This window comes from Lithobates pipiens, unplaced genomic scaffold, assembly GCF_037356315.1.
Source record: "Lithobates pipiens isolate NorthernLeopardFrog02 unplaced genomic scaffold, aLitPip1_a1.2 Scaffold_13, whole genome shotgun sequence".
Lineage (NCBI taxonomy): Eukaryota > Metazoa > Chordata > Amphibia > Anura > Ranidae > Lithobates > Lithobates pipiens.
In genome coordinates, this window is record NW_027507718.1 from 489084378 (window position 1) to 489156466 (window position 72089).

General features: G+C 45.5%; 1 gene segment (V, D, J or C); it reads left to right on the forward strand.

Annotated features, from left to right (window-relative positions):
* The first annotated feature begins 3441 nt into the window (after positions 1-3441).
* Positions 3442-30828, forward strand: LOC143975544 (immunoglobulin kappa variable 3-20-like). The segment is given in 5 exon segments: positions 3442-3535; positions 6981-7026; positions 17968-18110; positions 26544-26604; positions 30282-30828. Coding segments are annotated over 2 exon segments (375 nt in total).
* Positions 30829-72089: the final 41261 nt, after the last annotated feature.

Here is a 72089-nt window from a genome sequence, read left to right on the forward strand (position 1 = left end):
GCCACGTATATACACTGTACAATTCAACATGCAACCCTAACTACAGGTCCCTGCAGCTAGGCACATACACTTGGGAGCCTGAGCATTGCTCCTGCAGGAGGAAAACTCTGACTCACCACATTACTTGTCCTCCGGAGCGGTGGAGATGGACAGCCATCCCATCTCAGGAGTTCCTAAAAGACAAAAATGCACAACAGCCTATCTTTACGTACTAACTGTATAATTTACATCACTACTGGAAGGGCGTTATGATCCTCCCTAGATGAGAAAAATCTGATCCACATTACCACATATATTTCTCCTGTTTGTCATTATTCTATCAAAAGGGAATTATTTAACCCCAAACAGAACAATAACCAAACATATATGTATAGAACTTCTAACAGTCCTTCTTTTGCTCCTGATAGAAGGGGCCCCTTCTCGGACAACAGGCAGCAAAGAGGTGGGCAGGGACAGTACCCCCAAGTGTCCTTGATAACAGTCCTTCCATCAGACACTCTGGGTAGCAGGTGAAAGCTGTCCCTGTAAAAGAAATGTCAGTGAAGAAAACCACGCAGACCCTGTCCTGTTCTTGCAGCCCTTGTGGCTGCTGCTATGGTGGCTGCACAGCCCAGCAGTCCTCCTCACACATAGAAGCGGGGATCCGGCAAGCTCTTCCTGCTATCCCTTTCTCCTCTGATGGAGACTGAATGGCTCCTGGTAGGTTGACCCGCCTTTACAACCAGGACTCTGTCTGTAGGTGGCACGGCCCAGCTTCCATTCCTCCCGAATGTCCTTGAACCGGGCCCAAGCATCACTCTCTGGTGCCCTTAAAGGCTTTGAGACATGCATGAACTCCCAGATTGGGTCGTCCTCCCACTCTCCCCGGGAGTTCTTCACAATGTCCATAATTTGAGAGGGGACATACGGAAAATCTAGATCCCACTGAAACCGAGAGAACCTTGCCAATTCCTTGGGCTTCCCTTTTCCGGGCAAGACAAGCCTCTTGGGCCTTTAATACCCACTGCCTGTAGGTGGAGGGTCTGCTTATGAAGAGTCTACTGCAAGAATCTGGGGTCCATACTGGGGGATGAGTTTCTTCCCTTGTCTCTGCAGAATGAGAGTCTCCTGTCTCCCATTCCTCCTCATCGGAGCTTTCCTCAGGGGACAACCATGCAAATGGTCCTTCCACGGACCCATATTTTTCTACTATTCTGGGGGAACCCCAATCAATGACCCGGCCCTTGCTTACCCCACCCAGCTCACCTGAAGGCGCACCTCCTTTTAGCATGGGCTGCTTACGGAGAGGTACAGCAAGGGCCTTGGAGCAGGCCGGCTCCTCAGGGATTTCATCCCTGCACACTAGCACATGCAATCACCAGGCCCCTGGCCAGGCTATAGGTCATGATAGAATCCTCTTAGGCCGCGTACACACGCGGGGACTGTTCGCTCAACTTTGTCCGCTGAACAGTGTTTCGGCGGACAGTCCGCTCGTGTGTGGGCTTCAGCGGACAGTTTCAGCGAACAGTCTGCTGAACAAAGTTTTTCGGAATTTCCGAAAAACTGTCCGCTGAAACTTTGTTTCAGCGGACAGTCCCCTCGTGTGTAGGCTTGTTCGTCAAACTAAGTTCCGCGCATGCTCAGAAAGGATTTACACGCCGAAGGTTGTATTGCAGTGTATAGGACGTCGTATTTTTCGTCCCGTCGTACGTTCCGTTCACGTCATCGCGCAAGTTTCAGCGGACTGTTCGTTCGTCGTGTGTGGCCAAGTCCGTCCATGCTAATTTTGAGCGGACTGTCCGCTGAAACTGTTTGACGAACAAAGTTGAGGGAACAGTCCCCGTGTGTGTACGCGGCCTTACTCATGCATGTCCAGGATCTTTGCAGAGGAGTCGCCAGGCCACAACACCTCTCCACCTTTTGGCTGGTGATCCCTTGCCCTCTCCGGCGGCTTACACAAAACCTACACCTAGCACCTACCTACCTAAGGTTGAGGGTGCTACACGTTCTACTTACCTGATCTGTGCAGTTTTGTACAGAACATCCCTACTCCTCCTCTTTTTGTGGCCCCTCGCTGGTACTCCTGGCCCCTCTCACCTGCCGAGTACACCCAGAGCAAGCAGCTTGCAATAGGGGCACCTCAGCAGCTTGCTCCCGAGCTGCGGCTCTGCATATTTATTCACGCACAGAGCTGCAGCTCGGCCTGCCCCTCTCACTTCTCATTGGCTTCATTGGGGTGAACAAGTGGATGTACCCATTGGTGATCACAACAACCACTATGGGCTCCATGAAAAGCACATCTTTTTACAGGCAAACCTTTTATAGCTCCTAGTTTTCTACATGTATATTGAGATAGTGGGGGTTATTTAGCCCAAGTGTAGCACCCTCTAGCGAGAACAGTCCACACAAATGTTTTTTTTCAGGGCTTATTGGCCCACTTTTATTAAAGAAGATCCAACAAAACAGGGTTTCCCTCGCAGGGGGTTTTCACAGTCAGAATCAGCATTAAATGACAGGATGTTCAGGTGCCTGGCTCTCTTCAGCAGCAACACCACTGCTCAGGCTCCCACATGGAGTCCTCCTGACTCTTGTCAGTGACCTCAGGCTCGGGTCTCTGGCTTTCAAAGTGCATCCTGCACTCTCTGGGTTCACCCATGCAAACCTGGACTCCTCGGGAGGTTGGAGCCCAGAACTATGGTCAGCTGTTCAAAGAATAGGCCAGCACACACCTGACCAGTCTGTGTGCCGGTGAGTCTCAAAATCCGGACCCAGGACTGGGAATTTCATCCCACCCAGATCGCTATGAAATCGGCGGGCTCCAGATCCCAAAACAGATTTTCCTAAACAACGAGGAAACTGAAAAGCCAGTTTCCTCCCAAATGAGCAAATCCCCTGGAGCCCCTCAACCTGCCTGGTTGAGAATCCTGCGTCCTTCCGCTGGGGGGGTACCACACTAACACAATATACATGAAGAGTGCTTGCCTACCACGTCAACTAGGCCAAATCCATATGTCAAACTTTAGTTGGCCACACAACCCAATTTTTTTTAAGCAATGGTCTATATCGCAGCACCACATTTCCTGATTGGTGAGAATCCAGCTTTTAGCCCTTTTAAAGAGGAAGTAAACCCTGGTGGGTTTACTTCCTCTTTCATTCCCTGCAAAGGTAAAGCATAATGGACTACTATGCATCATCAAAAATAGATGGAGCTTATGATCATAGAAAATAATTATTGCACACATTATGGCGATTATTGATCACATCTATGCAAGTGTGTGTGTATATGTGTATATATATATATATATTTATATATATATATATATATATATATATATATATATATATATATATATATAATTTTTATTATTATTTATTAATTTTTTTTTTTTTTCAGGCCAAACGCATATAGATCCAAAAGAATCGATTAAGGCTACCCTGGAAAGTACATTAAAATACTTAGCAGAAATGTTACTCCCCAATCTCTATAGTTGTTATTCAAGAGCACATTTACAGGACCTACCCAAAGGTTTTTCAGGCGCAATGCAGGCAATTTCAGGTAAACCATCAATCTATGTGCAGTTCATTTCCTTCTAAATTGATATTCGGGCAAATTTTTAGTTTTTTTTTGTTTTTTGTATTTTTTTTGGGAAATTTGGATGTATCCGAGTTTCCGAATTACAATAGTAATGCATTTAAGCAAATCCAAACATAAGAAAAAAGAAAATCCGACGGAATTTGCATTTTTAAAAAGAATACAATAAAAAATAAAAGAACAGAATTCAAAAGACAATAAAATAGAATAGAAAGAATATAACCGTTATTCAAATAGAATCAATTTGAATGGAATAGAAAAAAATAATAGAATAGAAAAAAAACAGAATAGAATGTAACCATCATTCAAATTTCAAATGCAATTCAAATGGGATTTGATTCAAATGCAATTCAAATGGAATTCGGTAAATTCAAATAGATTTGAATACGAAAAACAATGTCACATGTCTAGTGTCATGTAATAACTGGGGGGTGGAACCCTGGCATTTAGCTACAGGTGGAGGGCACAGGTGTTCTGTGAAGCCCTGCTGCCAGCAGTTTGTCAAACTCTTACAGATGATGGGGCAGTATGAACCCAGGGGGGATAAATGCCTGGAATGCAAGAGGTCTGAGTAGCTTGAAAAAGTCTAGACTTGTTTTGAAATGGTGCTGTGTGGAAAAGCAGTTTGGTTTGTACTGCCATGCAGAGACGATCCGCCAGATACGCTCACTACGCAAGCTGAATAGGGCTCCGCCGGTTTGGGGGGCCCTGAAGGTTGGATTGGCTCTGCTCAGGGCCGGACTGGCTGCCCCTGGGGCCGCCGCCGCTGTGAGGGCAGCGGCGCCAGAAAAAGTATGGCTGCAGGGCCGGGTCGACGTGCAACTGCGCAGACACCAGCGCTGTTCCGAAGTTTGCCGTGCTCAGAAAGAGCCTGTACACGCTCTGCAATCTTTGGAAAGGCGGGCGCATGCGCAGTGGCACGATGGCGCCGAGAGGTGCCATTTTTAAAAGTAAAGCAGTAGCACTCAGTCTGGTGTGTGCTGTGCCTCTTCCTATATCCCCCCTGCAGCCTCTGACCTCCCATCCCCCCCCGCAGCCTCTGACCTCCCCCCCGCAGCCTCTGACCTCCCCCCGCAGCCTCTGACCTCCTGTCCCCCCCCCCCCGCCTCTGACCTCCTGTCCCCCCCGCAGCCTCTGACCTCCTGTCCCCCCCCGCAGCCTCTGACCTCCTGTCTCCCCCCCGCAGCCTCTGACCTCCTGCCCCCCCCACCCGCATCCTCTGACCTCCTGTCATCCCCCCCGCAGCCTCTGACCTCCTGTCATCCCCCCCGCAGCCTCTGACCTCCTGTCCCCCCCCCTGCAGGCTCTGACCTCCTGTCCCCCCCGCAGCCTCTGACCTCCTGTCCCCGCCCTAGCCTCTGACCTCCTGCCCCCCCCCCCCCCCCGCAGCCTCTGACCTCCGGTAAACATTTAGGGGATATTTAAAAGTACATATAGGTAAGCCTTATTATTGGCTTACCAATAGGTAAAAGTCAGAGGTGGGAGTTTACTCCCACTTTATGGTTGCTCCAAGCTGGCAAAAAGTCTCATCCTTGAACCAGGCATTAAATAAGACGGAAGAATCTCTGCTCTCTATGTGGAAGCGGTGATCTCTCACTGGCATGGCATACTGCCAGAGGTCAGTTTTTTCTACTCAAGCTGTGGTTGTTTTCTAAAGAAAAAGAACTGAGAGATTTTGCTCACCTTGTTTTGGCAGACACACAGCTCTTCACTCTGCAGCACCACCAAAGAACAGGGAGCAAAGAAAACCATTTTATGTGTGCCTTTCTAAGCACAAGGCACCACTAGCCAAAATGCTGAAACTAGATAGGCATGCAGCCCAACACGTAAACTTGCCTAACCAATTGGCAACTGCAATACGTGTGTATGTATATATATATATATATATGTGTGTGTGTATATATATATATATATATGTGTATATTTATATATATATTTATTTTGCAGTTTGCCAGTGGTATACCAGGGTTATGGCTGAAGTGATTTTAAATTTTATTTTTATTTTTTCCTTGAAAGTGATCCGAGTGGCTCATTAGCCACTGGATCGCTTTCCAAAGCAGTGGGAGGGGATGTTATTCCCCCCGCCCACCGGTGTCTCCTCGGGCTTACCGTTTTTCACCGGCTTGCCCGAGACATGATCCGACGGTGCCGCCGGCTGGTTACAGAGGCAGTGAGATTAGACTGTCTCTGCTTCTATGGCCTTGGAGGACCAAAGCAACATCATGTCACTTCCAGTCCAGGGTGGAGATAAACAATTTTTTTAAATCTTTTTTTGCTTCTAAAGGTATTTTGACCCCATCCATCAATCAATCAAGAGGACCTGTCATCCTTTTTTCGATGACAAGGGATTGCAAGGGAAATAAAAGTGCTAAAAAAATGAAAGGGACTGTAATTTGTCGCCATTCCACAAACATGCGTAATTTTAAAGCATGATATTTTGGGTATCTATTTACTCAGAGTAACATCATCTTTCCTATTATATAAAAAAAATTGGGGTATTTATATTGTGTGTGGTTTGTTTGTTTTTTTTTTGTTTTTGTTTTCATTAAAATACATTTTTTTTTCCCCAAAAAAGGTGCGTTTTAAAAACATCTGGTCAAATACCAAGTGACATAAAAAATTTCAACGATTGCCATTTTATTCCATAGGGTCTCTGCTATTATTTTTTTAATATATATATATATATATATATATATATATATATATATATATATATATATATGACAAAAAGTGACTTCTGCACGAAAAGTGTTTTAATGAAAAATATCAAAACATCCAAAGTGTATAGGCCATCACAGTAACAGTTTTGGGCTAATATAGATCACGCCCTTCTTCAAAACATGGTGCCTACATCATCAGTTTTCGGTAGCACCTATGTTTGTGAGCAACTATTTTCAAGGCTGAAGCATACGAAGGGCAAAATTAAAACCAAAATATCTGATGAGCACCTTAAGAATTCATTGAGAATTGCTACTCCATCCAACCAACCAGATATTGATGCATTACAGTTTATCAAAAAAAAGTACTCGGGTACATTATAGCGGTGATCTTTAACTTGTGATCTGCCTGACCATTTCTGCTCATCAACTATCCTTATTGTCTGTTTGACCCAAGACCATTCCTCTTCTTCCAATGTGCCAGGGAAGGTCAAACGGCTGGACACTTCACTAGAGGGAGGATATACAAAGCTCTATATGTAATACAAAACTTGAAAGATGAAACCGATTAGGGTAAAATTTGAACATTGCACTAAAAAAATCACTTGACATTAAACACTACAACAATGACCCAAAATAAATTCTGTCTGAAAATACACTTTTACTTTACTTTCCTTGTTAATAAAGTAGCTGACGTGATGAAATAAAAAGATTATAATTTTTCTTTTATATATATATATTTCATTTTTCAGGAGCAACCACGTGAAGGGAAAATTAAAAGAGTAATTCAGGCACAAGGTACTTGTGAAGCAGATCGGGAGTTATTAAAGTTGAGAATGGTTCATAAAGTTTTTTTTTTTTTTTTGAAAGGTGTTTATTTTGGTTTTACAGCAAAAAGTACAATGGAAACTGACTTGCATTACAGGTACATAAGGTGCTAATGACTATACCAAGTCATATAGCCATTAATGTACAACGGGCTGGTAGTCCGTGATGGAACAGAAAGATCCCAACAACATTCATACAGACACACATTCAAACCCACACCACACACAACCCCATATCAATGACAGATTTTCAAGGTCCCCCTATGTAACAGAAAGTTCCACACAGAACCATCCCTGGTTAGTGAGTAGGCAACCTTCAGACTGAGTTACATTAGTGGATGACTCAGTAAAACACATGGCCAAGTATTATTCTCCACAATTTTTTTTTTATTGAGCATTAAAAAAATAAAATTAGACATACTATCTGCCAATAGAACTTACAGCAGAGTTCCACCCAAAAATGGAACTTCCGCTTTAAGCACATTTGGCATGTCATTTTTTTGGGGGGGAGTGGGGGCTTCGTTAGGAGGAGGACTTCCTATCCCACTTCCTCCTTCCGCCCAGGGACCGCCAAGGTGACTCCTCCTTTCGCCTTAGGAGGCCCCTCCCTCTAGGCGATCTCCTGGGACACGTGACAGGTCCCAGGAGATCACCTGTCCACTCAGGGAGTGCAGTGCGACTCACGCTTGCGTCGTGCATGCCCAGCCGTGAAGCCGAAAGCTGTTACGGCCGGGTGCCCAGAGTAGCAATGGAGGCACTGGCAGAGAGGAGGGGGAGAGGGGCGACGCTACGTTCGGCCGCATCGCTGGACCGTGGAACAGGTAAGTGTCTGTTTATTAAAAGTCAGCAACTACAGTTTTTTTGTACCTGCTGACTTTTAATAAACATAAAAAGCCTGGAACTCTGCTTTAACCTAAGTGCATTCTATGCATCCGAAAATATACCAAATCAAATCATTATTCAACCCAAAAAAATGTCAAACCAATAATTCCAAGGCCAATAATAAACACGTTATCTCCTCCAATTCCGCAACATGTCTGGTTGACGAATGACCATTCAGAAACAAACTGAAAAGCACGAAATGAAAAGCGTGAACCGAAAACCGTTAAATGAAAAATGCCATAAGAAAAACGCAAATCAACACTCATCCAACATCTGCTAACATGAAATTAGCGGAAGGAGCCCAAAGGGTGGCGCTAAAGAGCTGAAAAAACATGTAGTACGTCTAGTACCCCACTATGTTCCGAATTGTTGGCCAACAGTTGTGTGACCGTGTGTATGCAAGACAAGTTTGAGCCAACACACTTCGAAAACAAAATTGCATGGTTTTGTTGGCGGAAAGTCCGATCATGTGTACGAGGCATTCGAGCAAGAATCTTTGCTAGTATTTTTCCGTCATTGTTTAGGAGAGATATGGAACAATAGGACCCACATTGCAAACTATCCTTACCAGGTTTGGTTATGACAATGAGTGCTTAATTCATAGTTAGGAAGTTTCTCTGCTTAAAGCGGAGGTCCACACAAAAATGGAACTTCCGCTTTTCAGAACCCTTCCCCCCCCTCCAGTGTCACATTTGGCACCTTTCAGGGGGGAGGGGGTGTAGCTACCTGTATAATACAGGTATTTGCACCCACTTCCGGGCATAGATCACCGCGGTGGTCGGTGACCTACGCCACTTCCCACCCCCCCCCCCCCCCCCCGCTGGGAGACACACGGGTCCCAGAGACGGCAGGGACCATTCAGATTGCGCTGTGCGACGCAGTAGGGAACCAGGAAGTGAAGTCACTTCCCAATTCCCTTACCAAAGATGGCAGCAGCAGCATCCGAGGTTCTGTTCGGCCTCGGATGCTGACATTGCGGGCGCCCTGGACAGGCAAGTGTCCTTATTTTAAAAGTCAGCAGCTGCAGTATTTGTAGCTGCTGACTAAAAAAGAAAAAAAAAAAATTGGGCAGGCCTCTGCTTTAAGAGAGTCCTGGAATGTCTTAAGGAGCCTAGGAGCCAGGTCTTCTGTGTGCCTGGTACCATTCTGAGGGGAGGCCATCTAGGCCCGAAGTTTTACTGGTTGGTAAGAGGTGTATGGCTGTAGTTACTTCCTCCAACGTGATAGGTTTATCTAAGGGAAGGTGCTGGAAAGTCAAGTGATTCAAAGAAACCCATAAAGGCTTGCTCTAAAGGTAAAGTTGTATCCTCATAGAGCCTGCTATAGAATTCTGCAAAGGTTTGGTTGATGGTCAATGCGTCAGAGGTAGCTGATCCATCCGGGAGTTTCAGAAATCAAACTGTCCTGAAAGTCTGTGTGGGCAAGATATGCAAGAAGCCTACTGTTTTTTTTCCCCCATGCTCATGAATATGAGCAGAGAGGTATAATTGTTGCTTCCTAGTCAAATCTACAATATTAAACTATTGGAGGACCAGCAATTGGCCACGTCATTCGAAATGGAATCTGAATGAAACAAGGGTCTGTGGTCCAAAGTCAAACCCACCTCTATTATGGAGTGATCAGACACCGTCTGCGAAAGATATGCTATGGACTGGACACACGGCAAGAGGTCACCCGTGGCCAGTGCATAGTCTATTCTGGAGAGGGCAGCATAAGACCTGTAATGGCAGGAGAACACCTTGTCTGGGATACTCCCAGCACCATAAATCTACAAATCTATAGGTATTGCACCCCACACAAAACAATTTAGATTCAGATTGTAAAGGCTTGAATCTAATTTAGGCTGCAACACAGTTAAAATCCCCAAGATGAGCATAGGACAGTTAGGCAATGTACAATAAATTCAGAGAACACTGCAGCCATGACCAGAAGGGGAAGGTATACTGTGACCAATAGGAGGGGAATTAAATATATAGTCCCAAGTAAGATAATATACTGCCCCTTTAGGGTCCATAATAACTTGGTGACATGAAAATAGTAACCCTTTACGAATTAGAATTGCAACCCCACGGGCCTATTTAGAATAGGTAAGAGTGGTAGTTATGGGCCACCCAATGTTTTTTCAGAGCCAAAATCTTAGAACCTATGAGATGAGTCTCCTGGAGACACAGGATGTGCGGTTTATATTGCTTCAGGGCCTTGAAGACAGATGCTCTTTTAAATTTAGAATTCAGTCTGCGGACATTCCACAAACAAATATTTACCTTAGACATAGTGTAGACATTAAAACCTCCAGAGCAGGAGGGACTTCCACGCATACAACATACACACAACAGCAAAATGATGTACGATAGCATAATCATTATCCAAAAAGGGTAGCATTACCCCTGCCCAGCTCCAAAAAAGGGGAGTGGGCTTATACCCCTAACTTGTAATATGCACGGGGTGCATGGCCAGAAACAGAAAGCAAAGAATTTCAGAAAAACCAAATGGTCAGTGTTCAACTAAAAATCAGGGGAAGTTATAGTAACTCGTCCCTTGGCAGCTTGAGCCAGTTACTCTCCAGCAGGAGATGTGTATGGTCGACCAAACTTTCGTTTAACAAATCTTCAGTAGTGGATAACAAAAGCATAAGGGGACAAGGGTGGGGGGGGGGGAAAGATGATTCAGCTTTTCCAACTTAATGTGCGGACATCCATCAGGTAGGTGGGTGTGGTAGTGATTCCCACCAAGATAGGACATCTTGCAGGGAGTGGAAGAATCAAACCCTCCCTTGGTGGGTAACCCGGAGGGCAGCAGGGAAGAGCATGGAGTATTGTATATCCCACTCGCAGAGTTTCTGCTTGACACGCCTATAATTGGCTCTTTGGTTGTGGACTGTCACAGAGTAGTCGGGAAACAGGAACACCACAGCGTTGTTGATCCGGAGACATCCCTTCTTCCTGGCTGCCCCCAAAATGGAGTTGCGATCCCTGTAATTAGGGAGATGAATCACCATTGTACGTGGAGGGTGTCTCTCAGGGAGGGGATGCTCAGGGACTCGGTGGGCCCTCTCAATCACGCAATGGGGAGAATTGATTGAGGCCAAATTCTTGTTCAAGCCAACTTTCAAGGAAGGCTACAGGGTCAGATCATACCAACCAGACGCAGGTTATTCCTGCTGAGACGGTTCTCGCGGTCATCCATAGATCAGACCAACCAGACGCAGGTTATTCCTGCTGAGATGGTTCTCGCGGTCATCCATAGATCAGACCAACCAGATGCAGGTTATTCCTGCTGAGACGGTTCTCGCAGTCATCCATCTTTAGCTTCTAGGGTTGCAATCTTGCATTTGGGCAGGATGGGGTTAATGGTGTCCTCTAAGTCACTAATCCGTTTTTCAGTCTCAGTGACCCGGACACACTTCTGTGTGGTTTACCTCAATGATACCGAGGACCTCCAACAGTGTAGGCCCCTTGCCGTCATCCGTGACATCCTCTTCTGGGGTCGCTTTCAGGGACACGTCCAAGGGGTCTGGGAAGGTGGCGGGAAGGAATCCTGGCTGTCCCCAAAGAGATCAAGAGTGGAGGCTAGCCACCAAAACGCCACTCTAGGATGCAGAAAACTTTCCTAACTGGGAAGACTTGAATTAGAGACGATTTTCATCTATGGTTGATCAGGATGCTGCAGAATAGTAGGAGATACCAGAGCTGCACAGAAACACATCTGATCACCTCCCACGCTAGGCCACGCCCCATGGTTTATAAAGTTTAATCACTGGCTATTAGCATATTTTCACGGACATCACCCACATGTAAAACATCAAACTATGTGTGTTATGGAGCATTGGCATCTATTCCTAATGTCATTCCAATGCCGATATAGAGTAAGCAGGTACACTCGCACTACTACACACCAATGTAAATGCTCAAATTTATTGTCGCACACTTTTGCCAAAAATGATTCAGGCCATATTTTTTTTTTTTTACTTGCTTTTGAGGCTTTTTTTTTTTATTAGCCACCGCAATACCGCTGTACATATACAGTATCTCACAAAAGTGAGTACACCCCTCACATTTTTGTAAATATTTTATTCCATCTTTTCATGTGACAATACTGAAGAAATTACACTTTACATTGTAGCAAAGTAGTGAGTGTAAAGCTTGTATAACAGTCTAAATTTGCTGTCCCCTCAAAATAACTCAACACACAGCCATTAATGTCTAAACCGCTGGCAACAAAAGTGAGTACACCCCTAAGTGAAAATGTCCAAATTGGGCCCAAAGTGTCAATATTTTGTGTGGCCACCATTATCTTCCAGCACTGCCTTAACCCTCTTGGGCGTGGCATTCACCATAGCATCACAGGTTGCCACTGGAGTGCTCTTTCACTCCTTCATGACGACATCACGGACCTGGTGGATGTTAGAGACCTTGCGCTCCTCCACCTTCTGTTTGAGGATGCCCCACAGTTGCTCAATAGGGTTTAGCTCTGCAGACATGCTTGGCCAGTCCATCACCTTTACGCTCAGCTTCTTTAGCAAGGTAGTGGTCATCTTGGAGGTGTGTTTGGGGTCGTTATGTTGGAATACTGCCCTGCGGCCCAGTCTCGAAAGAGAGGGGATCATGCCCTGCTTCTGTATGTCACAGTACATGTTGGCATTCATGGTTCCCTCAATTAAATGTAGCTTCCCAGTGCCGGCAGCACTCATGCAGCACCAGACCATGACACTCCCACCACCATGCCTAATTGTAGGCAAGACACACTTGTCTTTGTACTCCTCCCCTGGTTGCTGCCACACGCTTGGCACCATCTAATCCAAATACATTTATCTTGGTCTCATTAGACCACAGGACATGGTTCCAGTAATCCATGTCCTTAGTCTGCTTGTCTTCAGCAAACTGTTTGTGGGATTTCTTGTGCATCGTCTTTAGAAGAGGGGACGATGGCCATGCAGACCAATTTGATGCAGTGTGTGGCGTATGGTCTGAGCACTGACAGGCTGACCCCCCTCCACCCCTTCAACTTCTGCAGCAATGCTGGCAGCACTCATAGGTCTATTTCCCAAAGACAACCTCTGGATATGACGCTGAGCACGTACACTCAACATTTTTGGTCAACCGTGGTGAGGCCTGTTGTGAGTGGAACCTGTCCTGTTAAACCGCTGTATGGTCTTGGCCACCGTGCTACAGCTCAGTTTCAGGGTCTTGGCAATCCTATAGCCAAGCCCATCTTTATGTAGAGCAGCAATTCTTCTTTTCAGATCCTCAGAGAACCATGTTGAACTTCCAGTGACCAGCATGAGAGTGAGAGCGATGGAACCAAATTTGACACACCCGAGACCTTGTAACACTAACGAGTAACATGACACCAGGGAGGGAAAATGGCTAATTGGGCCCAATTTGGACATTTTCACTTAGCGGTGTACTCACTTTTATAGCCAGCGGTTTAGACATTAATGGCTGTGTGTTGAGTTATTTTGAGGGGACAGCAAATTTACGTTGTTATACAAGCTGTACAATCACTACTTTACATTGTAGCAAGGTGTCATTTCTTCAGTGGTGTTGCATGAAAAGATAGATTAAAAATGCCAGGGGTGTACTCACTTTTGTGAGATACTGCATGTACGGCCTTGTATTGAGCTGGCTATACTAGGATAAATAACGACAGTGAATAAAAAAAAAATCTACTTCCCGTTATAAAATATATCCAATAAAAAAAATCTAATTTAGACCAAAATGTAATTTGCTACATATCTTTGGTTAAAAAAAAATTCCAGTAAGTGTATATTAATTGGTTTGTGTGAAAGTTAGAGTGATTTCCAACTAAGGTGTATACATGTATATAAAAGTGTGCGGCGCTACCTTAAAATACCAAACTATATGAACAAAACAAAACAAGCAGAAGACAAAATAAATGTGCAAATAGCAAAACTCAATGCTAAAAGCACATACACCACAAATGTGTATACTGGCTAAGAAGTGTAAATCACCTATAGCAATAAAGTAAATCACAATCGCATATAATGTGCATCGATGCAGACGAAGACGATCCATGAGGTACAAAGGAGACATTGCTGGAAGTGGCAGCAGAGGAGAGTGGAGATCCAATCGATATGGAATTTGAGGTGAAATCAGAAGAAGAAGAGAGGTATGTGAGGGATGATCAGCAGTCTATGGAGGAGGATAGAATAACGGGGACATTTATAGAGGAGGACACTCCTACAGAGATCAGCACAGTACTGGCACTGGATTACCTTGTGGGATTACCCTGTGAGACTATCTTGTGAGGATTACTGAGAGAGAAGGAACCATTTCATCTATTCCCCCTACATGTGTATCTGACCCTGCGGGGTCCAGCATTAAGGTGAGAGACTGGGGGAAACGGGGGATGCACTGGTGGAGCACTGAAGGTGGTTTGTGGAACACGTCTATTTCCGAGTGAATACGGCATGTTGTTATCAGCACGTTTGGATACTGTATTTATTTATTTATTAAGCACTGGAACATCAGCTTGAACATTTTTGGACACTTTGTTTTTTTGTTTTTTTTCTATATTTTTATCACCATTTTGCGATTTTTGCACATTGTATGTGATCTTCATTTATCACATTGTTATAGGTGATTTGCACATTTTATATTGTATTTAATTTTTATTATTTTGTAAACACTGGAACAGCAGTTTGTACATTTTCTAGGATATTTTTTTAGTATTATTTTGTGATTCTTTGCACATGTTATGCGATTCTTTGCACATTATATGCGATTGTGATTTACTTTATTGCTATAGGTGATTTACACTTCTTAGCCAGTATACACATTTGTGGTGTATGTGCTTTTAGCATTGAGTTTTGCTATTTGCACATTTATTTTGTCTTCTGCTTGTTTTGTTCTGTTCATATAGTTTGGTATTTTAAGGTAGCGCCGCACACTTTTATATACATCTTTTTAGAAAGTGTTGAGAGCATTATTTGTGTTGGCAGCTTCCTTGTGTTTTTTTTAGTTAATTAGCCATTTATTAGGAATTAGTTAATTTAGAGGGGTTGTGCGCACTAGTACTTTACTTTTTTAAGGTGTATACATATTGTTGTTTTTAGCTATAGATGCTAAACTGGTAATGGAGGTCAGTGGCGTCACTGGGGTTGTCACCTGCTGCTGTAAAACATGGTGTCACCCCCCCCCGGATGGGATTGGGGTGATGGCTGGAGCGGGATGGGATAAGGGTGATGGATGGAGCTGGAAGGGGATGTGATCGAGGGAACGGATGGAGATGGGATCGGGGGGAGGAGGAGAATGGAGCCGGGATGGGAGCGGAGGAATGGATGGAGCTGGGATGGGAGTAGGGGAATGGATGGAGCTGGGATGGGATTGGGGGAATGGATGGAGTCGGGATGGAATCGCGGAGAAGGATAGTCGGGATGGGATTGAGGGGGAAGGATGGAGCCGGGATGAGATCTTTGGTTTCGGGGGTTAGAGAATATGTGCTAGGGGGTGCTTTGGGAGGGGAGAGGAATTGTGCTGGGGGGGTAAAACTTCAAATCTGCCCCCCCCCATCTAGCACAAGTCCTTTCTAACCCAAAACAAAGCACCCCCTAGCCCATAACCTCCTCTAACCGCCCCACCTCCTCCCTAAAATCACTCCTGGCAGCATAAATGTTACCTGCCAATTTCCCCACCCCCCCTCCCGGGTGGATGCTGTGGCGTGGTGTTCAACCTCCTCGGCACTTTCTCCTGGTCTGTGCACTTGAAATGTTAGAGCCGAGGAGGAGGTGGCTAATAATCCAGTCTGCAGTGAGTGCAGCCGGCGGGGAAAGAAATTTGATTGCGGCACGTGGGAAGGTTGGATGACTCCAGGCACCCTGTCTGTCACTGCCTCACTCCCCCCCCCCCCCCCCCCCCACACACACACACACGTATGGAGCTTAGGAGATCCCAGTCGGGGAGGAGGGGGGAACTGTGACGCCCTCTCAATGCGGCGCAGATGCCAGTCTGCACCTGGTGTCACCTGGGGGTGGGACACATCCCCATAGCTAAGCCACTAATGGTGGTGATCAGCAACTTATACTGTGGGAAGCAATCTGTCACTAACAAAAACTGCCTGGGAGGGATAGTAACTCACTGACATTGACATTAATACAGTGATCAGTGATAATACTGTACTAATGACACTGGCTGAGAAAAGGTTAACATCTAGGAGCATTTAAGGGGTTAACTGTGTACCTAACAAGTGTAATGTGTGCTGCTTTTACTAACCAATCTGGCAACTTTTTCTCCCTGCTTTTCAGCAGAAAAAACAGCCAGATTACTGTTCTGTTTGTAAACACAGAACTCTGTGCTGTGATTGGACACTGGACACAGCGAATAAACAGGTTTTAGCTGAAATCAATCATAGGCTGAAACCTGCTGACAAACTCATGCTGTGTCCAGTTACAACACGGATCAACAGGGAGTATGAGCATGCACGCCCCAAACCTGGAAGTAAGCTAGCAATGTACATGCACGTTGCTGTGCCTGCACCTGCTGCCCACTTGCAGTATGTTTGTGGCAAGTGGTTAACACAGCAATAAACAAGCATGCAAAGATGCAGATATAGCCTTAACAGACCATTGGCTTGTAAACTGGTGATGAACTACGTGTTGCTATATAGGAAAGTTCTTCTGTAAAAGGAACTTCAGTCAAGTTCCTCCACCCCAAACTCGCTCATCCATGTCCTTATAGGAGGTATCAGTGATTACTTCATAGTGCCAACATCCTAAGTTAGAAGCACTAACTTTAAAGTGGTTGTAAACCCTTACAAACCACTTTGACCTACAGGTAAGCCTAGATTAAGGCTTACCTGTAGGTCCAAGAAATATCTCCTAAACCTATACAGTTTAGGAGATATTTACTTGAAGACAGCCACCGCTGTCTACAGCACGTGCGCATGCGTGGGAATAACGTAATCGCAGCGCGGGAGCAGCGAGACGAAGAAGATGGACGCTCGGAACTACAGGGGACAGCGGTGACTTCGCTGGCTCCTGTGTCAGGTAAGTGACACATAATGGGCTACTATGCGATGCACAGTAGTCCATTATGCTTTACCTTTGCAGTGAATCAAAGAGGAAGTAAACTCATCAGGGTTTACTTCCTCTTTAACTGCACTTAGGTATGTATATCAATCATGATGAGGTAGAAAAATTGTTTATTAGAACACATAATTAAAAAAGATAACACGGAGTGTACATTACAACAAACTGAAGGTGCTACAACTGTAATAGGATGGTGAGATAGAGGAGATCCTCTATATCGCTATCCTGCTACAGTTGTAGCACCTTCAGTTGTTTTTTAATACACTTTGTATTATCTTTTTTAATTATGTGTTCTGATAAACACTTTTTCTAACTTAATATAATTCTTATATATACCGTTAAAGTCCAAATCCAGGGGGAAGACATTTGTTTGATCCATGTCCTTTATGGACCTTGCTTTGTGCACTGGTGCACATTTATGTTGGAACAGGAAGTGGCCATCCCCAAACTGTTCCCACAAAGTTGAGATTATGAGTTACCAGTACCATGGACTGTCCAGCTGAAGTGGTAATCAACAATCCCAGATGAAGATCCAATGGTTTCAGTGGGAGGACAATATTGCATTTAGTAGAAATTAAGATAGATACTTCTTGCCAATATTTTTTGATACTAGGGCAGTCTCACCAGATATGGCGTAGGGTTCCTAATTCATTACAACCTCTCCAGCATTGTGGTGAAATCCAAGGAATAAATTACAACCAGCCTGGTTGAAGTAAAATACCACTCGTGAAAAAGCTTTTGCGGGGGATTCCCAGTGGGAGATAGAATATGACATGCGTAGGGGTTAGGTTAAAGTTTGATGCCATAGTTTAGGTGAAGGCGGAGTGTCTGTGAGTGAAGACCAGAACTTGATTGAGGGGGACGGCTGGTCGACAGGTGTGGTTAGCAAGCTGTATGCCAAGGAGATTCTTTTTGACTGATTGGATGTTAAGCATTCCCTGCAGTTTCCTGAATATAAAATTTTTGTTTATTTCTTTATGACAGTGATAATTACATATCCACCAACCTGGACAAACCCTGGGATAGAACATTTTCAGGTGATACCTCTGGACACAACATCTGAAGAATACAAAACCGTAAAAAAATATTTTCTGCAAACCTCTGGACATTCATATAATGATGTGCAGGTAGAGTATTATGTTTTTATTTTTTATGCAGGAAAAAGAGAAAATTTCACACCCCCAAATTACCTTGTTAATTGTTGTGCCAGGCTTAAAATTTGAAAGAATGGCATGGGTAAATTATGCTTATCCTCTATAAACAATAAGACTAAAAGGCATTATCTGGCAGCTGTCCATGCATGATCTGCAAATGATTGTTCTACATGCATTTTGTTGACAATTGAGCTTTCAGGAGGAATCGCATAGCTCCCAACTGACCCTGATTTCGAGGGACTGTCCCTGATTTGGAGCAATGTCCCTCATTCCTCCTCATTTGTCCCTCATTTTGGTCTGATCTATGTAGAGGTATATAAAAAAAAGTACTTTTTATCCATCAAAAAGTGTTTTCTAGCGCCAAACCTTTCACCTGATTGCTGCATTTGTAAATTTCAAAAGCCAATATAAATGAATAGTGGTAAAAAAAATTTTTTTTTGTACAATTCTCCTTTAAGGGGGTGTGGCAAGGGGTGTGTCCTATGCCTGCATGCTTTTGCTGATAGGTGTCCCTCATTCCCATCTCAAAAAGTTGGGAGGTATGGAACTGAACTCTAAAAGCTTTGCCCAAAAAAAATAAAAATCTAGTCACCAGTTTTTCCTGTGGTTTCCCAGCAGCTAATATTTGCCTCATTACTGATTTACCATGCCTTATTATGCAGTGTCTCTGCATGGAGGCAACCATCTTGGTATAGACGGTGCTTTGCTTCCTCATGTTAGAGCTTCCAGCAAGGGAGCAGAGTCAGAAGAGGCAGAGTTCTAAATGATCTTACAAAAGCAGATATATTTGTTTACCAACTTCATGCCCTGGAGGATTTTATCCCCTTCCTGACCAGAGCACTTTTTGCGATTCGACACTGCGTCGCTTTAACTGACAATTGCTTGGTCATGCGAAGTTGTACAAAATTTACGTCCCTTTTTTTCCCCCCACAAATAGAGCCCTCTTTTGGTGGTATTTGATCGCCTCTGCGGTTTTTATTTTTTGCACTATAAATATTTTTTACTTTTTGCTATAATAAAAATCCCCCAAAAATATATATATAAATTGTTTTCCTCCATTTAGGCCGATATGTATTCTACATATTTTTGGTAAAAAAAAAAATCAGACGATCGGCTCTCCTCTACTCGTGTCTGACAGACACGAGTGAGGAAAAGCCAATCACTGGCTCTTCCTATTTACAATGTGATCAGCCGTGATTGGACACGGCTGATCACGTGGTAAAGAGTCTCCGTTGGAGACTCTTTACCGAGATCGTAGTTGCGGGGTGTCAGACTGACACCCCGAAACAACAATTGCCACGATGGGTGCCCCCAGGGGTGCGCAGCAGCTCAAAATCCCGTCATTTGACAATGTGCGGGCGGCAGGTGGTTAATCCATCAAATGGGGTCAGTTAGCGTTGATGAAATTGTATGTACATGGGTAGGAAGGGTAGTGCTAAATGACCCATTCTCTGAATGATCTAAAGTTGTAAAGGTTGTGCCTTAGGGTTCTGTCTTGGACAAATGCTGTTCAATTTGTTTATTAATGATATAGTGGTAGACCTAGATGGCAGATGAAGTTCAGTACTGAGAAATGCAAAGTTATGCACAAAAATAAACATGCAAAATACACATTGTGAGAGGCTTCTCTAGCCACTGCCCGCCGGCTGTCATATGATGTCCTTGACTTTGAGCGGATATATCTGAATGATGTCTGCAGCTACAAGCATCATTCAGATATCTGCTTTTTCAGCTGGCGATTCCCTACACCATAAGAATGATCATAGCCGATCTATGATCGTTTAGAGCAGGGATATGCAATTAGCGGACCTCCAGCTGTTGCAGAATTACAATTCCCATGAGGCATAGCAAGACTCTGACAGCTACAAGCATGACACCCAGAGCAAGAGGCATGATGGGACTTGTGGTTTTGCAACAGCTGGAGGTCCGCTAATTGCATATCCCTGGTTTAGAGGCTGGGGCAATGATATGATGTCACTCCCGGCCTCTGCATTCGAACAAACGGTGCTGACTCGTGTAGGAAGTCGGAATCGTTTTTGAAATTTTTTTTATTTCAGGCTTCCCAGCCTAGAAGTGAGATTTGGGGTCTTATTGACCCCATATCTCACTGTAAAGAGGACCAAATAGGAATGCCATATTCTTATTACAAGGGATGTTTACATTCCTTGTAATAGGAATAAAAGTGATTTAACAATAAAGAACAAAAAAATAAAATAATTTAAGCGCCCCTGTCCCCGTGTGCTCGCATGCAGAAGCGAACACATGCGTATGTCCCGCCCACATATGAAAACTGTGTTCAAACCACACATGTGAGGTATCGCTGCAAACGTGAGTGAGAGCGTTAATTCTAGCCCTAGACCTCTTTAACTCAAAACAGGTAACCAGTAAAAAATGTTAAAGCTTCACTTATGGGAATTTTTAAGTACTGAAGTTTGGCGGCATTCCATGAGCGTGTTAAATTTTGAAGGGTGACATTTTAGATATCTGTTTACTTGGCAGAACTTCATCTTTCACATTATGTAAAAAAAAAATTGGGCTAACTACACCTTTTTTTTTTTTTTTTTTTTTTTTAAGCACAAAACAGTTTTTTTTTTCCCCAAAAAAATGTGGTGGTTTGACTGGCGGCCTTATTCGCATAGCCCCCTGAATGAAAGCCCGCACAAGGGAATGTGATGCAAGTGGCTTCTGGAAAAACACTGACAAGGCCGAAATCTGCACCTTGATAGTGCTTACGGCCAAATTCATTTCTAGGCCTGACTGGAGGAAAGCCAAGATCCTGCTAGTGACATACTTTCTAGGATGCCATCACCTGGGTTCACACCAGGAAACATATGCCTTCCAGATTTTGTAGTAAATAAGCCTGGAGGCCGGCTTTCTGGCATTGACCAGAGGAGAAAGGACTGGCCCTGAATGCCCACGATCCCTCAGAATGTGGGGCTCAGCAGCCAAACCGTTAAACTCAGACTGTGTAAAGCAGGATGATAAATTGGACCCCGTGAGAGTAGATCTGGCCGGAGAGGGAGGATCCACGGCCTGCCTACTGCCAACTTCACGATCTCTGCGTACCAAGGTCACCTGGGCCAAGCCGGGGCTACCAAAAGAACCGACTTTGTTTCCCTCTTGACTCTTCCCAGAAATCGTGACAGGCGGGTACGGTGGGAAGGCATAAATTAGATTGTACTGATCCCAGGGAACTGTCAGAGCATCTGACCCCTGAGCAAGTGCATCTCTTGTCCTTGACACAAACTTGTCCAGCTTTCTGTAGAATCTGGACGCAAACAGATCTACGTCTGGAGTGCCCCACTTGTGACATATGTTCCGAAACACGTCAGGGTGCAGAGCCCATTCTCTTGGGCACAACTGCTGGCGGCTCAGAAAATCCGTCTGCCAATTTTCCACTCCTGGAATGAAGACTGCAGAAAGGCATGGAACATGCCTTTCTGCCCAAGCAAGTATGCGATTCACCTCTTTTTGTGCAACCAGACTCCTGGTGCCACCCTGGTGATTGATATAGGCCACTGCTGTGGCATTGTCGGACTGAACCCGAACAGGGAGACCCCGTAGTCTGTAAGACCAGTTTATGAGAGCCATATAAACTGCCCGGATCTCCAAAACATTTATGGGCAATAGCTTCTCGATTGCAGACCATTTCCCCTGCGAGCATGCCTCCTCCAACACTGCTCCCCAGCCTGTCAGGCTGGCATCTGTAGTTATAATCTTCCATGGAAGAGGAAGAAAAGTTTTTCCTTTCTGCAGATTCTTGGTTTGTAACCACCAAACGAGACTCTTGCGTGTCCCTGGGGATAGACACATAGGAAGATCCAAGGCCTGGGGCTTCCTGTTCCAAGCCGCAAGGATGCATCTTTGCAGAGGCCTTGAGTGGAACTGGGCGAATGGAACGGCCTCGAAGGAGGCGACCATTTTCCCTAACAGTCTCATACACAACCGAATGGGGGAAGATCTTCTGCCCAGAATTAGGCGCACCAGACCCCCTATAGCCAAGGCTTTTGGCCTTGGTAAAAACACCCCGCCCTGAGCGGTGTCGATGACCATGCCCAGATACTCCAACCTGGTAGCAGGCTGTAGGGACGACTTTTCTAGGTTTATAATCCAACCTAGGCGTTCCAGGTGTTCTAGCGTTCTGGTAACACTGTGGTTCAGGAGCGCTACTGTTTTCTCTATGAGAAGTAAATCGTCTAGATAAGCCATCACGGTTATACCCTGAGCTCTTAGGTTTGCCAAGAGAGGGTCTAGAATCCTTGTGAAGACTCGAGGAGCGAGACCGAATGGCAAGGCCACAAATTGAAAATGGCGGCGATTTACCACAAACCTTAGATACTTTTGGTGTGCGGAAAAAATTGGCACATGAAGATATGCATCCTTGATATCTATTGATGCCATAAACTCTCCCCCTTGCAGGGAGGAGACCACAGAGCGTATTGACTGCATTCAGAAGGACCGGATGCGTAAAAACAGGTTGAGATGCTTCAGATCCAGGATAGGTCTGACACCTCCATTTGGCTTTGGAATGGTGAAGAGATTCGAGTAAAAGCCTGAACCCTGTTCTTTTGGGTCCACTTTCACTATCACCCCCTGGAATAGTAAGCGATCTAAGGCCAGAAATAGCGGTCTTTGCTTTACTGGATCCCTGGGGATCCTTGACCTTAGGAAGCGAGAAGGTGGAATCTCCTGAAACTCTAGCTTGTAGCTCAGAGATAGCGAGGAGGTTACCCACTTGTCCCGGATCCCTTCCCGCCAGGCTTCTGCAAACTGCAGGAGCCTTCCCCCCACTCGGCTGAGCCGGGGTGCCCCTTCACAAGGAAGCTTTTGGGCAGAAAAAGAATGCCTAAATGATTTACCCCCTGAAACTTTTTGGACAAACTTGTCTAATTCTTCTCCAAATAAACGTTCCCCCTTAAACGGGAACCCAATCAAATGCTTCTTGCATGATAGCTCAGCTGCCCAATTTTTTAGCCATAGGGCCCTTCGCATGTGTACCAACAGGAGAGACAAACAAGATGCTTGTTGGATAGAATCCAAAATCGCATCAATCATAAAACACAGAATTTGCAGTATTTCTGCATAATCCTCCACTTCCTCACTGGGAAGATAGCCAAGCATCTGCTTAACCTGTTCCTTGAGGAACTGACACAACCTCACAGCTGCGATTGTAGGTTGCACTACAGTGCCAGTCATGGAAAAGGAGGCTTTCAATAATGTTTCCAGCTTCTTATCAGTTGGATCTTTAAATACCTGAGCATTATCCAAAGGACAGGTCAGGTTTCTATTGACACAAGAAACAGCCGCATCGACAGATGGGACCCCCCATTTCTTGGTGAAACTTTCCTCCAGAGGATAAAGCATAGAAAACCTTTTAGGAGGAACAAACAGTTTATCGGGATGTCCCCAATCCTCATACAACAATTTATCCAATAAGGGATGAATTGGAAAGGAAAAGGCAGTCTGTGGGATTTTCCTGACCCCCAGGGAAGAAACAGAGGATGTGGTGACCTCAGCAGCGGGCATTCTGAATGTGGTACGCACCAACTCAGTATAATATTGGACTGTTTTCTGAGTGCCTGGGAGGAGGGGACTCTCTCCTCTTCCTCTGACTCATCCAACTGCTCATGATCCCTGTCCCAAGATAGGGATCTCTCCTCATTGTCAGAGGTGTCATCTGAAAGAGGAATCTCAGCAGAGGGAGGGGATCTACCCCTTTTTCTGCTATCTTTTAGGGAAGCTGAAATAAAATTCATGATTCTCCCTTCAAAACCCTCCAATGTAGCCTTAAGGGAGTCTTCAGTGACATATACCGGATGCTTACTGCCCACAGCTCCTGTGTCTTCCACTTACAGCTGGCGCTGGCGCTCTGGGCTTTTAAAAATTGCCGCTTGGCGCCTGCGCAGTAAAGCTCCGTGCACGCCGATGTGCACGGCTCACAACCACAGGATTTTTTGGGTTCCTTCTCAGAGGAACCTCTTACCTGGACCTTGTAATAGACTCTGCCAGAAACTTTTGTGCCACTATGTAAATAGTACACCAAGTCTGGTTTTCCCAGAGCCCAGTCTTCCAATAGGAGAGGACTTGCAGGCAAAACCTTGTTTCTTCGGCAGACGAGGCCCGGGTATCATATCATCTTGGGAGTCAAAATATGATGCATGTCCCGTGATGTATGATCAAGAAAAAAAAATTTCTTTTTTTTTTATAATTTTTCCAAAGATTTGTGGCAAAAATAACATCTTCAAAAGAATCAATGTGCCTTTCAACAAATACCTTGGTGTGTCACCTTTCCAAAACGGGGTCATTTGGGGGTGTTTCTACTGTCTTGGCATTTTAGGGCCTCCAAAAATGTGATAGGTAGTCAGGAAATTCAATACCCTTAAAAGCCTGAAGGTGGTCATTGGATTTTGGGTATGTGGCTAGGCTGCCAAAAAGTCTCACACATATGGTATCCCCATACTCAGGAGAAGTAGCAGAATGTGTTTTGGGGTGTAATTCCATGTATACCAAAAGCATGTTTGAGATATACTGTATCTCATTAAAGTCACAAGTTTGTCTGAAAAAAAGATAAAACAATATTTTTTTGCATTTTCCAAAAACTCATGGCAAAAAATATAATGTTCTATATTCCATTTGTTGGTGGAACAATCACAAGTGAAATATAAGGATTGCACATTAATCAATCAATTTGCATGAATTAATTAGGTTATGAATAACATGTTTGGCATGTTTATATATCAGCACGAATACTTTGCCCCGTACACACGGTCGGAGATTCTGACAACCAAATTAATTCCGGAAGAGGTCCGGAAGTGATGTTGCATACACACGGTCGGACTCAGTTGTCGGAAACTCAGATTGTACATAACGTGATGGCGTTATTTCGTTACGACGGGACTACGTTCAGGCTAGTAGCCAATAGCTTTGGTCTACGAATTTGATCTGAGCATGCGTGGCACTTTGTCCGTCGGAGTAGGCTACACATGATTGGAGTATGTCCGATCGGAGCATTTTGTCGAAAAATTTTACTGGCAAGTTGGAAAAGTTGGTCCGTCGGATATTCCGACAGAAACTGTCCGATGCAGACCACACACAGTCGGAATATCTGACAAAACGGTGCGATAGGAAACATTCCGTCGGAATCTCCGACCGTGTGTACAAGGGCTAAGAGTCACATAGGTAACATAGGAGGACTATACAGCACTTACTGATTGATTAATGACATTAGTTTATAACGAATGACATTATGCATGTTATTTAAGTGCATATTTTATTAATGGAATTTATTATTTTGATGTTGGTTAGGCATGTTATGTTTTGATATGTTTTTAATCTAATATAGAAGAGCAAATTGTTTTTGGAAATAAATTTGTCTAAGCAGCTTAATGAGAGAAACTAAATTTTTAGTTTAGCAAAACTTTAGTAGTCAATAATTTTACAGCAAACTCCATGTTTTCAAAATCATTCTGGTCAGCCTCAAACAAGAACACCACCATTGTTAGGATGGTGGAGACAGAAAAATATAGATCAGGTCGATGTTTGCAAAAAGAGAGAGCTTTGTAAGCCTTCTGATTGTCTAAAGAGTTTATTTAGTGCATTCTTCTGTGATGAAGAAATTTCAACTTTCAAAATACCATACCATAATACTGTAAGTTCAAATTCTGCATTCTATATTATTTACAATAACATTTTGCAACATCCCCACTACAGTTGATATGTCTGTCAAGTAAATTAAATTTTTTTCAGACATTTTGCTCTTCAGACTCACAGTAATTTAATTTGTGTAGGCTACAATGAAAAAAAAAAAAAAACAATAATTGTTCATATATAGAGCTTATGTATTCAAAATTTTAATTTAGTCAAAAGTTATTTTTTTTCAAAAGCAATAGTGTCCATGGGAGTGACTGCATATTCAAAGCATGACAAGCCTTCATTAGAGCCACCAAATGATGGGCAAACACCGAAACTGAATGACATGGACTGCCAAACACTAATAAGGATTGCAGATAAACACTCAGCTCAAAGTTGCTATTTCCATAAAATGTTCTGCAGACAATTTTACAAGGCCAATACCAACGCAAGAGATGAAGCCAGTGACAACGTTTAATTTAAATTTTTGATTTTTGTTTGCTGGTGAAGTCTCAAATGTTTTAAAACAATATTTAGCTTTTCTGACCTGCTTCAGTTTAGGTAACTTATGCCTGTAAAGATGCTTGCAAAAAGTATATAATGCAGCAGATTTTCAGATGCAAAGGTATCAATCAGGTGCTGAAGGGCTACCATGAATAGCATCAAAGAAGAAGATAGATGAGTGGTTAACTCCCATATGTCTGCTGTATGTCAGCTCTGTCATTTAATAATGTTATACCGAATTTCAGTTTTCTGCTATATTATATATTTTCACAGGAGGGTGCTAAAATGGAAATGTCTGCGGGATTCTTCCTACTTTTCCTGCTCTTTTCTCTAGGTATGTCTTCCTAACCAAATGACTTAGTTGCAGGGAATGTCAAATATAAAAGTAAAGACTAAAGCATACATGGACTTAAAAACGTATATTTATTTGTGTCCAATTTTGGAAAATTAGAAAAAAAGTTTAGCGTTTACCAGGCCCATCCTGTATTTATGATCAAAAGTGAGATTTTACAATACATATCTAACTCACCCCCCCCCCCCCCCAAAAAAAAATCCCCCAAAAATGTAATACATTGCAGCTCACCAATAATTTTATTTTATTTCAAGTTTTGTTTTTTCTTTTTTGAACTGGTCATTTTGCCAGAATTTCAAATGAAAAATAGGAAAAGCAGGTTCTAAAAAAGTTTGTTTGTTTTTCTAATCATTACTTGGGTCAAATAGATATTCATTTTCGACCACAGTGACAAGAAAATTCGAAGAAGCAGGTTGAGAAAAGTTTCTAGAATGGTAACAGTGTTCAGCATGTGGCAGTGGTGGAACTACCAGGGTCGTAGCAGTCGTAGTTGTGACTGAGCCCTGGAGTTCCACTACTGTGGGGGAGGCCGAAAAGCCTGGGAAGTGGCTCCAGGGTTTCTGGCCGCAGTTATGAGCACAGAGGGGGTTATTTACTAAAGGCAAATCCACTTTGCACTACAAGTGCAAACTATAAGTGCAAAGTGCACTTGAAATTGCACTAAAAAAGTGTACTTGGAAGTGCAGTTGCTGTAGATCCGAGGGGGGGGGGGGGCATGCAAAGAAAATAAAAAAATTGCATTTTAGCTTGCATATGATTGGATAATAAAATCAGCAGAGCTTCCGCTCATTTCAGATCTACCCCTTAGATTTACAGCGACTGCATTTCCAAATGCACTTCCAGTGCAATTAAAAGTATACTTTGCCCTTGTAGTTTGCACTTGTAGTGCAACATGGATTTGCCTTTTGTAAATAACCCCCAGAGTGTCTATTACACTCTCTCTCACACTGCCCAGACCACCCCTCCCCTCCTCACACAAACACTCAGACAGGAGAGGAAAGAACTAGAGAGAGCAGGATCTTCTCCTCATCTCGCCCCCTCCTGTGTGTCCCTGTGGCCTCACTCACATGCCAATCCCTGGTAGCTCAATGCCTCGCAAAGGGAAAATCATCTAGTGCAGGAAAGGCCAGCATGCACTCCCTCCACAAGGGATCCACAGCTCTCCGGGACAGCCTTCCTTCATAATTCAGCTTCTTAGTGATTGAAAAGAAGGCAACACACAGGTGGGTCAGACATTGAGGGGACTGAAGAGAGTGCATTGTCACCTCCAGAGCTCCTCTAACAACACAGCATCCTGCTGGGGTTTCCCTGGTGTGGTGCACTACAATCCTCAGCATGCTCTGCCATGCTATGTGTATGTATAGCACAGGCTAGTAGGCCTTGCTTGCTGACCACTCCAGGGCCCAAGACTCCATCTATGGTTAGTGAAGCGTCCCTCCCATCCGCTCTTATCTCGCCAGTCTGTGAGCACACTAATGTAAGGGAGAGCTCTGTGGACTGTAATGTAAAGGGGGACTCTGATGTAAGTGGGGGCTTTGGTGAGTAGAGACCCCCTTACTCAGGATTCCCAGAGTACCCCTTACATCAGTGTTCCCCTTTACATTACAATCCACAGAGCTCATCCTTAGGGTCCTTTCACATGGCTGGACTCTGCCAATCGGATATGCCTGCTCAGCGGGAGATCTCTCCACTGATCTTCGCCGAGCAGGCAGATGATAGGTGCGTGTCTTCTCCACTTGTGCAGAGCGGACACGGGCACAGCTCACTGTTCTTTATGGGCCGGCCTGCCTGTCATCCAATCCACTAGACGGATGGTGGATTGATCCCCATCTATCTGTTTCATTGGATCGGATGCAGGCAGGTGTAAATGGACACAGCTATTTACATCCACCTCCCCACATAGAACAATGGGTTCTCCAATCGCTTTGCACATGCCCTTATAGTGCAAGTGGAAATTCTGAAGACTCTGAAGCAACAGGGGTTCTGGGAACCCTGATTAAAGGGGAATGCTGGGAATGATGATGTACGTGGATTCTCCATCTACCAGAGATCCCCATATATATCAGAGTCTGCAGTGTTCCCCCTTACATCAGAGTTCGCACTGTTCTTCCTTAAATCAAAGTCCCCAGAGTTCTCCCTTATATCAGAGTCTACACAGTCCCACCTTACAGGGTAAAGGAACCGTGCAAGTTCAGATGTAAATGGTAAACTGCATATTCAGATGTAAAGCAGAACTCCGTGGACTCTGATGTGGGGGGGGGGGGGGACTCTTGTGATTAAATAAATACAATTAGAATGGTTATTTAATCACAAAATATATGTATAATGTACACTACAAAAAAAGAATTTGCTGTGCGCTGCTAAAGTCTTTGGGTTTGGCTTGAAGAAAAGGTGGCAACCCTGTCCAAGACGTCAGGAAGTGGTCCTGCTACAGGATCATAATCAAGGGGCCCCCACTGGGAGTAAAAGACCCCAGGATTATTGGTAAAGGCCCTGGGACCAGATGTCAGGCGGGCCCTTCATGGTTCCTTGCAACGGGGCCTTGTAGGTTCTAGTTGTATGTTCTCTGGTATGTGTTTTTTGTTCAGTAAAGTTTATTCATTTCAAAATCAAATGTTAAAAGCAAAAAAAATAAAAAATCTTTCAAATGACAAACAAATGTTCTGAGAGTTTTCGGGACAAATTTTCCTCCCCAAGCAATCGACTCAGCTTAATTGCTTCTGATCAGTGCTTACACACTGATCATCTGGAAGAAAACGGGGAAGAAAAACGCATGACCATTAAATCCTATGGACTTCTTCACACTGGTCAGTTTCAGGTCTGTTGCATTTCCAATTATCCCAATTGACGCATTACAATTATGTAAAAAATGCATCCAAAATGCACATTTTTGGTGCGTTTTTGAGTCTCATATCCTTTTTTCACAGGTGCAAAATACACCAGAAATGCGACAAAGATGCGGTAAAAAAAATCTATGTTTTTGCCACATTTTTGCAAAGAAGCAGTGTGAAAGTAGCCTAAATCGCTCAGAAGGGAAGTCATGGCGATTTAATAGTTGATGTTGAATCACACATTGAACGGATGATAAAACTGAAGCATGTATGACTACCATTAGGTGGGACAGTTCTCTGTCTACAAAGTACAAGAGAACTATAATAGGTGGTCAGTTACTTTATAGGGTATGAAGGAGTGGAAAGAAAGTCAGTGTATAGAATGGAGAAATGTCACATGAAGGCATCACTTATTTTTTTGATGAAATGTTTGATTTACTGGATTTTTCTAATAACATTGTGTATCACTTTATTACACACAGTATAATTCCTACCAGCTCTGTACCATGGTCCCTCTCTTTACATTACCAAAGGAAGTCCCATCATTTTGCATATTATTCTGCTTTACATAAACCGCCCTCATTACTGGAGATAAAAAAAAGAAAACGATCTGTTAATCTTAAAAGCCAACAATCTGCGTGTGGCAATCCAAAAATCTCAAGATGCTTTCATTGTATCTGATCTGTATGTTTTGTCTTTACATATGAGGTATTGTGAAATGATATAAAACTTCAACTGACTCAATAGTAGAAGTATGTACCTTCCGTTATGTATGTATTTATTATTTGTCAGGTAAAGAAAATAATATAATGTTTTTTTTATTTTTAGGATCTCTTGGACAGATTAGAATGGCTAAGACTCCAAATGTCATCCCTACATCACCAAGAGGGACAGTCTCCCTCTCCTGTAGAACCCGTAAAGCTGTAAATGATGCAAATCCAAAATTCCATGCCTTACCCTGGAACCATCAGAAACCGGAACAATCTCCTCCTTTAATTATATATCACGCCTATCGCCAAAATACCGCAGTTCCAGACCGATTCAGTAGAACTGTATCTATACCTGATGTCGTTCTTAAAATTACCAACTTTGAAATACCGAATGAAGATGACTATTACTACATAAAGCACATAGAACACCCGAACACACAGTGATACGGAGCTGTACAAATACCTTCAGCATGTGTGCATGTGTATTAGTATGCATGAAATCTGTATATTCTTCCTCAATCTAAGGATCTTCATCTTACAGTTATCCACCTAGAATGAAATGGAAGGTGATCCCTGGATCATATAGAGAAGTGAAGCTATACTGTAGACTATGACCCCAACATATTGTCTTCAATTTCAAATTAAACAAAAGCATACTTTTGAAATTGTGTTTTGTCTGCCATGTTTGTACTATGTGAGCTACCACTTTATGAGACAGGAAGATTTAGAACAAACCTGTCATCAGTAAGTACATAGAAAATGGCCAACCACCTCTTCTCACTGTATAACAGGCACCCTCAGGGGCCATAATAAACCTTTAGGCATTGCAATTAGAGAGTCATTCATTGCCAGAATTTTGAGTCCAGGAAGAGCTAGAATTGTAAGAAGTGATCGTAAAGGCTCTTTTTTTTTTTAAATGACAAACATGTTATACTTACCTCCCGTGTGCAGTGGGTTTTGCACCAGAGCAGCGTGGATTCTCCTCTTCTTGGGTGCCTCTTTGCTCCTCCTAACCCCTCCTTCCTTTGAGTGCCCCCTCAGCCAGCAGTTTGCTACAGGGGGCACCCAAGCTGAGTCAGAGCTCCATGTATCCATTCAGACACCTAACCTTGCCCAGCCCCCTCTCTGCCCTGACTGGCTGACTGACTTTGATTGACAGCCATGTGAGCCAATTGAGCCGCTGCTCTGTCTCAGCCAATCAGGAGGAGTGTACTGGATGGCTGAGGGGGGTAATGGACATCGCTGGAGAAGGAAGGGGCTCAGGTAGGTGATGGGGGGGCTGCTACACACAAAAGGTTTTTTTTTATCTTAAGAGGGTCCCCAGGTGTGAGGAAAGGTTCAAGGCAAAGCATTGAGAAGTTGTGCTACACAGCCATCCATCACAATACCTGAAAATTGAATACAAAGGATCATAATCTAAAAAAAAAAAAAAATCGCATGTGCACATTTAGATCCAAGGTTTGAGTGTATAACACCCTTTTAGTAAAAGGTAGAGTTGACCTAGTAAGCATTTTCCTTATGTCCCAGCTTCTTACCGCTCAACTTTTTACTTTTAGATATTTCCATCAAGTGTATTTAGTATTAAGGGAATATGGAAGATGAAGACTCTGGAGGCCTGGGGCACAACTACAGATCATGGGGCACCATATCATAATTTTGATGGGGCCTCCCAGAATTCCGCTCTTGCGCGCCCCCTGGGGCGCGCACTCGAGAGCATCCATGACCGCCGGCTCATCGCGGCCGTTTACCATGTGATCACTCCGTCAAATGATGGAGTGATCACTTGTAAACAAACCCTCTCTGTACCGATCAGTACAGTGGAGGGGGAAGAGATCTGTGTCAGCAGCGATGTGGGCTGCATCTGCAGTGCCCACATCGCTGCTCACCGAAATTTAACCCGTCAATTCCCTGCCAATACTCTGCAATGCCAGCTAATACTCTGCAATACCAGCTAATACTCTGCAATACCCGCCAATACTCTGCGATACCAGCTAATACTCTGCAATGCCAGCTAATACACTGCAATACCAGCCAATGCGCTGCAATGCCCGCCAATACTCTGCAGTACCCGCCAATTCTCTGCAGTACAATTCCAGCCAATAATCTGCAATACCCTGCCAATACTCTGCAATACCCTGCCAATACTCTGCAATACCCTGCCAATACTCTGCAATACCCTGCCAATACTCTGCAATACCCTTCCATAAATTGCCATACCCGGAGATACCCAGCTATACTCGGAGATACCCAGCCATACCCAGCCATACTCAGTGATACCCTGCAATACCCAGCCATAGACATCCCCCCCTCCTGCCGCCCTCCGGTGCTTCTACCGACTCGCCAATACGATCAAAGCCAGAATCTTTTTTATTTTTTATTTCAGGCTTCCCAGCTTAGAGGTGAGATGCGGGGTCTTATTGACCCCATATCTCATTGTAAAGAGGACCTGTCATGCCATATTCCTATTACAAGAGATGTTTACATTCCTTGTAATAGGAATAAAAGTGATCAAAAAAATTATTTTTGGGGAAAAAATGTCAAACTAAAATAAAGTAAAATGAGCAATAAAAAAAATAAATGTTAAAGCGCCCCTGTCCCCATGTGCTAGCATGCAGAAGCATGAAAACTGTGTTCAAACCACACATGTGAGGTATCGCTGCGAACATTAGAGCTAGAGCAATAATTCTAGCTCTAGACCTCCTCTGTAACTCAAAACATGTAACCAGTAAAAAAAATGTAAAGCGTCGCCTATGGGGATTTTTAAGTAGCGACGTTTGGCGCCATTCCACGACCGTGTGATATTTTGAAGAGTGACATGTTAGGTATCTATTTACTCGGCGTAACTTCATCTTTCACATTTTGCAAAAATTGGGCTAACTTTACTGTGTTTTTTTTTTTAAGCACAAAAAACTGTTTTTTTCCAAAAAAATAGCATTTGAAAAATTGCTGCGCAAATACCGTGCGAGATAAAAAGTTGCAACAGCCACCATTGTATTCTCCAGGGAGTTTGCTAAAAAACATATATAATGTTTTGGGGTTCTATGTAATTTTCTAGCAAATAAATGATGATTTTTACATGTAGGAGAGAAATGTCAGAATTGTCCTGGGTGCTCCAGAACGCCTGATAGCGCTCCCTGCATGTTGGGCCTCTGTATGTGGCCACACTGTGTAAAAGTCTCACACATGTGGTATCGCCGTACTCAGGAGTAATAGCAGAATGTGTTTTGGGGTGTAATTTGTGGTATGCATGTGCTGTGTGTGAGAAATAAACTGATAATATGGCAATTTTGTGGGGAAAAAAAAAGTAAAAAAAATCTTGATTTTTGCAAAGAATTGTGGGAAAAAATGACAACTTCAAAAAACTCATCATGCCTCTTAGCCCTGTACACACGGTCGGACATTCTGCCAACCAAATCCGTCGGATTTTGCCTGTCGGATCTTGTCCGAAACTGTTGCATACACACGGTCGGACTAAGTTGTTGAAAAATCCGATCATTCAGAACGTGATGATGTAATTTTGTTACAATGGGACTAGTAGCCAATAGCTTTGATGTAGGAATTTGATCTGAGCATGCGTGGCACTTGGTCCGATCAAAATTCTCTACACATGATCGGAGTATGTCCGATCGAACCAGTTGGTCGGAAAAAATATTTCCAACATGTTGGAAAATTGGGTCCGAAGGAATCAGTCCGATGCATACCACACACAGACGGATTTCCGACAACACGGTCCGATAGGACACATTCCGACGGATTCTCTGACTGTGTGTACAAGGGCTTACTGAATACCTTGGAATGTCTTCTTTCCAAAAAGGGGTCATTTGGGGGGTATTTGTACTTTTATGGCATATTAGGGTCTCAAGAATTGAAATAGGCCGTCAGTACTTCAGGTGTGATCAATTTTCAGATATTGGCACCATAGCTTGTGGACTCTATAACTTTCACAAAGACCAAATAATATCCACCAATTTGTACTTATTTTTTTACCAAAGATATGTAGTAGAATAAATTTTGGCCAAAATTTATGAAGAAAAATTACTAATCTGCTAAATTTTAAAACAGAAACAAAGAAAAATTTATTTTTTTACAGAATTTTCGGTCTTTTTTCTTTTATAGCACAAAAAATAAAAAAACGAGCAGTGATTAAATACCACCAAAAGAAAGCTCTATTTGTGTGAAAAAAAGGACAAAAATTTCATATAGGTCCAGTGTTGCATGACTGAGTAATTGTCATTCAAAATGTGAGAGCACCGAAAGCTGAAAATTGGTCTGGTTTTTAAGGGTGTTTAAGTGCCCAGTGGTCAAGTGGTTAATAAATAGATAGGTGCATAAATAGATAAATACTGAATGGTAAACTAATAGATACATATTGCTAAATTATATAAGTCAAGTTCTAGCTGCACCTTTCCTAAAACATATAATAGATAGCTGAACAGATAGCTAGCTAGATAGATAGATAGATATTGAAGAGTGTATTATACTCCCCAGTGCCCATCAGCGCAGCCTCATCAGTGCCCATTCATGCAACCTCACCAACATCAATGTAGCCTCACCAGTGTCCATCAGTGCCCATCAATGCAGCCTCACCAGTGTACATCAATGCATCACCAGTGCCCATCAATGCAGACTCACCAGTGTTCATCAGCTCAGACTCATCAGTGCCCATCAATGAAGCCTCACCAGTGCAGCCTCATCAGTGCCCATCAGCTCAGCTTCACCAATGCCCACCAATGCAGCCTCACCAGTACCCATCAGCGCAGCCTGATCAGTGCCCATTAATGCAGCTTCACCAGTGCCCATCAATGCAGCCTTACCAGTGCCCATTAATGCAGCCTGATTAGTGCCCATCAATGCATCCTCACCAGTACCCATCAATGCTACCTCACCAGTGCTCATCAGCTCAGACTCAACAGTGCCCACCAATGCAGCCTCATCAGTGCCCCTCAGGGCAGCCTCACCAGTGCCCATCAGCTCAGCTTTACCAGTGCCCATGAATGCAGCCTCACCAGTGCCCATCAGTGCAGCCTGATCAGTGCCACCCATTAATGAAGCCTCACCAGTGTCCATCAATGGAGCCTCACAAGTGTCCATCTATGAAGCCTGATCAGTGCCCATCAATGCAGCTTCACAAGTGTCCATCAATGCAATCTTTTCAGTGTCCATTAAATCAGTCTGTTCAGTGCCCATCAGGTTAGCTTGTTCAGTGCCCATCAGCACAGCCTGTTTAGTGCCCATCAATGCAGCCTGCTCAGTGCCCATCTCTGCAGCCTGTTTAGTGCCCATCAGCTCAGCCTGTTCAGTGTCTATAAATGTAGCCCGTTCAGTGTCCATAAATGCAGCCTGCTCAGTGTCCATAAATGCTGCCCGTTTAGTGCCCATAAATGCAGCCTGTTCAGTGCCCATCAATGCAGCCCGTTTAGTGCTCATCAGCTCAACCTGTTCAGTGCCCTTCAGCGCAGCCTGTTTAGTGCCCATCTATACAGCCTGATCAGGGCTTATCAGCTCAGCTTGTTCAGTGCCCATCAGCTCAACCTATTCAGTGCTCATCAGTGCAGCCTTATCTGTGGTCATCAATGCAGTTTGTCCAGCGGGACCCATGGCAGGGTTGGCCCTGGGCACACCCTCTGCCTCAGCTTGCTGTTCACCTACCCAGAATCGGCCCTGTAAAAGGGACAAAAGTGGGGACAGACTTCCTCTGGTGACAGTATCCTCAGCCCGGGAATTGTCCCCAGAAACCGGGGATGTCTGCTCACCCTACTATATAGTGGCCATGCACAGAATGATAAATTAACTAATCATAGGCCCAAGCCTGGTACACACCAATGCAGGTTGCAGTTTGCATATTCCAGGTGCAATTTGCATATTTCAATACACATTTTTGATCCATTGATCCCTTAGATCTGTCTGCCCTGATGCACCTCTGGATTGGCTGTTGAACTATTCTCCTATGGACAAAGCCCATGGACTTGTTCCCTGCCCCTGGGATTGGTATGTAGAGTCTAATTCCAGAGCTGCAGTTTATCTGTGGTCTCCAGCTGTGGGTGCTTGAACCATTCCAGCCTGCCTTTGTGCTGCAAACTTTCTTGTGGTCCCAAGCTGCAAGAATCCAGGCTGTCCTAGTCTATCAATACCTGTGCTGAAAACCTACATCCTCTGAAAGTTGTGCTTAGCATTTTGGAATATCCCACACCCCTCTATCCTCTCCTGTTACAAGTTTCTTCAGCTGTAAATTACAAAAAGTCATCCCCTAGACTGATTTCTGAGCCATAATGAATAGACCGTTGCTGTGTGCCTAGAAAGAACCTGTCTAATCTTTTGTGACCCCTTTGCAGGATCGATCCCTACATTCCATTATGATCACTTGGTGATCCTAGCTGTGACATACTTCCTGTCCTAGGGTGATAACGCTCACTCACCCTTCCATATCTATGGAGAAACACCCCAGGCTTCTCTTCTGACTTGGACTACAAACACATCTTCTTCTCTTTATCTCCATTACATAGGGGCAGGGGAATTTGTGGTTTATCAAGGAGCTTGGGAGGATGATGTAATTTTTTTATGATTTGAAATCAATTCACAGATGATGAGGACATGGTATTTCTGGAAAGATGAACATGTATTTTCTGTACTTGCTGAAAAACGAATGCGGCCATTCTATGTAGTGGTAAGGTTTTTGTTTTTGAGTTTAAATACATTTTAAGTGAGCCAACAAAGAATATCACTTATGCCACGTACACATGACCGGATTTTCTGGCAGACTAGGTCAGACGGAATCAGTCTGTCGGACAATCCGGTCGTGTGTGGGCTAATCCAATGGACCTAGAAATAGAACATGTTTCAAATCTGTCCGACGGACTCAATCCCTATTGGGAACACCGTTCATCAGTACGCTGGTCCAAATACATAGCAAGGGATGCGATTGGTTACTGGCTATTGAACTTCCTTTTTTAGTCCCGTCTTATGTCATCACGTTCAAAGAAAAGGGACTTTCAAACGTACTCCGTTCGTGTGTTCGTGTGTGGCCAAGTCCGTTTGTTCGGAAAGTCCGTTGGAACTCCGCCGAAAGTCCATCAGGAAGACTGTTGGACCTAGTCTGCCGGAAAGTCCGACCGTGTGTACACGGCATTACGCATCAAACTTTTACAATTATGGCTAACATGGCACAAAATTCTACGAAAATTACAGTAATTTAAGGTCAAGTCAGAAATGAACTGTTTATCTAGAAATTAGATGAAAGGATGACAAGATGGAAACATGATCATATATCACCCAATCAGAACATTCTCTGGATCTCCAACCTATGATATAACATTCTTCAGCTCAGTCATGAATTTTCATTCTCTGGTTTCCAATTAAATAATATCTATTGGTGTCGTTCGCCCGGCGGACTTTCGTGTTTAATGTGTAAAAGAACTTTGACCTATGATGACACATCCATCATGGGGTACAGGACAGCCAATTGAGACATTACACCACATGAACACTTGGACATTCCCCCTAACCTATAAATACACCCGATCCGGCGGCCATTTTACATTCTTTCTTCTGTCACTATAGGGAAAGGTTGCTGTGTGGAGCAGGGAGAGATAAATCGCTAGCTATTTGGTACACAAAAGTTCTTTTCAGGACTGGTATAGGTGTTAGGTGTATATAGGTTTGCTGTGCTACTGATTGTTGCAGCAGCCTGAGTGTCTTTTGTCAGTTTAGATAAAGGGACAGAGCGCTGTGTGCTGCTATTTTAGGGACAGCCAGATTAGTCATCATCATCATCATTAGCTGTTACTATCAGGTCCACAAAAGTGCTATTCGAGTAACCAGTTATCGTTCCAGTCTCCTCTGTTTTGCCAGTTTGTATAGGGACAGGAAGGAAGCAGTGTGTCAGGCAGTGAGGGTCAGTTTAAACAGTAGCTGTTACTATTAGTTCCACAAAGGTTCTTTTCAGGACTGGTATCAGTGGTATGGTAATAGGCTTGTACACGTATAATATTCTTTCTTCCAAATATAGAAAGAATATTATACTTGACTGCTGCCCTTCTGCTGCAGTCTGCTAATCATTCACAACTCACCTGTTCCACAAAGCTCTTTATCAGGACTGGTAACTTGGTCTGTCTAGGGTGCTACAGTACATAGGGTTGAGTGAGGTACAGTCTGCCGTTCTGTAAGGACCGGGTATCGGTCCACAATAGATAGGGTTGAGGTGCACCACTGCTGACCGCTGCCCTATACTGCAGCAGTCCTTCAGCAGTATAGGGACTGACGTACAGTCTGCTAATCAGTCACACCATCCCTGTGCTGTGCTGATTTACTCCTGGGGGTTCTTATTATGAGGGGATCACACCATCCCTGTGCTGTGCTGACTTACTCCTGGGGGTTCTTATTATAAGGGGATCACACCATCCCTGTGCTGTGCTGACTTACTCCTGGGGTTCTTATTATGAGGGGATCACACCATCCCTGGCTGTGCTGATTTTCTCCTGGGCCTGCTTATTATGAGGGGATCACACCATCCCTGTGCTGTGCTGACTTACTCCTGGGGGTTCTTATTATGAGGGGATCACACCATCCCTGTGCTGTGCTGACTTACTCCTGGGGGTTCTTATTATGAGGGGATCACACCATCCCTGGCTGTGCTGATTTTCTCCTGGGCCTGCTTATTATGAGGGGATCACACCATCCCTGTGCTGTGCTGACTTCCTCCTGGGGGTTCTTATTATGAGGAGATCACACCATCCCTGTGCTGTGCTGACTTACTCCTGGGTAGGGATGAGCCGAACACCCCCCGGTTCGGTTCGCACCAGAACTTTCGAACGGACCCCCGCGTTCGAAACGAACGTTAGAACCCCATTGAAGTCTATGGGACTCGAACGTTCGAAATGGAAAGTGCTAATTTTAACGACTAATATGCAAGATACTATCCTAAAAAGGGTTTGGGGACCTGACTCCTGCCTCAGGGGACATGGGTCAATGCAAAAAAAGGTTTTAAAAACGGCCGTTTTGGCGGGAGCACTGATTTTAATGACGATTAAAGTGAAAAAAAAAAGTGAAATATTCCTTTAAATATGGTGCCTGGGGGGTGTCTGTAGTATGCCTGTGAAGTGCCACGTGTTTCCCGTGTTTAGAACAGTCCCTGCACAAAATGACATTAAACGGAAATAACACCATTTAAAACTGCTTGCGGTTTTAATGTTATATCTGGTTCCTGCAATATGGTTGAAAATCATTCAGAAAAATGGCATGGGTAGCCCTCCCTGCCCATTACCAGCCTATTTGGGTCTTGTACGCATATTAAGGGGAACCCCGTACCCATATTAAAAAAAGGAAATGCGTGTGGCCCCCAGGCCCTATATACTCAGAACAGCAGTATACAGGCGGTGCAAACAAGACAGGGACTGTGTAGGTTTGTTGTGTTAAGTTGAATCTGTTTGTAATTTTCAACTGGTACATTTTTAAAGTGTAGCTCCAGTCAAAAAATACTATTTTTAAGCTTTTTGGAAAACATAGGGAAGGGTTATCCCCCCTGTATAATTTGTTTTGTCGTCCATCTTTTTTCATCTCACTTGCTGCTGTCTGATGTTTGTAAGTTGGATGTTAGTAAGTAGGGGCCTGCCCTATATGCTCTGCAGAAATGGCGGAACAAGGTGTTGGTTTTGCCACAACATTGTAAGCCCTGAAAGTGACTCTTGGTGGGCGCTGGAGCACCCTGTTATGAACAATTTTATCAAGAATTGTAATTACATGCCATTGTTGAACAGTGGTAGAAAAATTTACCTTTGGTGGTTGTGGTGCTGGTGCCACAACACTATAAGTCCTCACCATTACTCTGGGTGGGCACAGGAAGGGGCCCTCCTGTGAAATATTATATCAAGAATTGTAATTACATGTCCCTGTTAAACAGGGGCAGAAAAATTGGGCCTTAGGCACTGGTGCCATCACACTGCAACCTCTGCCATATACTCTAGTTTTATTGCAGGAATTAGCCCTGCTGCAAAGCATTGCATCAAAAATTGTACTTAAACGCCCCTGTTAAACAGGGGCAGAAAAATTGGGCCTTAGGCACTGGTGCTGGTGCCATCACACTGCAACCTCTGCCATATACTCTAGTTTTATTGCAGGAATTAGCCCTGCTGCAAAGCATTGCATCAAAAATTGTACTTAAACGCCCCTGTTAAACAGGGGCAGAAAAATTGGGCCTTAGGCACTGGTGCTGGTGCCACCACACTCCAACCTCTGCCATATACTCTAGTTTTATTGCAGGAATTAGCCCTGCTGCAAAGCATTGCATCAAAAATTGTAATTAAACGCCCCTGTTAAACAGGGGCAGAAAAATTGGGCTGCTGGCATCACCCAGAACCAAAAATGTTCTTCCAACATATCAGCGGAGGAGGAAGAGGATAGACAATCAACATAACAGGACAGTCACTCAGCATCAGCATAGGCAGTCTTGAAGGGATATGGTATTTCAAAAAAAATTATTCGGTTACATCAGCTTCAGGTGCTTGGTAGCTGTGGGTGATCCAATACTGATTCATCTTGATGAAGGTCAGTCGATCAACTGATTCGGTGGACAGGCGCACCCTGTGATCGGTAACAAAGCCACCAGCAGCACTGAAGGTGCGTTCCGAAAGAACGCTGGATGCAGGACAGGCCAGTAGCTCAATTGCATACTGTGCAAGCTCTGGCCAGTGATCCATCCTCAAGACCCAGTAAGCCAGAGGATTTTCAGTGGGAAAGGTGTCCAAGTCTGACCTTGCCCCTAGGTATTCCTGCACCATGTAAATTAGATGCTGGCGATGGGTGCTGGAACCAATCATACCTTGGGGCTGCGGACTAAAAAATTGTCTGAAAGCATCAGTCAGACGGCCACCTTCTCCACCGCTCCTTCTGACTGATGCCTCAGCAACACGTTGTCCAGGACCAGGAGTTTGTGACCTCCCAGTCTCTGGGAATGTGTTGCACAGAGCTTTCTGCAAGGCCTCCCGGAGATGTCTCATCCTCTGCTCCCTCTGCGATGGCAAGATAAGGTCGGCAACCTTACCCTTGTACCGTGGATCAAGGAGAGTGGCCAGCCAGTAATGGTCCCTCTCCTTGATCCGAAGAATACGAGGATCCTTCCGCAGGCTTTGCAGGATCAGGGAGGCCATGCAGCGTAGGTTAGCTGAGGCATTCGGTCCGGAGTCCTCTGGGTCACTAAGGACAACATGATCCGCAGCTACCTCCTCCCAGCCACGTACAAGTCCACGTGTTTCTTGGGACTGTAAATCATCCCTATAAGACTGCTGCTGCTGATGCTGATGCTGAGTGCCAGCCTCCACCTCCATGCTGACACAATCATCCTCCTCCTCCTCTTCCTCCTCCTCACCCTCTTCCTGTGTGATGGGTGGCACAGCAGGAACACTGTCTGGATAAAGGGGGCCTTGAGAGGCAAGAAAGTCCTCCTCTTCCTGCCTCTGTTCTGCCTCAAGTGCCCTGTCCATTATTCCACGCAGCGTATGCTCCAAGAGGTGGACAAGAGGTACAGTGTCACTGATGCATGCACTGTCACTGCTCACCATCCTTGTGGCCTCCTCAAACGGTGACAGGACAGTGCATGCATCCCTGATCATGCCCCACTGGCGTGGTGAGAAAAAAACCAAGCTCCCCTGACCCTGTCCTGGTGCCGTAGTCGCACAGGTACTCATTGATGGCCCTCTGCTGCGTGTGCAGCCGCTGCAGCATGGCCAATGTTGAGTTCCATCTGGTGGGCATGTCACATATAAGGCGGTTCTTGGGCAGGTTCAACTCCTTTTGGAGCTCAGCCAGCCGAGCACAGGCATTAAATGATCGGCGGAAATGCACACAGACTTTCCTGGCCTGCTTCAGGACATCCTGTAAGCCCGGGTACCTGCCCAAGAACCGCTGGAGGGGGTGGAGGAGAGAGGTGTGTCACAACCAATAGTAGCATTTTGGAGGCGTGGTGGCGGAACAACCTCCAACACTACTGCACCTTGTCCTGCATCCTTCCCAGCAGCCAGAAGAGTGACCCAATGGGCCGTGAAAGACAGGTAACGTCCCTGTCCATGCCTGCTGGACCATGAGTCAGCGGTAATATGCACCTTACCGCTGACCGCCCTGTCCAGCGAGGCAAGGACATTGCCTTCCACATGCCGGTAGAGAGCTGGAATCGCCTTCCGTGAGAAAAAGTGGCGTTTGGGGACCTGCCACTGAGGAACCGCACATTGTACAAACTCACGGAAGGGGGCCGAGTCTACCAACTGAAAAGGCAGCAGTTGAAGTGCTAGCAATTTAGCCAAGCTAGCATTCAACCGCTGGGCATGTGGATGGCTGGGAGTAAACTTCTTCCGCCGGTCCAGCAGCTGGGGCAGGGACATTTGCCTGCTATAATCGGATGTGGATGTACCACTAGCAGAGTTCCCGGAAGCACTTGGCTGTGACACACCTAATTCTACACCTTCATTCCTCTCAGAGCAGGTTTCAGAGAGGACTGAAGGTCTAGTGGGGTTGGAGATGCCAGCTGATGAGGAGCAAGGAGAGGTCCGCTTTGTTCTTTGGTGTGGGTCTTTGAGGTACGCTTGCCAACGAGCTGCATGGCAGGTCAACATATGTCTGGTCAAGCATGTGGTGCCCAAGCGGCTGATGTTTTGGCCACGTGAGATACGCTTGAGACATATGTTGCAAATAGCAGCGGTGCGATCTGATGCACTCGTCTCAAAAAAGGCCCACACCAAAGAACTTTTAGAATAACGCGCAGAGGAAGCGCTCTGCGCAGGCGGAGCTCTGCGGTGTGATTCAGTTGGTGTGCTGCCCCTAAGCTGACCCCCGGAGGGCATCCTGCCTCGTTGGACATGTGCCTCCTCCTCCTCCTCCTCCTCCTCCTCCCTCCTTCCAGGCACCCACGTGGAGTCAGTGCCCTCATCATCCCCTCCCTCTTCATCGCTGTAGCAAACCTGGCAGTATGCTGCAGCTTGTGGAACATGACTGCCAGATTGCTGTCCTTCTTGAGCATCCCCTCTCTCTGCGCTCACGCTACTGCCTTCCTCTAGCTGAGTGTCATCATCAGAGCCCACCAAACACTGGGCATCCTCCTGGAGCATGTACCCAACACTGTGCTCAAAGAGTTCAGGAGACTCCTCAGGAGGACGTGGTGGGTCTAGGGAAGGAGTCACTGATGATGACATTGAGAGGAGGGAAGACGATGTGTTGGCAGCTGCTTTGCTACTACCCTGAGACTGGGTGAGAGAGGATGAGGAGGATGAAGAGGGCTTGGTCATCCACTCTACCAAGTCGTTGGCATGTTGCGGTTCAACATGTCCAGCTGCAGAAAAGAAGGACAAGCATGTCCCATGGCCACGTGCTGATGACAATGCACCGCGTCCACGACCAGCACTGTTGTCTCTAGACACAGAGCCTGCTTGCCCTCTTTTATCGGCTCGCGCCTGTCTGCCTCTCCTTGCTGGCCTTCCAGACATGGTAATGGCCTGAAGGGAGTTGGGTAAAACAGTAGTTGGGTAGTTTATATTGTGCTGGAGGCACACAACACCCACTAACTCCTGCAGATGCCTTTTTTATAGAACAGCAGAGATAAAGGGGTATATACAGATGTATACTGTGCTGTGCTGGAAGCACACACAACTTCCAATAACTCCTGCAGATGACAATTGGGCCCAAATAGAGAACAGCTATGTAGGTGGATTATAGCGGTATGTACTGGGTACAGAGCACGCAGACAGCACGCACTATCTCCTGACACTACTGACTGCAAGCGCTATTATTAAAGATGGACCACTAGCTATATAGGTGAGGTGAATATCACGGTGTATACTGCGGTCAGGGCACGCAGACAATAACCAGAAAACAGCAGAGTTAAAGGGGTATATACAGATGTATACTGTGCTGTGCTGTGCTGGAAGCACACACAACTTTCAATAACTCCTGCAGATGGCAATTGGGCTCAAATAGAGAACAGCTATGTAGGTGGATTATAGCGGTATGCACTGGGTACAGAGCACGCAGACAGCACGCACTCTCCTAACAATCTCCTAACACTACTGACTGCAAGCTCTATTATTAAAGCTAGATCACTAGCTACAGTGGTGTGAAAAAGTGTTTGCCCCCTTCCTCATTTCCTGTTCCTTTGCATGTTTGTCACACTTAAGTGTTTCGGAACATCAAACCAATTTAAACAATAGTCAAGGACAACACAAGTAAACACAAAATGCAATTTGTAAATGAAGGTGTTTATTATTAAAGGTGAAAAAAAATCCAAACCATCATGGCCCTGTGTGAAAAAGTGATTGCCCCCTAAACCTAAAACTGGTTGGGCCACCCTTAGCAGCAACAACTGCAACCAAGCGTTTGCGATAACGTGCAATGAGGCTTTTACAGCGTCCTGGAGGAATTTTGGCCCACTCATCTTTGCAGAATTGTCCTAATTCAGTTACATTAGAGGGTTTTCGAGCATGAACGGCCTTTTTAAGGTCATACCACAACATCTCAATAGGATTCAGGTCAGGACTTTGGCTAGGCCACTCCAAAGTCTTCATTTTGTTTTTCTTCAGCCATTCGGTGGTGGACTTGCTGGTGTGTTTAGGATCATTGTCCTGCTGCAGAACCCAAGTTTGTTTCAGCTTGAGTACACGAACAGATGGTCGGACATTCTCCTTCAGGATCTCTTGGTAGACAGCAGAATTCATAGTTCCTTTTATCACGGCAAGTCTTCTAGGTCCTGAAGCAGCAAAACAGCCCCAGACCATCACACTACTACCACCATATTTTACTGTTGGTATAATGTTCTTTTTATGAAATGCAGTGTTCCTTCTACGCCAGATATACTTGGACACACACCTTCCAAAGAGTTCCACTTTTGTCTCATCGGTCCACAGAATGTTGTCCCAAAAGTCTTGGGGATCATCAAGATGTGTTGTGGAGAAATTGAGACGAGCTTTGATGTTCTTTTTGCTCAGCAGTGGTTTTCTCCTTGGAACTCTGCCATGCAGGCCATTTTTGCCCAGTCTTTTCCTGATGGTGGAGGCATGAACGCTGACCTTAACTGAGGCAAGTGAGGCCTGCAGTTCCTTGGACGTTGTTGTGGGGTCTTTTGTGACCTCTTGGATGAGTCGTCGCTGCGCTCTTGGGGTAATTTTGGGCGGCCGGCCACTCCTGGGAAGGTTCACCACTGTTCCATGTCTTCGCCATTTGTGGATAATGGCTCTCACTGTGGTTCGCTGGATTCCCAAAGCTTTGGAAATGGCTTTATAACCCTTTCCAGACTGATAGATCTCAATTACTTTCTTTCTCAATTGTTCCTGAATTTCTTTGGGTCTCGGCATGATGTGTAGCTTTTAAGGATCTTCTGGTGGACCTTACTGTGTCAAGCAGCTCCTATTTAAGTGATGCCTTGATTGTGAACAGGTGTGGCAATAATCAGGCCTGGGTGTGGCTAGAGAAATTGAACTCAGGTGTGGACAACCACAGTTATAGTATGTTTTAACAAGGGGGGCAATCACTTTTTCACACAGGGCCATGATGGTTTGGATTTTTTTTCACCTTTAATAATAAACACCTTCATTTACAAATTGCATTTTGTGTTTACTTGTGTTGTCCTTGACTATTGTTTAAATTGGTTTGATGTTCCGAAACACTTAAGTGTGACAAACATGCAAAGGAACAGGAAATGAGGAAGGGGGCAAACACTTTTTCCCACCACTGTATATAGGTGAGGTGAATATAGTGGTGTATACTGCGGTCAGGGCACAGACAGTAACCACTACACAAGAGCAAGATAGGAAATCAGCCAAAAACGATTGGTGTGTAACTGTGTTGAAGGTACACAGAACACCCACTGCTTCAGATGCCAACACACTACACGAGGCCGCCTCAAAGGCGGCCTTATATAGTGTGGGGCGTGCACTACACAGCCTGAGCTATGATTGGCCACAGGCAGGACGCCCGTGGCCAATCATGGCTCTCCTCGCTGCTGGCGCTGCGATTGGCCAAGCATGCGGGGTCACAGTGCATGCCTGGCCAATCATGAGCCAGCAATGCACTGCGCCATCGCAGTGCATTGTGGGCCACACGAATTTTGCCGCGAACGGCCCAAACGTTCGGAATTCGCCGAACGCCGAACGACCAATGTTCGAGTCGAACGTACGTTCGACTCGAACACGAAGCTCATCCCTACTCCTGGGGGTTCTTATTATGAGGGGATCACACCATCCCTGGCTGTGCTGATTTTCTCCTGGGCCTGCTTATTATGAGGGGATCCCACCATCCCTGTGCTGTGCTGACTTACTCCTGGGGGTTCTTATTATGAGGGGATCACACCATCCCTGTGCTGTGCTGACTTACTCCTGGGGTTCTTATTATGAGGGGATCACACCATCCCTGTGCTGTGCTGATTTTCTCCTGGGCCTGCTTATTATGAGGGGATCACACCATCCCTGTGCTGTGCTGACTTACTCCTGGGGGTTCTTATTATGAGGGGAATCACACCATCCCTGTGCTGTGCTGACTTACTCCTGGGGTTCTTATTATGAGGGGATCACACCATCCCTGGCTGTGCTGATTTTCTCCTGGGCCTGCTTATTATGAGGGGATCACACCATCCCTGTGCTGTGCTGAGTTTCTCCTGGGCCTGCTTATTATGAGGGGATCACACCATCCCTGTGCTGTGCTGACTTACTCCTGGGGGTTCTTATTATGAGGGGATCACACCATCCCTGTGCTGTGCTGACTTACTCCTGGGGCTGCTTACGGTGCTGCTGTCAGTGCTGTATATCACGGTGCTGGTGTGAGTGCTTAATGTCACACTGCTGATGTCAGTGCTCTCTATCACGGTGCTGCTGTCAGTGCTGTATGTCACGCTTCTGATGTCAGTGCTCTCTATCACGGTGCTGCTGTCAGTGCTGTATATCACGGTGCTGATGTCAGTGCTGTATGTCACGCTGCTGATGTCAGTGCTCTCTATCACGGTGCTGCTGTCAGTGCTGTATATCACGGTGCTGGTGTGAGTGATTTATGTCACGCTGCTGATGTCAGTGCTCTCTATCACGGTGTTGCTGTCAATGCTGTATGTCACGGTGCTGGTGTTAATGCTTTATGTGACGCTGCTGATGTCAGTGCCCTCTATCACGGTGCTGTTTTCAGATGACTCTATCACGGTGCAGGTGTCATTGCTGTATGTCACGCTGCTGGTGATCATCTCCTGCACCCTCTTCTTTGCCTACCCTGGTCCCTGACCTTCCCTCTCCTCCATTGCCTTCATGCGCTCCACAGTCCTGAATTTTCAGAACAATTTCCCATATAAAAAAAGAATGCTTGTAGTTGTCGATCCCAGATTCACCTCATACATGTGTTATGTCATTGGCCATGTGGTGGGACTATGTTTGCACAGCTATTAATTCTTTTGTGGCTGCAAATTTGACATGTAGGTTTGCAAAGTTCGCCTCCCATTGAAGTCAATGGGGCCCGCCGCGAACGTTCAGTTTCGCGAACGATCGGCCGCGTTCGCGGTCCGCGTTCAGGAAACGTCCCGTCGGAAGTTCGTCCTTTACTACCCAAGAGACTTCCCCTTTGTCAGTCACCATTGCCCACCGCAAACTGCTTCGTATAGACATTATCTCCTCCCCTCTGTTTCACGTAATTCTTGGAATGCCCTGGCTACAAGCCCACAATCCTGGTGTCAACTGGGTCACAGGGGAGGTCACCTTTCCCTCTCCTTACTGCCCGCAATTCTGTGGCTCAAAGTACCCCCATGGGCCTTTTCCTTTGCTATGTCTGGACACTGAAGCTGAGCTATGTCAATCTGTCCCGAAGGCTTGCCATGACTTCATTGACATGTTCAGCAAGAAAAGAACAGAAACTCTACCTCCCCATCGGGCTTATGATTGCCCTAGCGAGCTTCTTCTGGGGGCCGAAATCCCCTTCGGCAGAATTTTCCCGTTAACCAAATTAGAACAGGTGGCCCTTAAGGACTAGATTGCCGAAAACTTAAAGAAGGGTTTCATTCATCGATCCACTTTCCTGGCAGATCCGGGTATCTTTTTTGTAGAGAAGAAGGATCACACACTTTGGCCTTGCATAGACTACCGTGAGCTAAACAAAATTACCATCAAGAACCCCCTTCCCTTGGTCCCGAGTTATTCCAGAGACTGGGAACAGCTACTATCTTTATTAAATTTGATCTTTGAGGAGCCTATAACTTGGTCTGCATCATGGAAGGAGATGAGTGGAAAAAGGCATTTTGCAACCGTTTTGGGCACTTTGAGTACATAGTATTGCCCTTCGGGTTGTGTAACGCTCCTGCCATGTTCCAGTATTTTATTAACAATGTTTTCCGGGACTATTTAGATCTGTTTATCATCATCTACTTAGACGATATTCTAATCTTTTCTTCCTCCCTAGATGCTCATCGCAGACACGTCAGGTGTGTTTTAACACCACTTCGACAGCGTGGCTGTACGCAAAATCAGAAAAATATGAATTTGAACAAGAGAGTATACCATTCCTGGGATTAATTATCTCCATAGAAGGTATCAAGATGGTTTTGCAGAAGATCGCTGCAATACTTGACTGGCCAGTTCCTATTGATAAAAAAGGAATCCAAATTTTTGTTGGATTCACGAATTTCTACTGGAAATTCATCAAGGGGTTTCTGCTATCATTGCCCCTATTACCCAATTAACCAAAGAGGGAGTTCCCTTCCAATGGACCCCAGAAGCTCAAGTTGCCTTTGAATCTCTCAAAGAATTGTTTACATCTGCCTCAGTTCTAAAACACCCTGATTCCGCCCTGCCATTTGTACTTGAGGTAGATGCTTCTGAGATCACTGTTGGAGCAGTGCTCTCCCAAAGCCGAGGAACCAAGGCACTGCTCCACCCGGTAGCCTTCTTCTCCCGTAAACTTTCGGTTGCCAAAAGGAATTAGGATGTGGGGGATCGGGAACTGCTGGCAATCAAATCTGCACTTGAAGAATGGCAGTACTTACTTGAAGGGGCAATGCACCCAATCTTGATCTTCACTGATCATAAAAATGAAGAGTACTTGAGGTCGCAAAGAGGTTGAAGCCATGGCCAGCCAGGTGGGCGTTGTTTTTCTCCAGGTTCTATTTTCATGTTACTTACCGGCCAGGCTCTAAAAATACAAAAGCTGACGCTCTATCCAGAATATTTCACAAATCCCAAGAAACAACTTCCCCTGATACCATGCTTTCCCCAGGGAATTTTCTTCTGCTGCAGGAGGATTTGCTCTTCCGGATCAAGCAGGCTACTCTGGGGTGGACACCCCCTGCTAAATCAGAACTAAGAGCAAAAAAAGGGTTGTTCTGGTACAAGAACAAGATTTTTGCACCTGAAAGCATACGAGTCCCTATATTAGAACTCTGTCACGATCACGCACTAGCTGAACATTTTGGCATAACTAAAACCACTGATTTGGTACAACGTACCTTCTGGTGGCCTCAGGTAGGCAGAGACGTTTGTGGAATCTTTTTTCCCTTGCATTAGGACCAAGAGCAGTAGAGCCAAGGCCTGGGGATTATGGAGACCACTGCCTGATAGAACCTGGAAGATGTTATCCATAGACTTCATTGTAGAGTTACCCCCAGCGGAGGACCGTACCACTATCTTTGTGGTGGTAGACCAGTTGTCAAAAATGGCACACTTTATCCCTATGAAAGGCACTCCTTCTGCTTCTGAGACTGCGCAGGTATTCATCAGAGAAATCATCAGACTCCATGGAGTACCTGCCAACATTGTCTCAGATCTGGGGGGTACAATTTACTTCTAGAGATGGCTTTGCGGTTCGCCCGGCGGTTGGTTCACGGCGAACATTGCTCATTCGCAATTCGCCAAACCGGCGGAATTCTGGCGCTGTTCGCAGCGGACATATTCGTTTACATTGTGAAGAAATTTGACCCATGACACATCCATCATGGGGTGCAGGACAGCCAATTGAGACATTTCAGCACATGAACATACCCCCTACCTTTTAAATAGACCTGATCTGGCGGCCATTTTACATTCTGTCTTTTGTGTAGGGAAAGGATGCTGTGTGGAATCACTAGCTATTACTATTAGGTCCACAAAGGTCCTTTTAAGGACTGGTATCGGTGTACAGTATATAGGGTTGTAATACACTTATAATATACTTTCTTTCAAATATAGAAAGCATATTATAGCTCACTGCAGTGCTGACCAATTCTGCAGCTGTCTTTTCTCAGTCTAGGGACAGTTTGGTCTTTGGAACAGGGACAGTCTGCAATTCACTATCTACTAGCTAGCTACTATTAGGTCCACAAAAGGTCCATTTAAGGACTGGTATAGGTGTACAGTATATAGGGTTGTAATACACTTATAATATACTTTCTTTCAAATATAGAAAGCATATTATAGCGCACTGCAGTGCTGACCAATTCTGTAGCTGTCTTTTCTCAGTGTAGGGACAGTTTGGTCTTTGGAGCAGGGACAGTCTGCAATTCACTAGCTACTAGCTAGCTACTATTAGGTCCACAAAGGTCCATTTAAGGACTGGTATAGGTGTACAGTATATATGGTTGTAATACACTTATAATATACTTTCTTTCAAATATAGAAAGCATATTATAGTGCACCACGGTGCTGCTGACCGATTCTGCAGCTATCGTTTCTCAGTGTAGGGACAGTTTGGTGTTTTGAGCAGGGACAGTCTGCAATTCACTAGCTACTATTAGGTCCACAAAGGTCCTTTTAAGGACTGGTATAGGTGTACTATTTGGTGTGCAGTATATAGGGGTGTAATACACTTATAAAATACTTTCAAATATAGAAAGCATAGTATAGTGCATTTCCACTGTGCAGCATTGTGACTGCTGAGCGGTTCTGCAGCAATACTACAAAGAGTGACAAACGCAATTCGAAAAAAGTATTATAACTGGTGTGATAGACCAGTGGCCCCCCAAAATGACAGATTGAATGTTATATACCTTCTTCCACGTATACTGCACTTCCCTAGAGACTTTTGTCACAGGGTCATTTAAAAAATGACAGGCAGAGGAAGAGGCGGGCCCTTCCGCAGGGGTAGTAGGGGTAGGGCAGGAGCAACAGGGTTGAGCCAAAGTGGCAAATTGCAGAAGGTGTGTTTGATTACGTCAAAGGATGCACCAGACTTGTTTGAGTGGCTGACTCAGCCTTACTCTTCTGCACCCTCCTCATCCTCTCGATCTGCACCCTCTTCACTCTCTGCTGTGTGCACTCCCAAAGACACTACCACCAACACCACCAACACCATATACCTTCCGCTTGAGTCACAGGAATTATTTTCCGATCCATCACAAGACATTGCCGAAGCGCAGCCACTCTTGGCATTGGAAAAGGAAGAGGAGGTAGCAACAACCGCCACTCAGCAGTCTGACGACAGTACCCAGATCAGCCTAAGGAGGTTGGTCCCCGGTTTCGCTGCCTACTCCGAGATCTCTAATTATAGCGGTGGGGAAGGTGACGTCCATGATGACGTGTCTAGTGTTGTCACGTGGGTGCCCACAAGAGAGGAAGAGGAGGGGAGTTCAGAGGGAGATATAGACCAGCAGATAGGGAAGAGAAGCAGGCGAAACTTACATTGCACAGGAGGGACAAACCAGACTGCTAATGTATCAGGAGCGAGGCATCAACCATGTACGGTCACATCTGGTGCTCCCAGGATGCCGGCACATGGCTCCGCAGTGTGGGCTTTTTTTTAATGTGTCTGCTGCTGACAATAGTGTTGCCATCCTTTGCAGTCAGCGCATAAGTCGCGGTAAGCCCAACACTCACCTAGGAACGACCGCCTTAAGAAGGTACATGAGCTGCCATCACCGAGCCCAGTGGGAGCAATGGAACCCACAAAGCCACACTCCAGGCTCTCACTGTCCAGCCTCGTCTTCTACTTCTTCTCCTCTCTCCTCACAATTGTCCTTCACTCCACCTTCCATCATGCCATCCTCACGTTTTTCTGGAAAAAGACAGGCTTCCGTGGGCCTAATGTTCGAGCGTAAAAAAATGATGGTGCCGGATAGCCCTCTTGCCCAACGGTTGACCACTGGCTTGCCAGAACTGTTAGCCCGCCAACTACTGCCATATAAACTGGTGGACTCGGAGGCCTTTTGAAAATTTGTGGCCATTGGAACACCACAATGGAAGGTCCCAGGAAGGAAGTATTTCTCACAGAAGGGCATCCCAGAGTTATATGGCCATGTTCAGCGGCAAGTGAATGTATCTCTTGCACACAGTGTCGGTGCCAAGATACATCTGACCACAGACATGTGGTCTAGCAAACATGGGCAGGGAAGGTATATAACTTTTACTGCCCACTGGGTGAACCTTCTGACGGTTGTCAAGCATGTAACCCGTGGCACCCATGTAGATTTGGTTTTACCGCCACGGAGTGCATGCAGGCCTCCTCCTACTCCATCCTCCCTCTCCTCCTCGGCTGACTCCTCCTTTTCCGCTGCTAGCGTCTCTTCCGCTGTGCCGCCAAAGATCCCCAAAACCCATTCAACATGCCAGGTGAGACGCCATGCTGTGCTGTGTCTGTTGTGCCTGGAAGCCAAGAGCCACACTGGCCCTGCACTCCTTTCAGCTTTGCTTTCACAGGCAGATCAGTGGCTAACACCGCTCAATTTGACAGTTGGTAAAGTGGTGTGTGACAACGGTGCCAATCTGCTAACGCATTGAAACAGGGCAAAATTACACACGTGCCATGCATGGCACACGTCTTAAACTTGGTCGTGCAGCGATTCGTTGTCAAATACCCTGGAGTCCAGCACATCTTGCGGCAGGCAAAGAAAATCTCGGCCCATTTCAGAAGATCTTACACGGCCATGGCTTACCTTGCTGACATTCAGCGGTGACACAATCGGCCGGTCAGAAGTCTTATTTGCGGTTGCCTGACGCAATGGTACCTTATGCCTTCTTTATGGAGCGTGCATTGCGTTGTGTCTTTGATCAAGCCGTGGAGGAGCAGGAGCAGGAAGATGAGGAAGTCGCAATGGTGGATGAATTCCCAAGGGGGGCTACTCTATCTGAGACAAGTCAACAACAGGAGTCTGAAGAGGAGTCAGAGGAGGATGGTGCCGGGTGGACGAGGAAGAGCAAGAAGAGCATGTTTTAAACCTTTCTGGGATCCCTGTTGTTGTGCGTGGATGGGGGGAGGAGAACAAGGAGGATGACATTATCCTGGATGATGAGCAGGAGCCAGGCCACCACACTGCTTCCAGTTTAGTGCAAATGGGGGCCTTCATGCTCCAGTGTTTTAACAGGGACCCCGTATAAAAAACATAAAGGTCAAGGACCAGTACTGGATGGCAACATACTTAGACCCCCGATACAAACACAAAATGGCGGAAACGTTACCACCATCTCAGAGGGCTGTCAGAATGGAGCACTTCCAGGCCTTGCTTAGAGAAATGCTGCATTCTGCTTTTGCGTGCACTGGCAGAGGAATTCCCACTTCCAGAGAAAGAGTTGCAGGTACCAATCCAACAGCGCCTGCAAGAAGAGGGCGGATTATAGATGTGTTGGTCACTTCTGATATGAGATCATTCTTTCAGCTGACCCATCGACAGGTGTCACCCGGATCCAGCATCAGGGAACGCCTAGACCGACAAGTGTCTGACTACATCAGGTTAACGGCCGATGTGGACGCTCTGAGAAGTGATGAACCCCTGGACTACTGGGTGGGCAGGCTTGACCTCTGGCCAGAGCTTTCACAATTTGCAATGGAACTGTTGGCTTGCCCTTCATCCAGTGTCCTGTCCGAAAGGACGTTCAGCGCAGCAGGGTGGATCGTGACCGATAAGCGTACTCGCCTAGCTCACGACAGTATTGACTACCTCACATTTATAAAAATGAATGAGGCATGGATCTCGGAGGAATTCAACACATGTGACCAGTAGACCATGTATATGCATAACTCTATAAACGATTTATATAATCTAGCACACGGACCTTTTTTCTACCCTTGGCTTACCTGTACAAAAAAAGCACACCGTACTATATGCCCATACCCTCGTGTTTGAAGAGGTTGAGCAGTGTCATATTTTTGGGTCCCGCAGCGAGTTGCTGGTATCAGTGCTCTCTATCACGGTGCTGGTGTGGTATCAGTGCTCTCCATCTCGGTGCTAGTGTTAGTGCTCTCGATCACGTGCTGGTGTGGTGTCAGTGCTCTCTATCACGTGCTGGTGTCAGCGCTCTCTATCTCGGTGCTGGTGTGGTGTCAGCGCTCTCTATCACATGCTGGTGTGGTGTCAGCGCTCTCTATCACGTGCTGGTCTGGTGACACGCTCTCTATCACGGTGCTGGTGTCAGCACTCTCTATCACGGTGCTGGTGTCAGCGCTCTCTATCATGGTGCTGGTGTGGTGTCAGTGCTCTCTATCACAGTGCTGGTGTCTGTGCTCTCTATCTCGGTGCTGGTGTGGTGTCAGCGCTCTCTATCTCGGCGCTGCCGTCAGTGCTCTCTATCTCGGCGCTGGCGTCAGTGCTCAGTCTCTATCGCGGTGCTGGTGTCAGTGTTCTATCTCAGTGCTGGTGTCAATGAGGGAGATAGCAGTGGAGAAGCCAATCAGCAGGCAGTGCCAGCACCATGGCTGAGTATCAGCACTAGACTGGCATCTCCGGACCACTGCAGTGGAGCCCTGCATAGGTGGGGGCAAGGGCCAGGCAGTGGGAGGGGTCAGGGGCTCAAGCACAGGTTGGCACACTGGGACACTGGCACAGGACTGCGTTGCCCTGACTGTGGCACTGATCATCTCCTGCACCCCCTTCATAGCCTGGCATGACCTTGCCTCTCCTCCATGGCCTTCATGCGCTCCTGAATTGACAAAATTTCACAGATAAAAAAAGAATGCTTGTCTTTGTCGATCCCAGATTCACTTAATATTTCTGGTATGTCAGTGTCCATATGGGACTATGTGTGCACAGCTAGTAAGTATTTTGTGGCTGAAAATATATCGCCTGCCATTAAAGTGAATGGGGTCCACCGCAAACCTTGCGGTTCGTGAACATTTGGGCACGTTCGCGGATCACGTTCGCGAAACGCCCCGTCGGAAATTCGTCCATCACTATTTACTTCCCGATTCTGGAGGTCCTTATGCAAAGCTTTGAAGATCGAGCTATCATTCTCTTCCGCTTATCACCCCCAGACAAATGGGCAAACAGAGAGGGCCAACCAAACTCTCAAACAATACCTCCACTGCCTTTATTATTCACTCAAGATGACTGGATGGATCTCTTTGCTTCCGCTGGCTGAATTCACCTACAACAATTCTACACACTCCGCTACAAAACAAATCCCATTTTTTGCCAATTATGGCTTCCATCCATCATTCCTGCCCAGCTCCATTCCAGAATGTCCTGTACCAGCAGTTCATGAACCAATTGATTTTTTTTTCTCTCAACAATCAGGTCTTGCTAGAAACTATGGCCAGGACACAGGAACACAATAATGACGTTTTTGATAAAAAGAAATGTGGAGAACTGTTACTGGCACCTGGTAATCTAGTATGGTTGTCTACACTGAACCTGAAGATGGCTTGCCCTTCAAAAAAGTTGGGTCCTAAATTCATAGCCCCTTTTCCTGTGAAAAGGAAATCAATGAAAGGGGCTTACGAGTTGGAACTTCCTGAGTCACTCAAAATTTATCCTGTTTTCCATGTAACACAATTAAAACCCTCTGTTGCTAAATCGCTTTCCTGGCTGAACTCTAACCCTCCTGATTATGTATTATTAAACGGAGAAGAGGAGTTTGAGGTAGAAGCAATACTGGATTGCAGAAGGAGAAACAATCAAACTCAATTCCTGATCAAATGGAAAGGCTATGGGCCCAAGGGGAATTCATGGGAACCTGAAGAAAACATCCACGAGTCTGGTTCATTCCTTCAAAAGATCCCATCCCGAAAAATTGGCTCGGATGGGCATCTGGAGGCTGCCCCTTGGGAGGGGCAATGTCATGAAGATCCTGCCAGTAACAGGCAGATTAGACCCATCAGTGCACGATTGTGGGTGTCTATGTGCACACGCACCCATTAGTGTCTGGCGGGTTATTTAAACCTGTCTGACATTTGCATCATTGCTGCTTGCTCTGCAGCTCTGTGTATGCGTTCCCTGAAAACCTGATATCTGCTCCTGTTTTGACCCGGCTTGCTTTGAGACTGTTCCTGCTATCCGCCTGTACCTGACCCTTGGCTTATTCCTCTGCCTGCTCCTTTTGTACCTCTGATGCCAGCCTGATTTCCGACCCAGCCTGTCTGATGTTCCTGGGCTCACCTCCTGTCTGCTGGGCTTGTTTGCTGAGCCATCCAGTCTGCTGGGCTTGTTTGCTGATCCATGCAGTCTGCTGGGCCAGTCTGCTGAGCCATCCAGGCTGCTCACCTGTTTGCTGATCCATTCAGTCTGCTGGGCCAGTCTGCTGAGCCATCCAGGCTGCTCACCTGTTTGCTGATCCATGCAGTCTGCTGGGCCAGTCTGCTGAGCCACCCAGGCTGCTCACCTGTTTGCTGATCCATTCAGTCTGCTGGGCCAATCTGCTGAGCCATCCAGGCTGCTCACCTGTTTGCTGATCCATACAGTCTGCTGGGCCAGTCTGCTGAGCCACCCAGGCTGCTCACCTGTTTGCTGATCCATTCAGTCTGCTGGGCCAATCTGCTGAGCCATCCAGGCTGCTCATCTGTCTGCTGATCCATCTGGCTTGCTGTCCTGTCTGCTGATAATAATAGTAATAATGTGCTTCAATCATCCTGACACCATAACAACCATGGTGCCGGGTTGATTGAAGCACAAACACCAGGTGTTTGGAGTATCTTTATCTGCTGATTGTTAAACTTTATGGAATACACATATTTCTATTGTGGTGTAGGATCTGGACCTGCTGTCCCTCCATCCCTCTTTCTTTCCTTCCTTCTCTCCTTATTTCTTTCTTTCTCCCTCCATCCCTCGTTCATCTCAGACTCGGACCACACCCATTTAAGCCACGCCCACTATTCCATTGCAACCAAGCGCATTTTTCTTTTTCCTCTAAACCACGCCTTAAAACGAATACCCCCCTGATTATAATAAGACTCCGCCTATAGACAAAAAAGTGTCCCTATACATTTCTTTACAGTGTTGGCAACTATTGTGTTGATACAATGTACAGATAGAAAGGTCATCACCAGCTGCTGAATGACTACCCTGGACAGCACCAAAATGGGAATCACATTTGTGGTTGGGGTTTAGTATTAAAGTATTTATAACTAAGTGGAGAGGGATTAGAATGCTCGTCAGCTTTTATTGCTGTCTGTGTCCCCATTAAGGAGATTCACCATCTCTATGTGTCCTCTTTACCGTTTTCATTGAAAGTGATAGTAAAAGAAAAGCCCAAATTTTGGGGTTTCCCCAGAAAAGTAATAGAGGGAAAATTTCCATTGGAGACAGGGGCGGATCCAGGGGGGGGCAACGGGTCAATTGCCCCCTCCGAGAATACTGGCAGCTGATGACAGCAAAGCCAGTTCCGCGGGTCCAATCGCGGCCGGTTCCGCGGGTACCCGCGGCCGGTTCCGCGGGTACCAGCGGGCCGGTTCCGCGGGTCCAATCGCGGCCGGTTCCGCGGGTACCAGCGGGCCGGTTCCGCGGGTCCAATCGCGGCCGGTTCCGCGGGTACCAGCGGGCCGGTTCCGCGGGTCCAATCGCGGTCGGTTCCGCGGGTACCCGCGCTGAGTGGATGGGTGAGGGGGGGCAGCTTAGGAGGGCTGCTGGCCAATCAGGAAGCCAGCAGGCAGGGGAGCAGGGAGATGACATCATCTCTCACTGCCCTGCATCCCTCCAGTCCTGCCCTCACTGTGTAGGAAGCTGTGTGCAGCAGAGAGATTGCATCATCTCTCTGCTGCCTATCTTCACTCTGGGACCCAACAAAAGACCACCTTAGCAGAAAAGTGACACAGTAGGTGACAATCCGCAATGTGTGGCAGGCTTCGTGGCAAGTGGCAATCCGCAATGTGTGGCAGACTACGTGGCAAGTGGCAATCCGCAATGTGTGGCAGACTACGTGGCAAGTGGCAATCCGCAATGTGTGGCAGACTACGTGGCAAGTGGCAATCCGCAATGTGTGGCAGACTACGTGGCAAGTGGCAATTCGCAATGTGTGGCAGGTGACGTGGCAAGTGACAATCCGCAATGTGTGGCAGGTGACCTGGCAAGTGACAATCCGCAATGTGTGGCAGGTGACGTGGCAAGTGACAATCCGCAATGTGTGGCAGGTGATGTGGCAAGCGACAATCCGCAATGTGTGGCAGGTGACGTGGCAAGTGGCAATCCGCAATGTGTGGCAGGTGACGTGGCAAGTGACAATCCGCAATGTGTGGCAGGCTACGTGGCAAGTGGCAATCCGCAATGTGTGGCAGGCAACGTGGCAAGTGACAATCCGCAATGTGTGGCAGGTGACGTGGCAAGTGACAATCCGCAATGTGTGGCAGGCTACGTGGCAAGTGGCAATCCGCAATGTGTGGCAGGTGACGTGGCAAGTGACAATCCGCAATGTGTGGCAGGCTACGTGGCAAGTGGCAATCCGCAATGTGTGGCAGGTGACGTGGCAAGTGGCAATCCGCAATGTGTGGCAGGTGACGTGGCAAGTGGCAATCCGCAATGTGTGGCAGGTGACGTGGCAAGTGACAATCCCCAATGTGTGGCAGGTGACGTGGCAAGTGGCAATCCACAATGTGTGTCAGGCAACGTGGCAAGTGACAATCCGCAATGTGTGGCAGGTGACGTGGCAAGTGGCAATCCGCAATGTGTGGCAGGCTACGTGGCAATCCGCATCTGGTGGCAGGCGACGTGGCAAGTGACAATCCGCAATGTGTGGCAGGTGACGTGGCAAGTGACAATCCGCAATGTGTGGCAGGTGACGTGGCAAGTGACAATCCGCAATGTGTGGCAGGTGACGTGGCAAGTGACAATCCGCAATGTGTGGCAGGTGACGTGGCAGGTGACAATCCACATTTGGTGGCAGGCGACATGGCAAGTGACATCCTCAGGGCTCCCACTGATTCTGCATTATGGTGAGATGAACCATTTAATTTTATATTACAATGTATTAATAGAAATAATGCGCTTCAATCATCCTGACACCATAACAACCATGGTGCCGTAATGATTGAAGCGCAAATACCAGCCATTTCCCATATAAATTGCCCCCAAAAAAACATTTTATAGCAGTGCCCCTCCCGAGACTAGACTCTGGATCCGCCCCTGATTGGAGATACTAGTTCTGGTGACATGGAGGTCCCCAGTGAATTCCATTAATTTGCAGGGATACCCTCTAACTTCCTGTTTTGGCTATGGGACAGGAAGTGATGGGAAACTTCCCCAATGGGATACAGATGGGAAAAAAACTGACAGGGCTTATGAGCCTCCCTTACTCTATCCAAAATGTAAAAAAAAAAATGTTTTGCCTACAGTTCTACTTTAAGTAAGGTGACAGCACATTAGTGATCTTCTCTCCCTGCATGTATTACTGTACCTCAAGGTTTCTTTGTAAAAAAAAAAAGAAAAAAAGAAATTGATGTAATTGGCTGGTCATGTTGCTCACATGAATGGGAATTGTAATGATTGGTTTGAGAATGGCAGATGTGTGCTTCTAATTATGAAATTAAACATACATTAACTGCTTGCTGACAGCCTGACATAGGAGTATGACTATGACGTCAGAGCTCTCCTTTGCTTGATCCTGTACTAGATCCAGCACTTCTGGATAGGGTCTGTGGCCTACATGACAGTTTACATAATACAGTATCAACAGACCCCTCAGGGCTATTATTCCAAACAGAACTGTTGATTTTTCTTCTAACAGTATTATTATTGGGGATTTTAAATGTAAAATGTGATGTTGTCCTATTATATCATCTGACAGTCTGCAAGTCAGCTGCTCTCTGGAATCAGAATTTTTTACTGAAACAAACTACCTTTTGGTAATCCATAAAGTACAAACTGGTAGTGGTAAGTACCTTCATATTTGTTGTTGTATTATATACAGTCTTATATTATTCACTAAATGGGATATTAGGTCAATTTAAAAGTCCACTATACCTTACATGAATGAGTTGCCTATTTTTACTCAAGTGTACGTTTCTGTACAGGTGTAAGAACTTTTGCATACTTATATTTAAGGCTACTTTCACACTAAGGCGATTTTCAGGCACCTGTAAAATGCCTGAAAAGCACCTCTCATGCCCCCCCCCCCCCCCCCAATGTGAAAGCCCGAGTGCTTTCATACTGAGGCGGTGGTGCGTTTGAGGGATGGGAAAAAGCCCTGCAAGCAGCATCTTTGGGGTGGTTTGGGAGTGGTGTATACACCATTCCCAAACTGCCCCTGCCCATTGGAATGCTTCGGAAACGTTGTAACACGGGCAATTTTAACCGTTTCTTTGGCAGCTAGCAGGGGTTAAAAGTGCCTTGCTAGCAGCCGAAAAGCACCACTTAAACATCAGTAAAGCACTTTATGGCTAAGGAACCCCACACCCCAGTGAGTGTGAAAGCAGACTTAATGTTAGCAGTAGCTCTATACATTATGCATATACTGATTTATACAGTGTGACTTTAAAGAAAACTAGCATTTTAATCCGTATAAATGATGATGATCTTTGCTTTAGAGCAGGGAGGATGCAAACTTTCCTTTCCATGAGTTCCCCTGTCACACTGCTCATCATCTGAAGTCCATCACATTTTTTTAAATGTAATTTATGGACCAACAATGAATCAGAACTTATCGGACAACTAAAAGCATATTTTTTTTTTAATTTGGATAAAGTAAGGGAGGGTTATAATTCCTGTCAATTGTTTGCCATCTGTATCCCTTTGGGGGATTTTCCTTTATTTAGTGTCCCATTGCCAAAAAACAGAAAGTCAGATGAAATCTCTCCAAAGTAAAGGGGAATCCCTGGTCATCACCAGAACTAATGTCCCCATTGGAAGATCTCCCCTCTATTCCTGTTCTGGGGACAGCCCAATTTTTTTTTTCATCTTCAGTAATAACAATAAATAAGACAAATAACGCAGGTGAATCTCCCTAATGGGGGCACAGGCAGTAAGGAAAACCTGAAAAAAGAATGCCGGTGTCTTGTAAAATAGTGTCCTCCATCAGATGCTGTCCCCTGCGTACTGCGCATGCGCAGTACACAGGAACACACATTCCGAAAATTGCCGAGGACGAACGGCGCCTGCGCCGTGAGTCCAGGTTCTATCCCCACTATCCAAGTGGACATAGAGTTAGAATAAAAAAGAGCCGAGCGGAGCGAGGCCGAGCCCGAAGCGTGGCGAGCGAAGCTCGCCCGCGAGAGGCCCTCTAAAATTCACTACCCTATGTCCGCTTGGATAGTGGGGCTACCTCCTCCACTCACGGCGCAGGCGCCGTTCAACTTCGGAGTTTTTCCGAAGCTTCGGCTGCTCCGTACTGCGCATGCGCAGTACGGAGCGGACAGCATTTGATGGGCGGACTGTATTAGGCAGAACACCGGCAACTCGATTGCTTTTTCTTACTGATCACAGACAGCAGTGTGACATCAAAATGCTAACATGTTAAGGCAAAAGCCGTCCTCATAGCATTGGCTTTTGCCGAAACATGTTAGAGTTTTGATGTCGCACTGCTGTCTGTGCTCAATAAAGATTTAAGAGGAAGTAATCGAGTTGCCGGGCCACAATGGTCTGAGCACCGTTATTCAGCTCATCATCCTATAAACATGCAGTAGAGCTTGGGTGAGTCTTTTTCTACATTATCAGTAAGGAAAACCTGACAGCTGTTCTAATCTCTCTCCACTCAACAAAAAAGTTTTGCCCTTAGTTATACTTTAAACAAGGCTAAGAATACCCCCTATTCCTTGTGATAGCATTCCCTTTAACCACTTCCTGTCTGACATCTGTACACTTCTTATAGGCAAAAGCACATTTTACATTTATACTATGGGCCTATTTATTCAGGAATAGCATTGTAAATTCTTAAAAGAGAAGTGTGGGTTTACAAAAAATAAACATACGTACTCACCTAGATAGCTGCAGCATCGACCCAATGCTGAAGCTGTCCCCCGCCTGCTCTACACCAAGAAATTACCTATAAAAGACTGCTGATCACTCATTTCTCAGTTTTCAGCAAGCAGAGAGGTTTTGAAAAATTAAAAAAGGGAAAATACAAAATAAATTTTTGTTTTGTTTCTTCATTTTCCAAAAACGTGTAGCAGCCAACGAGATCTGCAAAATACTGACATGACCCTTGGCAAATACCATAGTGTGTCTACTTTCCAAAAATGGGTCATTTGGGGGGTGTTTGTACTATCCTGGCATTTTAGGACCTCTGAAATTGTGATAGGTAGCCAGGAAGTGAAATGTAGAAGTTACGCCCTTTGAAAGCCTGAAGGTGATCATTGGATTTTGGGCCCCTGTAAGCGGCTAGGCTCCCAAAATGTGTCACACGTGGTATGCCCATAGTACGTAGTAGTAGCAGAATGTGGTTTGGAGTGTAATGCCTCATATACCCATGATGTGAGAAATATCTCATTAAAGTGACAACTTTGTGAATTTATTTTTTTTTTTTTCCAAAGATTTGTGGCGAAAATAAAATCTTCCAAAGACTCAATGAGCCTTTCAGCAAATACCTTGGAGTGACTCCCTCCCAAATGGGGTAATTGTTTCCAAAAATGTGATAGGTAGTCAGGAAATTCAATACCTTTGAAAGCCTGAAGGTTTAAAGCCCAAAGCCTGAAGGTGGTCATTGGATTTTGGGTATGTGGCTAGGCTGCCAAAAAGTCTCAAACATATGTTATCCTCATACTCGGGAGAAGTAGCAGAATGTGTTTTGGGGTGTTATTCCATGTATACCAATAGCATGTGTGAGATATACTGTATTTCATTAAAAAAACTGGCATTTTCCAAAAACTTGTGGCAAAAAATATAATCTTCCATCTTCCATTTGTTGGTGGAACAATTACAAGTAAAATATAAGGGTTGCACATGAATTAATCAATTTTCATGAATTAATTAGGACATGAATAACATGTTTGCCACTTTTATATATCAGCACCAATACTTTGAGTCACACAGGTAACATAGGAGGACTATACAGCACTTACTGATTGATTAATGACATTCGTTTATAAAGAAGGACATTATGCATGTTATTTAAGTGAATATTTAATTAATGGAATTTGTTATTTTGATGTTGGTTTGGCATGTTATGCTTTGAGCACATCTGATCACATATCATAATACAGCTCTGCAATGAGATAACGGCATACTGTAATGTATAAGAGCAATTGTTTTTGGAAATAAATCTGCCTAAGCAGCTTAATGAGAGAAACTGAGTTTTTAGTTTAGCAAAGTTTTAGTAGTCAATATTTTTACAGCAAACTCCGTTTTCAAAATCATTCTGGTCAGCCTCAGACAAGAACACCGCCATTGTCAGGATGATGGAGACAGAAAAATATAGATCAGGTCAATATTTACAAAAATAGAGAGCTTTGAGAGCCTTCTGATTGTCTAAAGAGTTTATTTAGTGCATTCTTCTGTGCTGAAGAAATTTCAAATTCGAAAATACCATACCATAATACTGTAAAACCTTGGATTGCGAGGATAATTAGTTCCAGAATCATGCATGTAATCCAAAGCACTTGTATATCAAAGCAAATTTCCGCTTAAGAAATAATGGAAACTCCGATGATTCGTTCCACAACCATTTATTTATAGGTCCTTCATTTTATAGTCCATATAAAAAGATTATAGCAATGTGATGGTTGCTTAACCATAAAACGTCCATCCACAAATGAAAGCCTCCACAAGTGGATTAGGAGCAAAATCCATCAGGAGCTGCACAGTATAAGGCTCCATGCACACAAGACACTGAACGCATGTTTTAAAAAGCTGAAACCTGCGTTTAGAAATGCCCATTTTGCCATGTTTGCATGCTGCGTTTAGCAGCGTTTTGCCACGTTTTACTGCTTTTGTGTCTAGAAGCGTTTATAAGATAACCTCAAATAAGACCCTCCCCAAGCTCAAAAAACAGTATTAACTATTTCAGCCATTTTGTGAGACCAGAGTGAGTTGCAGCAGCTGTGAGAGCGACAGTGTACTTGTATTTAGCATGTCACTTGCCATGTCACCTGCCACAAGTTGCGGATTGTCATTTGCCACGTCACCTGCCACAAGTTATATATTGTCCACTTGCCACGTCACTTGCCACGTCACCTGCCACAAGCTGTGGATTGTCAACTTGCAACGTCACCTGCCACGTCACTTGCCATGCCACGTCACAACCTCAAGTTGTGGATTGTCCATTTGCCATGTCACTTGCCACGTCACCTGCCACGTCACTTGCCACGGCACCTGCCACAAGTTGTGGATTGTCCACTTGCCACGTCACTTGCCACATCATCTGCCGCGTCACTTGACACGTCACCTGCCACAAGTTGTGGATTGTCCACTTGCCATGTCACTTGCCACAAGTTTTGGATTGTCCACTTGCCACGTCACTTGCCACTTCACCTGCCACAAGTTGTGGATTGTCCACTTGCCATGTCACTTGCCACATCACCTGCCACTTCACTTGTCATTTCACCTGCCACAAGTTGCGGATTGTCCACTTGCCACGTCACTTGTCACATCACCTGCCCCAAATTGTGGATTGTCCACTTGTCACATCACTTGCCACGTCACCTGCAACATCACTTGCCACAAATTGTTGATTGTCCACTTGCCACGTCACTTGCCGTGTCACCTGTCAAAACTTGCGGATTGTCCACTTGCCACGTCACTTGCCACATCACCTGCCACAAGTTGTGGATTGTCCACTTGTCACATCACTTGTCACCTCACTTGCCACGTCACCTGCCATGTCACTTGCCACGTCACCTGCCCCAAGTTGTGGATTGTTCACTTGCCACGTCACTTGCCATGTCATCTGCACCAAGTTGTGGATTGTCCACTTGCCACGTCACGGTACTGGCGTTTTGCCGCGTTTGGCGTCTGAAACGTGGAAAACTTTTGCGTCTTAACCCATTTTTTTTGCTTCTGGAAAAACTAGGTTAAACGCAACTGCCTAAAAATGCCAAAAAACGAGACTGTGTACATGGACACATAGGATAACATTGAATGAATTCAGGGGCAGTTGAAAAAAGTGTCCAACTGCCTCTGAACGTGCGTTTAACAGCGTCTTGTTTGCATGGGGCCTAAAAGAGAAGAGAGGCGCCTCGAAGTGTAGCAATATGGTTACATTTAACGAAGGTACAACATTTAGCAACTCACATGGTTGATGGTTAAAAGAGGCACATGGCATCCTCCACACCGCCGGCTCTCACCACTGTCAGTCTGCAATCGTGATCGGGAAGACTACCCTGCAGTAGAGTGATCTGAAAGCGAGGCTTGAACCACTCGTGGAGCTCAGCGTGGAAGGGAGGTCGATGGTGGTGAGGAGGATGGTCTATGTTGACAGCTTTACTCTACATGCCTGCATACTTAGATGTGCCTCTTTTAATCAACATGTGTGTTGCTAAATGTTGTACCTTCATTAAATGTAACCATATTGCTACACTTAGAGGAGCGTCTCTTCTCTTTTAAACTCAGTTGTGACATGACGCTACTTGTATATCAAGACATCGCTTGTTTATCAAGTCAAATTTATTAAAACATTTTGCTTGTCTTGCAAAGTACTCTCAAACCATGTTACTCTCAAACCAAGGTTTTACTATAAGTTCAAATCCTGCATTCTATTTTACTTACAATAAAATTTTGCAACATCCCCTGTACAGTTGATATGTCCATCAAGGAAGAGTCCATTCACACAGGGGCAACTTTGGATCCGACTTCAAGTCGCCTCAAGTCGCGCTACATGAAAAAATCAATGTAAGTGAATGAATCTGTCTTAATGCACACTACTGCAGTCACTCTGACTTCAGAAAAGGTTCCCGTACTACTTCAATCTGACTTCTAGGCGACTTGTACCCATAGAATTCAATGGAAGTCACCTCTAAGTTGGATCTCCATCTATATTGAAGCGACATTACATGAAAAGTCACCTCTCTAATAATAAAAACCAGCATGGGTTCCCCTCCAGGGGCAAACCAGGCCCTTAGGTCTGGTATGGATTTTAAGGGGAACCCCATGTTGAAAAAACGGCGTGGGGGTCCCCCCAAAATCCATACCAGACCCCTATCCGAGCACGCAGCAGGCCGGTCAAGAAAGGGGGTGGGGACGAGCGAGCGCCCCTTCTCCTGAGCTGTACCAGGCTGCATGCCCTCAACATGGGGGGTGCTTTGGGAAAGGGGGGCACCCTGTGGCCTCCCCACCCCAAAGCACCTTGTCCCCATGTTGATGAGGACAAGGGCCTCTTCCAGACAACCCTTGCCGTTGGTTGTCGGGGTCTGCAGACGGGGGGCTTATCGGAATCCGGGGGCCCCCAGATCCCAGCCCCCCATCCTATGTGAATGTGTATGGGGTACATCGTACCCCTACCCATTCACCTAAGGAAAACAAGTGTCAATAAAAAAACACTACACAGGTTTTTAAAGTAATTTATTAGGCAGCTCCAGGGGTCTTCTTCCGACTTCGGGGGTCTCTTCCGACTTCTCCACTCTCTTTGGCCTCTTCTCCTGGTGTCAGGATCTTCTCCCGGTGTCCGGCCTCTTCTCACATTCTCCAGCCTCTTCTCCCGCTCTCCGGTTCTTCTGCCGGCTCCTCCGCTAACTTCTTCCAGCTCTTTTGCTTGTGGTGGCCCAATCTTCTGCGTCGTCTTCTTCCCTCTTCTCTTCCTCTGATGTTGACACAATGCTCTCTCCCGCTATAATGTTGTGTGAGCGGTGCACAATGAGTTATATAGGCATGGGGCACGGCCACCGGGTGATATCACCCAGTGACCCTGCCAGTTATGACATCACAGTCCCAGGGGAGTCCCCCTTCCCCAAAGCACCCACCCCCCATGTTGATGGCATGCAGCCTGGTATGGTTCGGGAGGGGGGCGCTTGTTCATCCCCACCCCCTTTCCTGACCAGCCGGGCTGCATGCCCGGATAGGGGTCTGGTATGGATGTTGGGGGGACCCCCACACTGTTTTTTCAAAAAACGGCGTAGGGGGTTCCCCTTAAATTCCATACCAGACCTAAGGCCCTGGTATGCTCTTGGAGGGGAAACCATGCCGGTTTTTTATTTAAAATTTGGCATGGAGTTCCCCCTCGAGAGCTGATTATTCTGTGATTGGCCACAGCCAAAGTTGCCTGGGATGACTTAAAGTCGTGTTGTAAGTCGCCCCAAGTCGCGCTGTGATTCATACTCAAGTCGTGTCTAAGTTGCCTCCAAAAGTTGTGGTGCAAGTTGTGTTGCCCCTGTGTGAATGGACATTTTTTTCACACTTTTTCCTCTTCAGACTCACATGGCAAGCTTAATTTCATTTGTGTAGGCTACACTGAAAAAAACAAACAAAAAAAACAATAATTGTTCATATATAGAGCTTATGTGTATGTATATTTTTTATTTTCACAGGAGGGTGCTAAAATAGAAATGTCCGCGGGATTCTTTCTACTTTTCCTGCTCTTTTCTCTAGGTATGTCTTCCTAACCAAATGACTTAGTTGCAGGGGATGTCAAATATAAAAGCAAAGAATAAAGCATACATGGACTCTTCCTTTATACTTATATTTATCTGTAAGTTTAGTGTTTACCAAGCCCAGCCTGGATTTAAGATCATATAGTAACTCACAAAAGTGAGATTTTACAATACATATCTAACCCCCCCCCCCCCCACCCCCCCAAAAAAAAAAAAAAAATGTATTATACGGCAGCTCACCAATAATTTTATTTTATTCTAAGGTTTTTTTTTCTTTTTTGATCTGGTGATTTTGCCAGAATTTGGAATGAAAATGAGGAAAAGCGGGTTCTAAAAAAGTTTGTTTTCTTTTCTAATCGTTAGTGGGGTCAAATAGATGTTAGTTTTCGACCAAAGAGACAGGAAAATTCGAAGAAGCAGGTTGAAAAATGTTTCTCGAATGGTAACAGTGTTCAGTATGTGGCAGTGGCGGAACTATCAGGGTCACAGCAGTCTTACTTGCGACTGAGCCCTGGAGTTCCACCACTGTGGGGGAGGCCAAAAAGCCTAGGATGTGGCTCCAGGGTTTCTGGCCACAGTTATGAGCACAGAGTGTCTATTATAGTGGTCATCAACCCTGTCCTCAGGGCCCTCATTGCCCACTAACAGGCCAGGTTTTATGTATTACCTTGGGGAGATGCAGACTAGAATACTGCAATCATTGAGCAGAAAATGGTATCACCTGTGATGTATTTCAGTTATCTTGCAAACCTGGCCTGTTAGTGGACCCTGAGGACAGGGTTGATGACCACCGGTCTATTCCACTCTCTCTCACACTGCCCAGACCCCGCACTAACAGCCCACCCCTCCCCTTCTCACACATACACTCAAACAGGAGAGGAAAGAACTAGAGAGAGCAGGATCTTCTCCTCCTCCTCATCTCGCCCCCCTCCTCCTGTGTGTCGCATGCCAATTCCTGGCAGATCAATGCCTCGCAAAGGGAAAGTCAAACAGCCAGCAGCTAGATAGTGGAGGAAAGGACAGCATGTACTATGGATGCTGCAACCCTCCACAGGGGATCCACAGCTCTCCAGGACAGCCTTCCTTCCTAATCAAACTTCTCAGTGATTGAAAAGAAAGCAACACACAGGTGGGTCAGTCATTGAGGGGACTGAAGAGAGTGCATTGTCACCTCCAGAGCCCCTCTAACAACACAGCATCCTCTGGGGTTTCCCTGGTGTGGTGCACTACAAGCCCCAGCATGCTCTGCCATCCTATGTGTATGCATTGCACAGGCTAGTAGACCTTGCTTGCTGACCACAGTGGTGGAACTCCAGGGCCCAAGCCTCCATCAATGTTGAGTGAAGTGCCCCTCCCTTACTCTCTTATCTCACTAGCCCTTGAGCAAACGAATGTAAGGTAGAGCTCCGTGGACTGTAATGTAAAGAGGAACTCTGATCTAAGTGGTGTCTTTGGTGAGTAGAGACTAAGGATGAGCCGAACACCCACCGTTTCGGTTCGCACCAGATCCTGCGAACAGACCTAAAATTCGCATGAAGTTTAGAACCCTATTAAAGTCTATGGATTTCGAAGTGCTCATTTTAAAGGCTAATATGCAAGCTATTGTCCTAAAAAGTGTTTGAGGACCTGGGTCCTGCCTCAGGGACATGTATCAATCTAAAAAAAAGTTTTAAAAACATCAGTTTTTTCAGGAGCAGTGATTTTACTAATGCTTAAAGTAAAACAATAAAAGTGTAATATTCATTTAAATTTCATACCTGTTGTGTATGTATAGTATGCCTGTAAAGGGGCGCATGTTTTCCTTGCTTAGAACTGTCCCTGCACAAAAATGTCATTTCTGCAGGAAAAAAAGTAATTTAAAAGCACTCGCGGCTATAATGAATTGTCGGCTCCCCGTAATACAGTGAACAGTCATTGAAAGTCATTGATAAAAAAAAAGGCATGGGGTTCCCCCAAATTCAATTACCAGACCCTTCAGGTATAGATATTAGAGGGAACCCCGTGTCAATTTTTTTTTTAAATGAGGTGGGGTTCTCCCAAATATCCATACCAGATCCTTCAGACCCTTTATCCGAGCACGCAACCTGGCAGGCCGCAGGAAAAGAGGGGGGACAAGAGAGCACCCCCCCCTCCTGAACTGTACCAGGCCACATGCCCTCAACATTTGGAGGATGCTTTGGGGATCTGTGACCCCTCAAAGCACCATGTCCCCATGTTGATGGGGACAAGGGCTTCATCCCCACAACCCTGGCTGGTGGTTGTGGGGGTCTGCAAGCGGGGGGCTTATCAGAATCTGGAAGCCATCTTTAACAAGGGGACCCCCAGATCCCGGCCCCCCCTGTTTGAAATGGTAATGCAGGTTTCCGTTACATCAGAGGGGGGCGGGTCACCCACACGTCACTGGGGAAGCCCCGCTTTCCCCTTGCGTCAGAGGGGGCGTGGCCAGGTGACGGGTGGCCCCATCCTCAGCTAAGACGTGTCAGGCTGCCAGGATTCCCACAGTGTCTCCGGTGGAGACAGGATGGATGCGCTGTGCTGGACCATCAGGAGAGATCACCCATTGCTGGACCCCGGAAAAGAGATCAGATCACCCATCGATGGTCCCCAGAGAAAAGAAGAAAAGATCACCCATCGCTGCATAGCAAGAGTGGATTACCACTGCTGGAATCTTTTTTTTATTTTTTTTATTTTTAAGAAAGGACTTTTCCCAACGGTGTGTGTGTGTGTGTTTTTTAACAATTTTTTACACTTTATTTGTGAAATGGTAGGGGTACTTTTGTACTCCCTTACCATTTCCAACGGTGGGGCCGGGATCTGGGGGTCCCCTTGTTAAAAGGGGCTTCCAGATTCTGATAAGCCCCCCGCCCGCAGACCCCCACAACCACCAGCCAGGGTTGTGGGGATGAGGCCCTTGTCTAGAACTATAATAAGTGGTCAATTAGGGCCGGTTCACACAGGGGGCGATGCGAGGCGACACCGACTTGCCTCGCCGCGACCTGCCGCGACCTCAGCGGCGACTTGCAAATGACTTCTGTATAGAAGTCAATGCAAGTCGCCCCGAGGTCGCCCAAAAGTAGTACAGGAACCTTTTTTCTGAGTCGAGGCAAGTCGTGTCGCCTCGCATCGCCCCCAGTGTGAACCGGCCCTTACTGTATAGGGTGTGAAGGAGTGGAAAGAAAATCAATGAATACAGTGGAGAAATGTCACATGAAGGCTTCATTTATTTTTGATGAAATATTTGATTTATTGGATTTTTCTAATAACACTGTGTATCACTTTATTACACACAGTATAATTCCTACCAGCTCTGTACCATGGTCCCTCTCTTTACATTACCAAAGGAAGTCCCATCATTTTGCATATTATTCTGCTTTACATAAACCGCCCTCATTACTGGAGATAAAAAAAGAAAATGATCTGTTAATCTTAAAAGCCAACAATCTGCGTGTGGCAATCCAAAAATCTCAAGATGCTTTCATTGTATCTGATCTGTATGTTTTTTCTTTACATATGAGGTATTGTGAAATGATATAAAACTTCAACTGACTCAGTAATAGAAGTATGTACCTCCGTTATGTATGTATTTATTATTTATCAGGTAAAGAAAATAATATAATGGTTTATTTTTTAGGATCCCTTGGACAGATTAGAATGGCTAAGACTCCAAATGTCATCCCTACATCACCAAGAGGGACAGTCTCCCTCTCCTGTAGAATGCGTAAAGCTGTAAATGATGCAAATCCAACGTTCCATGCCTTACCCTGGAACCATCAGAAACTGGAACAATCTCCACCTCTAATTATATATCACGCCTATCGCCAAAATACCGGGGTTCCAGACCGATTCAGTAGAACTGTATCTATACCTGATGTCATTCTTAAAATGGCCAACTTTGAAATACCGGATGAAGCTATCTATTACTGCACAAAGCACATAGAACACCCGAAGACACAGTGATACGGAGCTGTACAAACACCTTCTGCATGTGTGCATGTGTATTAGTATGCATGAAATCTGTATATACTTCCTAAATCTAAGGATCTTCATCTTACAGTTATCCACCTAGAATGAAATAGAAGGTGATCCCTGGATCATATAGAGAAGTGAAGCTATACTGGAGACTATGACCCCAACGCTTTGTCTTCAATTCCAAATTAAACAAAAGCATACTTTTGAAATTGTGTTTTGTCTGCCATGTTTGTACTATGTGAGCTACCACTTTATGAGACAGGAAGATTTAGAACAAACCTGTCATCAGTAAGTACGTAGAAAATGGCCAACCACCTCTTCTCACTGTATAACAGGCACCCTCAGGGGCCATAATAAACCTTTAGGCATTGCGATTAGAGAGTCATTCAAGGCCAGAATTTTG